Here is a 71,666-nt window from a genome sequence, read left to right as displayed (position 1 = left end):
TCTAGCCCATGACTTTGTCAAGCAGGGCAAGACTCCGGATTTCAAAGGACAATATGAGAAACTGCAACATGATTGGCCATAATTTGTGAAGCAAAAGAAATCGGAGCAGTTCCTTGAAATATCGAAAAAAATAAGGAGAATGCGGCCAAGAAGGAGTACAATCATATTATGGGGCCAGGAGGGTATCGCTTTTGGCAGCCTAAGTGGGAGAAGATGGAGAACGAGCTGAGGGCGCGAGGAATCCGTCCAGGTACGGAGGGATGGGACCCAAGGGCCAAAAGCTGGTGGTACGGGCATGGGGGATCGCTGAACCCGGAGACAGGGGAGTGTGTTTATCAGGGCAAAATAATTACACCCACCCAAAAGCTTATTGAGGCAATGAGGGATGCTCAAGAGGGGAGGATCAAGTTCAACAGAGAGAACGACGCCCTGACAAAAGCCCTCGGGAATCCTGAACACGGAGGACGTGTACGAGGCATGGGGCCCATTCCGTGGAAAGTAGGGTTCCCCCAGAACGATGACCCGTACGGTTACAGAAGCCGTAAGAGAAAGATGGATCGGGATGCAGATGTTGTGGCGAAGTTGGTAACGGAAATGGATGTGATGAAGAAAACCGTGAGTGTACTAGTCGCCGAAAGAGATGCAGCTCGGGCGCAGCATGAAGATCATCCAATGGATCTCGGAAGCCAGCAGCGGAGAAGAAGCAGCGTGGCTTCCACGGAGGCCTCACCGGCTGGTGCACCGACGATCGAAATTACTGCACCGGAGCCTCTGGTGGACGAAATTACTGCACCGGAGCCTCCTCGCTACCCCGTGGACGATATAAAGGAGATGAAAGCATGTCATCTGTATTATCCTATCGGGAACATGTCCATGAAGGTAGCCATCGGCAGTGCTTTACCACCTGGAGCACTCCACCACAACAACCCCATTCAAGATGGCTATGCTCGTGTCACGGTGGAGGAGATAGTCCAAGGGTTTGAGGACCTGGACATTGACATTGCTACACCTGAAGGGGTGAAAAGACTTGGAGATGTCAAGCGCCAGTTCATTCTATGGCAGAAGAAATTTATCAAGTTTCCAGGCGAGGCGCCAACAAGTCCACCCCCGTACGGTGGTGGTGGTGGCGGTGGCGGTGACGGTGGCGGTGGCGGTGGCGGTGACGGTGGCGGTGGCGGTGGTGGTGGTGGTGCTTCACCTACACCTCCTTCACGTCAGCCGACGCCGCCCCCCAATTCACCTCCGGCGGGTAAGCAGACGCCGCCCCCGGTCCTCGTCCGGCGGGTGATCGACACCGCCCCCAATCCACCTCCGGCGAAGAAGCGAGAAGCAGTCCTGGGTTATTAACCCGGACCCTTATGTACCTAGAACCACAAAGATACCAGAGCCATCATCGAAGCCTCTCATCCCGAGGCCTTGGGAACTTAGTGTCGAGGAAAATGCAGCGGCCGTGGCTGCTCAGCATGAGAAATGGAAGGAGGAGTGCAAGAAGAAAAGAGAGGGCGAGCCCAAGCCAGTATTTTCTGACAAGCAAAAGCAGTGGGCTAAGTCATTTTTGAACACACCGTCCTAAGCCGCGAAGAATCTGCCTGACGACTATTTACGTGAACTTCGTAGGCAAGCACTCGCGTTCAAGAGGAACCAAGAGTTGGCGGAGAAGAAAGCCTTGGAGGAGGCCGAGAAAAACTTAGAAAGGGGGAAAGAAGTTGCCCAGCTCGGGAACAAAGTAAACAATCGATCGCCCCGCTCATAGTGCAAGCCGCCGGTCCGGATGCCCCGATATCATAGCAGCCGCGGCAGCACATGGATTGACCGTAACGAGTGCCGTAGAACAAGCGGCCGACTTAGGTATCACTCTTCGTGCAATCGTTAGGCCTTGATGAGGCGCCAATGAAGGACGTAGTATTTACATATGTGAAGAATGGCCCTCTCGTCGAGCCTGCGCAGGAAGAGGATCTACCTCGACAAATGAAAGGTCTGCTAAATTGGTACAAGGGTTACATAAAACATAAAAACGCCAAAGACTATATCTATGCGGAAGTTAGATATGAGCATCACTTCAAATATTACTATGTACAAATTCATCTGAGTGAATTGTTCCAGCTGTTCAATCTGCGCGACCTCGACAAATCTATCATCAGTTGCTACGTTCTGTAAGTGATTTATTAATTTCTACCCCATCTCGTTCATTGCCTGCACTATATATATATATATTGTCCTAACTATCTTGTTGTGTACGCTATTATGCAGAATGAAGAAGCGGGAAATGCGAATAAGGAACATCCATGATGTTGGGTTCATTGACCCACAAATCGTTAATTCATATGTGTTAGAACACCACCCCGCCGACGTGGAGGATGACCTGTGGCGGTTTATTAGAAAACAGACACTCAAAAGTGATATTCTATTTCCTTACCATTTTGGGTGAGTGTTTCTGTCTTGAGCACATTCTATTTTGTTTACTCCATGCATGGTATGTGGCTAATCGATGAGTTATGCATGACTGTGCATGTATCGTGTCCGCAGGTTCCACTGGATTCTTATGGTAATTCAAGTTCAGACCTCCTCAGTTCTCGTCCACGACTCTCTGAATATGGATCCGGCGCTTTGGGCCGACATGAGAAAAATGATGCAAAAGTAATTATTTTCATTCATTTGCGCTCTATATCGATCGGCCTATTTCGTTCATCATTTCCTAATATCAAGTAACTAATTAATAACTCTCTTGTTCATTTAATTTTCTTTGCCTCGTAGGGTTTGGAGACGGTTCGTAGATACCAAGGTCGGTGAATTCAAAAAAGAGCTACATTTTAAAATGGCAGTGCGGACGACTGGGGATATTCAGCCACCGGGGACCAATCTATGTGGATACTATATTTGTGAGAGGATCCGGAGATACTGCAATGAGCGGGACCAGAAGTGTGAGAACAACATTCTGAGGAATAACCTCCGGAAGACGCTTAGTCCAGAAGCTCGCTTCCGACCACTTCAAGAGGAACTAGCTGGATGGTTGGCGAGGGAAGTCATCGATCCTAGAGGAGAACACCATTACGATGACGTAGAACTTTATATGCACTAAATTATGGATGAAAACTTGTTTAAAATTGTATATGGTCATCCGATATTGAATATATATTGTATATGGTCATCCGATATTGAATATATATTGTATATTCCTCTTGAATTCTTTTTGGTTCTAATTTCAAATTTGTTTGAAATTGTACATTCATATGCATGTATGTAGTACCGTGGAATATGTGAAACTCCTTCAAAATTAAAACCCAAAAGAAATAAAACAATACAAATTAAAAAGAAACCAGATTTAGGGGGAGGGGGGGCTAAACCCTAAACCCTGCGGAGGCCTTTAGTCGCGGTTGGCCAGAAGAACCGCGACTAAAGGTCCTCCGCCCTGGCGCTCGCCTGCGGCCCACGTGGACGGGCCTTTAGTCGCGCTACTTTGGTCGCGGTTTCGCAACCGCGACTAATGGCAGTTGCGAACCGTGACCAAAGCCCCTTTTTCCACCAGTGCAGGCGGGCCTGTGGGGGAAGCGAGCGGACGCTAGGCGCGACCGTGCAGCGTCCGCAGAGACGCAAACGTGCCGCATATTTGCGTCGCTGCGAATGCCCCGAACACGATACGTCCGCCCTGCTGTTGCTGTGCATGAACCGAGAAATTTCATGCAATTTCTGATACTGCGAGTACCAGTACGTGCTTGGTTCGATGAACGGGAGGAGGATCGGACCCGCTGCCGTTGCCCGCGACACACGATCCATCGATTATTTGCCCAGCCCAGATGATGATTCATCAAATAATGCAACGCAACGCACGATTGTTCTGTGCGATTTTGCTGGTGAGCTCGGTACGTACACGAATTAAGCAAGATTCTTGGTACCGTGTCTGTTGGCTGCCCTGGTTGGCTGATGGAGGTGAACTGTACCCAGGTCACGACGGCCCAACTGGTCGCCATCCTCTCCCCTGCCTACGCGCACTTTTTTTTTTTTGAAAGAAAGGCAAAAGGTTTGCCTTAATTCATTAATAGAGAAGAGCAGAAAGTTTGACAGTCAAGGTTTTGGCGTTACAACCCTGCCATGGGCAAAAAGGATTACACTCCCGCTATGAAAAGACCCAAGTGTTTAGCACCGGCTACAGCCCAAGTCCTAGCCTCCGATTTGATTCTCTCAAAGATGATAGTGGGCATGGTCGACACATTCTTGAAAGTTCTTGCATTGCGCTCCTTCCAAATCTCCCACGAGACCAACATGAGAAGAGTAGCCATAGCTTTCCTTCTTCCAGCATGAGCGAAGGCGATAGAAGTCCACCAAAGTTCGACACTACCGAAACCGCTCCAAGAGGAAGGGTCGAAATCATGGATGTGTAGCCAACCCTGGATCATCTTCCACATACGAATCGTGAAGCGGCACTTGAAGAGGAGGTGGTTGGCGGATTCATCATGGCATCGACATAGGGGGCAGATCCGACCATTGGGCCATCCCCGTTTGGCTAGCCGGTCCGCCGTCCACACGCGGTTTTGGATGATAAGCCAGGCGAAAAGCTTGCATTTAGGGGGTGCCCAGGCCTTCCAAACAATAGCATCCATACATGATCGAATTGTCCCAGCGAATTGCGCCTTGTACGCCGAAGAGCACGAATAAGCCCCATTTGTGGTTAGCTTCCAAACAATGGAGTCCTGGGCGTTTGCACGAAGGTGAAGCTGCGAGGTGTGAGACCACAACTTGGTGAACTCCATGAGATTTTGCACCGAGAGCCCCTCCGAGGTATCAAGGTGATCGACCCAAGCATCATCGGTAATGGAATCCCGAACATTCCAAGATTTCTTGCTCGAGAGAGCGAAGATGGAAGGGGCGATGCATTTAGGGCTTAGACCATCAGCCCAAGGATCATACCAAAAACTCGCCTTCATGCCATCTCCAATGGTGACCTTTGTCAACGAGTGGAAGAGCTCCATATCGTCATCATTGCATGGGTTTTCCATTCCGACCCATGGTTTATCCGGCGAAGTCTAAGCAAGCCAAGGCCAACGTAGGCGCAAAGCCCTACCAAATTTGTCCATATTGAGGATGCCGAGCCCTCCAAGGTATGTGGGGCGACAAACGATCAGTACTACGGAGTACAATAAATCTCAGGGTGATTGGCATTGAGCTGTATGTTACATTGTTACATAGTATACCACACGAGCCGACGATCGAGCTACTTGCATATTGCATCGATCCTTCCTGCACATATTTAATTTCCCTGTTGCATGTCTCTTGCCACGCCAAAGATTCTCGCAACATCCTGCCCCCGTGTCGGCCCTTGCGACGGCAGCGGAGAGTCCGTCCACCGTGGCGTGGCATGATCTGCTCCAGCCGGCTCGGGTGGTTCGTGTGGTCTGACGAGGGTTCACGCCCTAAATAATCAAGTCAGTTCGCGCCAGGATTAGCTCTGACTTGTTGCCTCTCGATCTCGATTTCCTTGAGGATCATCACATTGTTTTCTCCGTTGCAGCTGTAACAGGTGAGCCTTGCTCCCTCTAGATTGAACAGGCAAATTGGGCATACAGGTGCCTGCTCCCTGCTGCTGGTGCCTGCAGGCTGAGGGTTGAGATGATGCGAGAGCTAGCTTCTCGGATTCTTCTTCTCCCCCGTGCGAGTGCTTCCGTCGCCACTGGATCTGGATCATCGCTACATTTGACTAAGCAGAGAAGCACCGGATCACGAGCCTGCTCGATCGATCTATCTCCAGCTAAGAAATAACGCATTTTACGCGTGGATGACGCTCGCCCGCGCGCGGCTAGCGAATCTCCATGTTCCAGTAGCTAAATTAATACTCCACCTAACCTAACGAGTGTCTACTGTCTTGTAACTTGTAAGTATAGAACAGGGGTGACTATCAAAGCGGATTTCTCAGCGACTGAGCTGCGGAGCCTGGAATTCGGGGGACAGTTCGCTTGGAACTGGCTGCCGGCGGAGGGCCATTCCGGGGGTATGCTGCTCGGTTTTCGTGATGAGTGCTTTGATGTTGGGGCTTGGAGGCAGGGGACCTTCTTCATCTCGGCTACCATACTCCAACGGAAGAACAATATGAAGTGGTGCTTCTTCCTGGTGTATGGGCCGGCGGATCATCGTCGCACGGATGAGTTTCTGGGAGAACTTACCCACGCGGTGGCAGGGTGCCAATTTCCGGTGGTCATTGCCGGGGATTTCAACCTCATCCGGACAGCGGACGAGAAGAGTAATGACAATATCTGCTGGTCGAGGGTGAGGCGCTTCAATGAGGCGATCGCCAATATGGCCTTGCGCGAGCTGGAGCGTACCGGGGCGCGCTTCACTTGGACCAACAAACGACTCCGGCCGACACGGTGTGTTTTGGACCGGGTGCTCGTGGCGCCGGCCTGGGAGGCGGCGTTTCCTTTGTGCTCGCTGACGGCGATTACGAGGATTGGCTCGGATCATACGCCTCTCTTACTATCTACCGGAGAAGAGACAAGGCGCCCACCGCCGAGATTCTTCTTCCAGACGTGGTGGTTTGGTGTACCGGGCTTTGGGGACCTCCTCAAGGCCAAGCTTGGCAGCTTTATCCAGGCGCGGGGAGCGCACAGGTGTTGCATTGACCAGTGGCAGTGCGTGGCGCGCAACACTCGCCAATTCCTCAAGGGATGGGGAGCCAATTTGGGAAAGGAGAAAAGGGACTTCAGGGCTAGCTTGCTCCTGCAGGTCTCTGAGTTGGACAAGGTGGCGGACGCCACTGGCTTGGATGAGGATGGCTGGGCGCTTAGATACTACTTGGAAGACCAGTTATCGGCCCTGGACAGGGCTGATGAGGAGTACTGGCGCCAGCGCAGCAGGGTGCAATGGACTCTCAGGGGAGATTCTTGCACGGCCTACTTCCATGCCATCGCGAATGGGCGTAGACGGAAGTGTTCGATACCGCGGCTGATCACGGATCAAGGGGAGGTCCAGGAACAGCAAGGGCTCATGGAACACATATATGTGTTTTACCAGGGCCTCATGGGATCGGTCGGGGAGACCAGGCGGTTCTCCCTGGGACATAACCTTTGGGAAGGAAACCAAAGGGTGTCCCAGGAGGAAAACCATGAGCTGGAACTTACTTTTACTGCGGACGAATTAGACGAAGTTCTGGCTAGCATGAAGCAAGATTCGGCGCCAGGTCCTGACGGCCTACCAGTCATCTTCTTCAAACGGTTCTGGGGAACTCTTCGAGGTCCAATCCTGCAGCTTCTCAACGACTTTGCCCTAGGGAGGGTTGACGTTGCGCGGCTCAACTATGGGATCATCACTCTTATCCCCAAGGTTAAAGGGGCGGACCATATTAGACAGTTTAGGCCGATTACACTTATTAACGTCATTTTCAAGTTTATTGCGAAAGCCTACGCGATTAGACTAGCTCCCGTTGCGCATAGGGTCATCGATCGTTGTCAGACGGCCTTTATTAAGGGGCGTTGCCTACACGAGGGGGCGCTGGCCCTACATGAGATTGTGCATGAGCTGCACGTCAGGAAGCAAAAGGGTTTGCTCCTGAAGCTTGACTTCGAGAAGGCCTACGACAGGGTCGATTGGGATTTTCTCCAAGAGATCCTCCTGCGGAAAGGCTTCTCCGCCATGATGGTGCACAGATTGATGCAACTGGTCAGGGGTGGCCAGACTGCGATCAATGTTAACGGGGAAATAGGGCATTTCTTCCGAAACGCGCGGGGAGTGAGGCAAGGGGATCCACTCTCGCCGATCCTCTTCGATTTTATGGTGGACGGCCTGGCCGCGATCATCTGCAAGGCCAGGGCGGCAGGACACGTTAGGGGGCTTGTGTCACATCTGATCCCGGGAGGGGTTACTCACCTGCAGTACGCGGATGACACCATGATCCTTTTGGAACCCACAGGGGTGGGTATTGCTAATCTGAAAACCCTGCTCCTGTGCTTCGAGAATATGTCGGGTTTGAAGATTAACTTCGACAAGAGCGAGGTGGTGGTGATGGGGGTCACCCCGGCCACACAACAAAGGGTGGCCAACCTGCTCAACTGTCGTCTTGGCAAATTCCCTATCACTTATCTGGGCTTGCCGATTAGTGATAAGCCGCTGAGGGTGTCAGATTGGGGGTTTTTGCCGGAGGTCGTGGCACATAGGGTTGAGCCATGGCAGGGCCTGTACCTGGGGGCTGCAGGAAGGCTGGAGCTCACAAACTCTTGCTTGTCTAGCTTGCCTTTGTTCGCCATGAGCATGTACCTGCTGCACGATGGCACCCACAAGGCTATGGACAAGCCGCGCTCGCGTTTTTTCTGGGAAGGCGTGGGGGACAAGCGCAAGTATCACATGGTGGATTGGGCCACGGTGTGTAAACCCAAGGCGCTGGGGGGCCTGGGGGTCATGAACACCAAGGCCATGAACATCGCTCTCATGGTCAAATGGATATGGAAGCTGTACCAAGGCGCGGAAGGTCTATGGGCAGACCTAATTAGGGCTAAGTACCTGCGGGGCAGGGACCTATATGCGGGAGGGGTCCCAACTCATGGCTCCCAATTTTGGAATGCAATTAAGTGGCATTTCAAAATGGGGGCCAAACATCGGGTGCGGAACGGAAGGAGGACTTACTTCTGGACGGACTGGTGGACGGGCAATGGTCCACTAAGGACGAGATTCCCTAGGTTGTTTAGCTGTTGTGAGTCCCCGTTCATCACCGTCGAGGGGGCGAGGGTGCACGACGGGGCGCCAGGGGAATGGCGCCTCCGCTTCCGACGCCAATTGGGGCTGGCAGAGCGGGTCGAATGGGACAATCTCTGCAGGGAAGTACAGGGGCTTCCCACGGAGCATACGGAAGACGAGGTGTCTTGGGCGTTAGAGCCTTCGGGCGTTTTCTCGACTAGCTCGGTCTATGTTCGTCTGGCGCAAGGGGCGGCCGTTGCTTCGTTCAAGGACGTTTGGAAGACCAGAGTTCCACCGAAGATCAAGGTGTTCCTCTGGCAACTGATTAGGGGGCGGCTGCCCTCGGGGGAGCAGTTGCTTAAGCGCCATGGACCGTCCAATGGACTGTGTGCGCTTTGTGGTGCCTGGGAGGACTGCAACCACATCTTCTTCACCTGCCCTACCGCGAGACTGATGTGGGCTGGGGTGAGGGAGCTCCTTGAGTGCAATTGGAACCCGGCCGGGGCCGGGGACTTCATTGCACTTGCTCAGGGCTTGAGCAACCCCCTCCGAAGGCTGGCTTGGTTTACTTTTGCGGCGCAATGTTGGACGCTTTGGAACATTCGCAATAAGCTAGCTATTGAGGGAAAGCTGATCGGCAACCCGGCTGACGTGTTCTACCGAATGTCTATTCATATGCAGTGCTGGAGGGTTCTGGTCAGACCGAGGGACAGGGACTTGCTGGACTTGGCGGTGGGAGACGTCAGGAGGCTCTACTCGCGGACGAGGTCTGAGGGGACATGAGGACTACATCTACACCTTGAGCGGCTCCAGCGAGCTTTCAGGATATCAGGAGTCTCATGGGGTGGTGTAGGGATTCCCGTGAGGGTTTGGGAGCTGTGTTTGAGCTTGTATGCGAACCTTTTTTTTTCGATGAGTGTGGGTGGTGTTGTGTTGTATCGAACCTTATGCTTGTGTGGCTTTATCTATAAAGCTGGGCCGATGGGCCTTCTATTTAAAAGTATAGAACAGTAAAAGTACACGTTGCACGCGCGGCACCTTCATACTGTATCGAGCTGGTGACAAAATCACATAGTACGACTTTCATCGGTCTAGCCAGCGTGTCTCCGACTTTATGAAAACGAACCGGTGTGGCTCCTGCACGTCGCTCCCGCGGGCGACGGCAGGGGTGAAAATCCTAACCCGCGCCTCCACCCGTCCTCCTTCCCTCCTCCCCCGCTGTCGCCGGCGTGGGCCGCCGGGCGGCGGGATCTCCCTTACCCGCTCGCGTGTGGTCCTGCGCGGGGCAGGAGCGGTCGGTGGCGGTGCGGCTCGGGGCGCCTCGTGCTCGGTCCGATGGCGATGGCAGGGCATGGCGGCGACGGTCCCGACGGAGAGGTGGGCTGGTGCGGCTCATGGCCTTGGGCGGCATCGGAGGGCGGTGGCGGAGCGGCTGCCGGCGGTGCGGCCCAGTTTGGGGCCAGGCGGGCCCCGATCTGGGCCAGAAGGGCCTTGGTCTGGGACAGGCGGTCCTCGGTCGGGGCCAGCTCCGGTGGAGCTCCGCCCTGCTTTCTCCACTGTTGGTGCCAGGGCTGGGCCAGGTGGGCTCACCTCCGCCGGTCCTCGGCGGCACGGTCCGAGCCTCTCCTCCTCCGTTTGGGGGGTTAAAGCGGTGTTCTTGCTGGAGTGCAATGGCGAGCGCGAGGTTGCCGACAAAGTGTCGGGCTTGACCAGCGACATGGCGGCGTCGGGAACGATGCAGTTTTGTCCCTGGGCGTCGCGGTGGGGGTGCTTCTCTGCGGCAGTATGCGGTTTCGGCCGAGGCCGTCTTGCAAGAAGTGAGGTCGCGGCGACGCCGCCCATGGTTTCTGGCTAGCGCATGACGATTCGGTGGTGGCACTATTAGGATTGGCACGGTGTTGCAGGTGGATGGCGACGGCGGCCTTGGCGCAGCTGCACAGTGGCACGGCTAAGGAGGCTTGATCGAGGCCTGGCAGGCGACCGGGCCTGATCTTGGCCGAATCGGCTATGGTACTGTGTCCGGTCGGCGGGCACCTCCTGGTGGCGGAGGGCGGATCCCCTCCCCTAGGTTGTCGTGTGCTCTGATGGCTGCTGGCAACGGTGCCTCCTACTTTGTCCAATTCGCGTTGCGATGTGATGGCCGAGTCACGGGCTCGAGTTCGTGGGGATGCCGGGGCGGCGGTCCTGGAAGGCGGACTGCGCGGATGGCTCTACGGCGGGCAACGTGGCAGTGGTGGTGGTCTCACTCTTCGGTCATGAGGATGGCGTGGAGCGGACGGTGGGAGTTCCTGGAGTTGGCAGCGCTTCGGCTTTGGCAACCCCCAGATCGTGTTTGGAGATCCCATCTTGGAGACAGCGGGCGACTAAGTTCTCGGGCGTGGTGTGTGGATTCTTTCGAGCGAAAGTTCAGCGCCTCGGCGCCAACGACGGCGATGCCTGCGGGTGTCGTAACCCTCTTGGGGGCGTCGTTGTGGGTATCCGTCCCGCGCTACGGCTCCGGGTGAAAACCCTAGACCTCACGGTCTCGACGACGGCGGCGGAATGCGTCGTTACCCTCTTGGGGGCGTCGTTGTGAAGCCCCGAGTCGACTTGGTCTCACCTCAATGTTTTCGGTGGCAAGTGTGGGGTTTTCTGTGTTTTATCTTTCTTTTCTTTGATCTGCTTTGTATGAGGTTTTTCTCTCCACCTTGTATCGGTTCGACCGTTGTGGCTTTATTTATAAAGCGGGACGAAAGCCTATTTCGAGGAGCCAGGTGTCTCCTGGTCAGTGGCGCACGCTATATCCTCATTGGCGTCGCAGCTCCTTCCTACTCCTACTCCACACCAAGTAACCGGAGTATTTAACCCCTCCCCTCCCACACTCCACACCAAGTAACCATCGATCACACCTAAGAACCGAGCTAGCAATCAACAAAGCAGCGGCACGGCAACAACGGCACAACCCTCCACCCACAGCGATCACCAATCCCAATATCCCGCCATGGCATCGCACCAGCAGCAGCAATCCCAGCGACAGCAATCCGTGGGGTTCGAGGACTACCTTCCGGTGATGGCGGAGCGGCTGGGCGAGGAAGGGCTGATGCGCGAGCTGGCGTCCGGGTTCCGGCTGCTGCAGGACCCGGAGCTGGGCCTCATCACCTTCGCCAGCCTCCGCCGCAACGCGCCGCTGCTGGGGCTGGGCGGCATGTCCGACGACGACCTCCGCGGGATGCTTGCCGAGGGCGACTTGGACGGCGACGGCGCGCTGAGCGAGATGGAGTTCTGCGTCCTCATGGTCAGGCTCAGCCCCGAGCTCATGGACGAGCCCCGAAGGTGGCTCGACGACGCCATCGCCTAGGCATCACAGTTCCTCTTCACCAGCTAGATTTCAGTAGTAGGGGTTGCTCTCTTTTTCTTTACGATTTTTCTGTCCGATGTTCATAGAGTCAGGATTATATCAAGAAGGCTTGCAGGCAGTGTCGATTGGTTGATGGATTCCCACGTGAATAAATCGACATAAGCTTCTCAAACATTGCCCCTGACTGTTTGTTTGAGATGAGCATTTCTGCAATCATCGATCATTCGATGCAATCAGTCGATCACTAGTACTAGAATCACGGCTCAGTGTCACACTGGAGAAAAGCACAATTTCTCGATCATCGGTCTCGCAAGAACCGTTGCGAGCAGTGTCTGTAAAAAGATTGGAAGTTTTATCAGGGCATGCATGCCCAATGCACTGCTCTAGAGATGCTGCTTCACACCTTTAGTTAGATTCGGATGGTGCAAAGTAGGTTCGGATGAGGAGGCAGTTTCTTTTTCAAGAAGTGGGATCTTCAGTTCTAAAAGCATGTTTTTTGGAGAGAGAAAGAGATACATAGTGTTATATTTGTGGGGTCTCTTCTCTCTTTTTTCTGACTAAAGTTGTAGCTTCCATTGGAGAGATAAAATTCACCATGTTGCTTCTTACAACTTTTTTACATGTAGCAGCTAGTTGTGTATGCCACCATTACTCGTACCCTCAAAGGCTCCATACGTCATCGCACGACACAAGAAGGGCAGGCCCTGGCGCTTAGCAGCCTCCGGACGGTCCTGTGGTGCCAAGGTCAACAAAAACGAAAACCTTGCACGCCTGCCGGCCGTCCGGGAAAACTCTCGACCCAGAGGAAAGCTCACGCAGGAACAAGGGCCAGTTCAACGCGGCGTACGCAAATGTCGATTTCTTCTAGTAGTGCTTCGTTCAGAGTGTTGTGTACTTGTGTTTACTCGGTCTGAGGAGATGAGCTCCGGAAAGAAAACCGATGGAGGCGCCAAGGAAACCAAAGCCCGTCGCTGTTGTGAGATGTGAAGTTTCTTTGTTGTGACAGGAGGATTTCGATATGTCACCGGTAGTGCTGGCAACTCGTAGCAGCAGCAGTGGTGCTGACCTCCCTTTAAAATCCCCCCTACTATTTTGTTTACCTCCTCAGCCTTGAAGCTCACCAAGTGTAATGCCTGACGAAACTGAACGAAGCAATGTAAAGAGATGTCGGCCCCGGGGGAGCTTCCGGAAAGGTAGGCGGAAGCTTCAAAAGCGTCTCGTGGGCAAGGAAACGAAAGCGACGCTGCCGCCGCACGAGGCACGGAAAAGAAAGAAAAGAGAAGCTGCGCTACGCGGCGAGTAAACTGCTCTCTGGATTTCCTTATTTTGGACTGCCCCTGTCCGTGAGCTTCGCGCCCAATTTCGCCATGGACCTTTCTACCGTTGCCGTTTTCTTGGTGTGCGCCGGCCGGCGAGGTGCGTACACGAGACGGCCCCGTCTGTTAGATTGATTTATCTCGTACCGCGTCAACGCGGCTGGTATAAGTGGTATGGTCCTGCGCCGACAGGAGATCAAATCAGAGAGGTGCCTATGCGTGCACCGGGAAATTTCATTTTCTGGCACGGCTTGCCTTGGATAATTAGACAATATATTTTCAGAATATTAAACATGATAACCGAAGGTCGAAGCTACGGGCTTGAACATGGGTGGCTAGGTTGTACATCCATTTCCCTAATCAAGTGAATCTGGCTGATTGAGGTGTGCATGTACCCAGTTGTAGAGCTTGCGATAGGCATTGCGGAAATACAACTCTACATATATGTGGGTGTCATAGGCTTATCCTGGACGTCCAATTCTGCATCTAGATTCGTGTAGCCCTTTTACATCTTGTAGGAAATACCCTGACGAATGGCTTTTTCATTTTAGCAAGTACCTCTCCTTTTGCACAAGATACCCCTCAGGCTTTACATTTCATAGAACATATACACAAATATTTTAGACTAGTTTTCTAATCTAACTCCAGCCCCTCCCGTGGCGCTCCTCAGGGCGCCGCCGGGGGGCCGATCTCCCTCCTTCCGCCGCCCCTCCCTCTGTTTCTCTCCCTCCGCTGCTGCCGTCGGCGCTCGACACGGTGGTGGCGGGGCCCGACACCAAAGTGCCCGGGGGGTTGTTGGAGGCGGCGACCAGCGGTGGCGGCTAGGGCGGCGACCTCCGGCTTCGGCCGCGTCTAGGGCGGCGTCCCTGGATGTGTGGCGGCGGCTCCTCCTCCACGGCCTCCGGCGTTGGATGGTGGTGGCGACGGCTGTTGGATCTTGTGCCCTCCGAGATCCATCGTCAACTTCTGCTAGCGGCGCGAGGAAGGGGGCGGCGATGTGCGGGGCGAGGATGGTGTGGTTGCAGCTTCCGCCGTCCATCGAATTCTCCTTCGTCATCGTTGGTCAGCGGATGACGGTGTGGGGGCCTATTCGTCTGCTTCGGGTTTCAAGGTGGTGGTCCTAGGGTTCTTCTTCTGCGAAGATGAAGACCTACCGGATGCTGATCCTTTTCATCTACCCGGAGTGTTGAGTTCCGGAAGGCTCCGTCGGCGAATGCATCAGCGCATCTTTTGCCTGTAGTTTGCTGGATCGGGTGGTATTCGGTCGCGCACACCCATGCTTTTATTCCTACCGTTTGGTTCTGGAGGGAGCGGCGCGAAGCTCTTTTTCTTTGTTGACATCAAGTGACTATGGATCCATGATGAAAGTCGGAAGAAGAGAATTTCATGAAGGCCGGATGGGAGGACTAGCTAAGGGAGGTTCAAGTCTCCGCGCTGTTGAGGGACTTGCTTGGTATTTCGGGCTTCACATCAGCGGTATGAAAGTGGGGGCAACAACACAGGTGAAGTTCAGAGTCTTAGAGCATCTCCAGTCGCGTCCCCCAAAGCGTCCCCCAAAGGGATTTGGGGCGCGCCGGACAAAAAAAGCGTTCCAGCCGCGTCCCCCAAAGCCTTTTTTTGTCCGGCGCGCCCCCATTCGGTGTCCGGCGCCCCGAGCCCGTCCCCGTCCCACAGGGGACGCACCGGGGACGCCGGACACAACGAAAAGCGAGGCGGGGAGTGGCGGGGCCGACTCGTCAGCGGCACAATAAATTTTTAACCTAACCGTCGCCTACCTCGCGACGAAAGTTATTGGCGGTGCGGTTCCCGCAGCGACGCAGCGACGGTGCAGCTCCCGCAGCGACGCGTCCCGTCGCGCCTAGCTCTGCGTGCCGGCATTAATGCGCGCCACCGCTCCGCGCCTCCCTCCGGCCTATAAAAGGGCCGCATCTCATCGTCCCTCTCACACACAAACCCTAGCGCCTCTCTCTCAAACCCTAGCCGCCACCATCTCAACAAGACTCGACGCTATGTCCGGTAGAGGCGGAGGCCGACCTCGCGGTCGTGGTCGTGGTCGTGGTCGTGGTCGCGGTCGCGGCCGCGGCAGAGCTGAACACTCGCCGTCGCCCTCCACGCCGCCGGCTTCATCATCGTCGGAGATGGACGTGGAGCCGGCCAGCCAGTTCAAGTTCGTCCTCGTCCTCAAGGGCGACCCGCACGGCATCCAGAGGCTGCCAGACTCCTTCGCCGACTACGTCGCCGGCGACGATCGCCCGCGCACGATGCATCTGCGGGAGGCTGCGTGCGGCTACTACCGGTGGATCGTCGACGTGATCTACGACGCGCGTGTAGGATAACGTTGCATAGAAAACAAAAATTTTCCTACCGTGAACACGAAATCCAAGCCAAGATGCAATCTAGAAGACGGTAGCAACGAGGGGATTATCGAGTCTCACCCTTGAAGAGATTCCAAAGCCTACAAGATGAGGCTCTTGTTGACATAGGCATCCCAAATGGGCCTGCCGAAGATAGTACCCGGGGTTTACTGAAGGCCCACTACCCGAAGAATAAGAAGATTCGGGAGCCCAAGATATATCAAGGAAAGTCAAGAGTTGTAATAGGAAGTGTTATTTGTAATCTGGCGGGATGAGTTAGGAACCGTTCCGGACTATGTAACTTGTATAGCACGAATCCCTCGGCTCCACCTCCTATATAAAGGGGGAGCCGAGGGACGAAGAGGGAACCGAATCATTGTCTACAAACCCTAGTTTTCATAATCGTCGAGTACTTTTCGGCTGAAACCTTCGAGATCTACTTACCCTCTACTTCCAACTAAACCCTAGCCTACAATCCATAGGCATTGACAAGTTGATACCTTGTCAATTGGCGCCGTCTGTGGGAATTAGAGGCGTAAGGATCTGATCTCGATGGCACGTTCAAGATCTTCGACATCATCAACTGCAAGCAACACAATGGATCGAGGTAAACAGATCGCTGCTGGTCTTGTCGATTTTGTTCCTCACCCACCCTCCCGTTTGGATGCATATGCGTATCTGGCGGAGCCCATGGAGATGACGTTCGGAAGGTTTCACTTTCGCGTCGAGAAAGAAGGATCGTATCGTGTCGAGGTTCCGATTTCGTCGGGATCATCGAAGGTCGATTCCGATTTTTCAAGCTATGCGTCGTCAACCGAGTCAGGAGAAGAAGAAACTTCGGCGACACGCTACATCAGCACCAGAACAAGAGAGAAACTCGCCAAGATCTTCAACGACATGTCGTTTGAGTCATCTGCGGACTCATATATAAGCGATGGCTCAAGCGATGTCGACAGCTATGACTTCATCGACAAATCTATCACAGTGGGCAAGGTCTTCATCAATCTAAACGATGATGTCACCAAACCCAACATAGATCTGAGTACAAAGTATCATCAGATTTATGCCATTGAAGATCAAGAGGAAACATCTGAGGCTTTCGACAATCTGGGAAATCCATACGTCGATCCCTCCAATCTGCGACAAGGCCTGGGCAACAAATACGTCGGGCCAGAGCCGCGAGATAGAGTTCAACTTTCACAAGCAGCGTGGGACAGAGCCGCGAGAGCTATGAACGGCACAGAACCAATGGCTACCACAGCCACACCAGAAGAATTGCAAGCATATCAATATAGGCTCGCACGAGCTGCGAGGGAATTGGAAAAGCAGAGACTGAGTTGAACAGGGAGAAAGGAAGCAGCTTCGCATCCAGCAGGAGAAGGGCAGATCTGAGTCGACAATCTAGAACTTCGGGTGATAGCCACAGGGAGGCTCGGAACAGAGGAAGATCAAGGTTACAACACATACCCGAAGCAGAAAGAGAGCACTTGGTTCAAAACCTCGACATGTCCTTTATGTCGATAGACACAAGAGGAAACATTATCCCTAAGACACCAGAAGCTGGGTATATGGCGACACAAGCTTTTATCCTCGCGTCTAAACCACCTCCAGGTGATCCAAGGGAAACACTATACAATATGGCGATAGCAGGAGTTGGAGCTATGGGGACAGCGTTCGTTTCAACGCCTCCCGAAGGAACAGCAAGGCAAAATAGTCCACGACCTGCGCAAGAAGCAACGGCGGCAGCCCCTGAAGGACCAAGTGGAGCAAGAGATACGGCAGCACAAGCAAGAGTCGACAGAGCACGACAAAGCAGAAGGGATCATCAGCAATCTCCGGAGCTTAACGACGAAGATATGTGCGGCTTGCCATGCTTCACGAGGAGAGTCCGAAAAACTCGAGTCCCTTCAGGATTCAAGCTACCCGACAATTTCAAAAAGTTCGACGGCCTTCAAGATCCAGAGGATTGGCTAGTCGACTACCTGGAGACAGTGAAGCTCACGGGAGGAACCAGGGCAACAGCCATGCAAAGCATTCAGGTGCATTTGAGTGGAGCCGCACGATCGTGGATAAAGAAACTCGCTCCAGGGTCCATCGACAGCTGGGAAAGTTTCGAGGATGTGTTCGTCAAGAACTTCAGATCCACGTGCAAAAAACCCGCGTCGTTAGAAGAATTGAGAGCATGTCGACAAAAGCCAGATGAGCCAATGAGAAAGTACATCCAAAGGTGGAATATCATCAAAAATTCAGCAGAAAATATATCTGACGAGAGAGCGATAGACGCGTTTGTCGCAGGAGTCAGGCGTGGAGATTTTGTCGAGGATTTGGGAAGGACCAATCCAAAGACAGTATCCGCGTTAATGGAGATAGCAAATAAATGGGCAGATGGAGAAGACGCTGTCCACAATAAATGGCACAGGTCGCCAGAGGAGGACCGTGGTCGAAACTATCAACCAAGGCGAAGATTTCCTCGGCAGTACCAGAACTACGACGCTCCAGGACAAATTTCGGCAGGTTTTCGGACAAATACAGGAGGAAGCAACAGAGATGATTACCAGAGAAGCAATGAACAGCGAGGTGATAACAGGGATGATTCACGCAGCAGGCAAAATAGCGGGCCTAGGTTCCCAAGACCTTTCGTGTCCCCTGAAGAGATGATGAATGGACCGTGCCAGATGCACTTTTTCCTCGACAGCAACGGTAAAAGACAGTCAGGGCACTTGCAGAAAGACTGTCGAAATTTTCAGGCAATGTTGCGGTATGCAGAAAACGCTAACGCGCGGGCAGCACAGAGAAATCCTCGAGAACCTAGAAGCGAGATTCACTTGCCGCCTCCTCCCGCGATCACAGACGACAATCGGCATCAGCTCAGAATAGCGGCAGCACCTGCACCACCACCTTATGTTGATCCTAACTCCAATGGAGCAGTGTCGATGATTCAGAAGGGAAGGCCGTCCAATAGAGCTCAGAAAGTAATCTCACGACAGGTGTTTATGGCAGAGAAAATGCCTCCACCAACAGTTGAGTACCTTAATTGGTCAGGACAAGATATCGGCTTCACAATAGCAGATCATCCGCAGCAAGTTCCTCGACCAGGGCAGTCAGCACTTATTCTGCCAGCAGTTATCGCGGGATTTGATGTCTCTCGAGTGTTCATAGACGGCGGCAGCAGCTTGAACCTTATGTATGCAGATACATTGAGGAAGATGAACATATCCTTAGCAAACTTGAAACCAACAGACACAAGGTTCCACGGCATCACACCGGAGAAACCAAGTTATCCATTGGGAAAGATCAATCTCGACGTTCAGTTTGGGACCCGAGAAAATTATAGAATCGAGAGGCTCGAATTTGAAGTCGTGGATTTTCCGTCGCAGTACCACGCTCTGTTGGGACGACCAGCATATGCTAGATTTATGGCGGTGCCACACTATACATACCTGTTGTGGAGGATGCCTGGACCAAAGGGACCAATCACAGTAAAAGGAAGCTTTGCCTTAGCCGATAAGTGCGACAAGGATTTCCACCGGTTGTCAGAAACTTTCGGGATGCAAGCTGAGTACTTGGCGTCAAAAAGCATGACTGATTACGACGTACTGCCAGACGTTGGAAGGCCAAACAAAGAATCAACTTTCAGTACTGAGAAAAATTCAAAAGAGGTGCAGATTCACCCGACAGACCCGAAAAAGACGACATCTATCGCAAACGACATGGATATCGCATAGGAAAGCGCGCTCGTCGAGTTCCTCCGTGAGCACTGGAAAATCTTCGCATGGTGTCCAGCTGACATGCCAGGAGTACCCAGGGAACTTGCGAGCACCACCTAAACTTGGATCCACTAGCGAGACCAATTAAACAACCTTTACGGCGTTTTTCGGAACCAAACCGCAAAGCCATGCTGTCAGAAATCAATCGACTACAAGAAGCTGGTTTTATCAAAGAGATATTCACAGAAGCCACATGGGTAGCAAATCCTGTGCTGGTGCCGAAGAAAAACACTAAGGTCCTTCGCATGTGCGTCGACTTTACGTGTCTCAATAAACATTGTCCAAAGGATCACTTTCCCCTCCCGAGGATCGATCAAATTATCGACTCCACGGCTGGATGTGAACGTCTTTCCTTCCTGGATGCATATTCTGGTTATAACCAGATCAGATTGAAAGAAGAAGATGAAGTAAAGACCGCGTTTATTACACCTTACGGCGTGTTTTGCTACAGAACAATGCCCTTTGGTTTAAAAAATACGGGAGCAACATATCAGAGGATGATGCAGAAGTGTTTGGCGACACAGATCGGAAAAAACGTACAAGTATACATCGACGATGTCGTCATAACGTCAAAAAAGGGGACAACACTGATCGAGGATCTCAAAGAAACTTTTGATAACCTCGACAAATTCTGCCTGAAGCTGAACCCGACGAAGTGTTCCTTTGGCGTCCCAAATAGAGAACTTCGGGGTTTCTAGTCTCAAAGAAGAGGGATTGAAGCAAATCCCGACAAAATACAAGCTATCGTGACAATGAGGAAGCCAACAAAGTTGAAGGAGATACAACAGCTAACGGGGCGAGTCGCAGCTTTGAGCAGATTCGTCGCTAGGCTGGGAGAAAAAGCGTTACCATTCTACGCTCTGATAAAGCAAGGAGATAAATTCCAGTGGAACGAAGAAGCCGACAGAGCTTTCGAGGATTTGAAGCGCACAATCTCGACACCACCAATTTTGGTGGCGCCAAAAGAAAGGGAACCTCTCTGCTCGTATATCGCAGCCACGCCCCAAGTGGTGAGCACGGTGCTAGTTGTTGAAAGGGAAGAAGAAGGAAAACTCCACGGCGTGCAGAGGCCAAGATACTTCGTCGAAGTTTTATCACCCTCAAAACAAAGGTACCCTCGCACCAAAAGATAGCATACGGAGTGTTCACAACAGCACGAAAATTGCGCCACTATTTTTCGGCACATCCGATCATAGTGGTCAATGAAGCTCCCTTGTCAAATATATTGAACAATCCAGAAGCTACGGGTCGTGTCTCCCTTTGGGGAATAGAACTTTCCCCTCGGGACATCACGTATGAAAAAAGAAAAGCAATCAAGTCGCAAGTACTGCCGGACTTCATTGCAGAGTGGATGGAGTTGCAAAATACAGGACCTCCAGACTTGTCGAGAACCTGGACCATGAACTTTGACGGGTCCAAAAGACTAGAAGGAGCTGGCGCAGGAGTAGTACTCATATCACCTGAAGGCGACAAGTTGAAGTACATCCTTCGGATGACGTTCCCTAACGCATCTAACAATGAAGCAGAATATGAGGCTCTCATACACGGGATGAAGATGGCGAAAGCCTGCGGCGCAACTCGATTAAAAATTTTTGGCGACTCACAGTTGGTGGCTCAGCAAGTTATGAACCAATGTGACGCAGTCAATGATAGCATGATGGCATACAAGGAGGTGTACAACGAGCTCGAGAAGTTGTTCGATGGATGCGAAGTAAATCATATTAGCAGATTGAGCAACGACGAAGCCGACGTTCTTGCAAACATCGGGTCGCAATGCCTTGCGGTCCCGCTGTGTGTATTCTGGGAAGAGATAACAGAGAGGTCCACCAAATCAACAAAATCAAAAAAGAAGGAGAAGAAACCCTCGGGGGCTACCAAGGAAAAGCAAGAAGAAGAAGAAGAAGATCAGGACCTGGTCATGATAATACAGACACCGTGGATGCAGCCGTACATATCATACATCCTCAGGAAAGAAATACCCGATGATCCAGTTGAGGCAAGACGAGTAATTCGACGCTCCAAAGCTTTCACGGTGGTCAAAGGAGAATTGTATAAGCGAAGTATTTCAGGCGTCTTGCAAAGGTGTGTTACACCCGAAGAAGGAAGAATAATTCTGAAGGATGTACACGAAGGAATATGTGGCCACCACGCAAGTAGTCGAGCTATTGCAGCCAAGGTCTTTCGGGCAGGATTCTACTGGTTGACAGCAATCGAGGACGCCAAGGACATAGTAAGAACTTGCGACGCGTGTCAAAGGTTTGCCGCAAAACCTCACTCTCCAGCAGCAGAGCTAGCACCAATACCATTGTCATGGCCCTTTGCTCAATGGGGACTTGATATGGTGGGCAAGTTACACAAATCCTGGCCAGGAGGAAAGGAGTATATGCTAGTAGCTGTCGACAAATTTACAAAGTGGATAGAAGCGAAGCCGATAAATTCACCAGACGGAGCATCCGCAGTAAAATTTATAAAAGGCCTCGTCTTCAGATTTGGAGTGCCCCACAGCATCGTCACGGACAACGGCAGTAACTTCACATCCCACGAATTCAAAGATTATTGCGAAGAGGTGGGTATCAAGTTGCACTTTGCGTCAGTTGCACATCCTCAAACCAATGGGCAAGTCGAGAAAGCCAATGGTATAATCTGCAATGGCATCAAGAAGCGCTTGTTAGGACCACTGGAAAAAGCTCGACATACCTGGCCAGAAGAACTACCAAGCGTGTTGTGGAGCATCCGAACAACACCAAACACAGCAACACAGGAAACTCCGTTTTTCCTGGTTCATGGAGCAGAAGCAGTATTACCAATCGAGATAGAGCACAACTCTCCACGTGTCGTGGAATATGACGAAGAAGTGTCGAGAAAAGCGCTAGAAGATGACGTCGACGCACTCGACGAAGCTCGAGACGAAGTACTATCAAGGGTAACCAAATACCAACAGGACTTGAAAAACTACCACAGTCGACGTTTGCGGCCAAGATCTTTTCAGGTGGGAGACCTAGTTCTTCGGCTCACGCAAAAAAGTCATGAAAAACTCGAGTCACCATGGCTTGGCCCTTACATTGTCACGGAAGTAATCGGAGGAGGAGCATACAGGATAAAGGACAAGAAGACAGGGGTGGAGGAGCCAAACCCCTGGAACGTGGCGCAACTCAGGCGGTTCTACGCCTAGAGTCGAAATATAGTCCTTGCAAAACTTCAATGTACTGAAACGCCCGCGAGTTTTCAGACGCACTCTTTTCCTTTTTCGGGGCACCGAGTGGGGCCGGAGAAGGTTTTTAATGAGGCGGGCTCGCGGTGCTGCAATATAATAAAGATAGTGACAATATAACTTTTCTTCTTTATCGACATGATCAAAGTCTTTGCTCCGACGAATTTCAATATAGTTCATCGACAAAAGAAAAGCCTTGCCTTGGTATTCAAATACCTCGTGAGTCAATAAAAATACAAAATAGTACTCAATAAAGAAGCTCGGGGGCTCATATTCGCCATAAATATATAAATGCCTTGGTTCAAAACCTCGCAAATATATAAATACAGTAAAGAGTCACCGAAACACTCGGGGGCTAGACGAACAGAGAAATATAATGATTACTTTACAATATAGTCATAGATTACAAAGAAGAAGTATCTACAAGAGGAAAATAACTAGTCTTGATTCAATATGTCATCAAGAGTAACTCTGTTTTCTTCAGGAGCAGCACCAAGAAAATCGGCATAATGGCCATCGGCAAAAAAGTCGGCGTCCATCCGAAGAAGGTCCTCAATCATTTCTTCGGCTATAGGCGTAACCTTCGTGTTAATCCTGTCAACACCAACTCTTCGACGTTGTACCTTTTGATGAACTTTTGCGACAACTTGGGTAAGGTCAAGATTTGAGTGGCAGATCTGGAGCATGATAAGAGCAAATCTGGCGCCAGCTACCAGTTGAGCTTTGACAAAATCATGGATACTGCCAGCATCCTTGAATCTTTCCATCAATTCAGGGAGAGTTTTTGGTTGGACGTTCCGAGGAAACATGGAGTTGTAAACCATGGACAAGGTCTTGGTACAGAAGTCAAGGAAATCGCGAGTTTGAGAGGTGCGATCTTGGAATCTGACAATTTGTCGGGTCCTCTCTGGGGTAGCCCAAAACAAAGAACCATGGTCCAGGGAAAGGTTAACAAGGAGGTTCGTCCTAGCATTTACCCTCTCTTCCTCGGCAAAGCATCGCAAAGGAACCTATCAAAACAACGAAGGGGAAACCTTTAAGAGACATAGCATGAAGATGAAAGATATCGGAGGATGAAGCAAGCATACCCGACATATCTGCACTGGCTTCATTCATTAATTCGAGCATGAAATTTTCTCGAGTGGTCGCCTTTTCAGCCTCGGAAGCAGCAATTTCCTTAGCAGCCACGGCCTCGCGAGCTTGCTGAAGAGCAACTTTTTCGGCTTCAGATGACTTACGAGATTGCTCCATCATCACAAGTGTTTGCTTCTTCGCATACTGAAGTTGCTGTCGAAGCTCATCCAGTTCTTGCGACAAGGTATCGTCGACAGGTGCAGTATCAGCAAAAGTTCTCCTCGCGCGAGAAGAAGAAGGCGAAACATTGGAAGGAGCGGAAGATGGAGTATAGTTATCAAATATCAACTGAAATTTAAACAAGACAACATCAAACAACAAGCAAAGATAGAGTTTTCATTAATCTCTTGGAATAATTACAAGGGCATTACAGTGAAGCTAAGGAAGTACGTGTCGCCAAATGACTACTTTGGCGACAAGAGCAAAAGAAATAGAAAGAAAAACAGAGGCATGCAACTATACCTCCGGCCTTGACGAGCTAGGAGTCGACACTGGTTTAATCCCGAGATAGGCCAAGATCTTCTTTGTGTTGGGCTTGGCTGCCTTAATCAGCGACTTCCACCTTGATTGCTCTATCTGCTCGGTGTCGCCAACTTTCATCCAGTCAATAGTCTGTCGATCGTCAAGAACCAACGCGACAGTGTTCTCAACGGCAACCTTCATATTTTCTTGGCGCATCTTCAGTCCAAGGTCTTCCGGTGTATTGAACATCTTGGCAAGGTTGAGGAAAGTCGCAGGCTCCTCTTTCTTCGGGAAGAAGTAGGGGAACAATGCCGACAACACTGTGCTAGCATTCGACACACCTTCACGAATCTCGGATCCATGAAGCTCCAGATAGGAAAGTGCGTCAAGGACAGGGTCATTGACAGGATTCGTCAGATCAAAATCCTGGTTTGTTTGGGCTGTCAAGGAAACAAAGTATTAGTGAAAAGACAAGAAACAACGATTCTCATAAAAATAGAAGGGATCAGCAAAATTACTGAAAGTGCGGCGACTCTGAGTTTTCAGGCGCTTGAGGATTCCTTCTTCACGAGAAGCTTGCGCAGCTTTGTGCTCATCCAAGGCAGCTGTAACATCCTCAAGTTTTTTCTGCAGTTCCTCGACACCAGCAGCTTTCGCCTTGGCTTCATCAGCTTCGGCCTTGGCTTTGCTAGCAGCGAGTTCGGCTTTTTTGCGAGCCGCCTCACTTTGCTCAAGTTTTCGAGCAAGTGCGTCGGCGCGTTCGTTGGCCTCTGCAAGTTTCTCTGTCGAGATATGGAAAAGAGAGAGAAGAAAGATCAAAATCGCGAAAAGCAACAGGAGTAAAAAATCAAGGAAAAACAGCAAGTATAAAAGTCGTTACCTTTGGCTCTATTAGCATATTCACGGTATCCAATAAATTGGGAACCGATGCGGAGAAGATCTTTGATCATAGGCTGTTCAAGGTGAACACAGCAAGAGAAACATCGGCATGAAAAAGAGAAAAGGTGTGAAAAAACAAAATAAGAAAAATATAGATGTCGACAAGTTTACATCATCTAAGAGCAGAGTCGACGAACTGCCCAACTGAGGGGCAGGTTCAACAATCTTTTCAACCCTTGTCCTTTTTGGTGAAGGAGCAAGGGGGCTTGATGGTGGAGTAGTGGTGACGACGTTTTGTTGAGGAGGCGAGGTTTCTTCTCCTTCAACTAGCGTGTCTGAAGCAAGTACAGTACGTGACGTGCTTGTCCGAGGAGCCACGTCGGTAGTTGGTACTTCTTCCTCGTCATCACTGTTGATCAAAAAATCGGCAGCATAAAAAGCAAGACAAGATAAATATTTCGAGTACAAAAAAAAAAAAAAAAGGGAGAAATAAAGACGACTTACGAGCTGACGAGGGATTCAACATAAGGATCGTAAGTTGCCTTCGGATGAGAAGGAACAACTTCTTCAGCCTTAGAGGTGCCAGAATCCTCGGCATCAGTCCTTTTCCTTTTGTTTCTTGGAGAAACAGCAGGAGGAAGGGATTGTGTCGACTCACTGGCTTCAGACTCAACTTCTTTTTCGTGAGAAGCCGCAGATTTGTGAGAACCCGCGACTTCACTTTCAGGAATAGAAGAACCTTGAGTATCTTCGGCAACGATGGCCTGTTCTTCGACTTCTCCACCCTCCGGAAGAGGAGGAAGGGAGGTCATCGTAGGATGGTTCTGTAAAAAATAGTGACCAAAGGAAAATTAAAGAGATAACAATACAACGAGATGCAGAGAAAGTGCAGAACAAGATAAAAACTCGAGAAGACAAAATACCTCGGGGAGTGGATTGGCGGAGCTGTACGGCTCCACGTGACAAGAGGAAGGAATTGGATCTTTGCCCAGGCGAGAAAGTCTTCGAATCAACTTTTCCAAGTCCTTGGTGGAAAGATCACCGGAGATTCTGTTGGCGTCATTTTTACCAGAATACGTCCAAAGGGGATTTTTGCGAGCCTGAAGAGGCTGCACTCTAATCCTAAGGAAGTAGGCAGTGATTTGAACACCAGACAGCTCTTTGCCTCGAGTGTTTTGAAGCTGACGAATACGAGACATGAGTGCCTCTGTCGGCTTTTTCTCTTCCTCAGAAGCTTCGGCATCCCAGGAGCGGCGGCGCTGAATTCTGGCACTTCCGTCGAAAGGAACTATGTTGTGTTCAACGGAGTTGGCGCTTTCTTCGTGAATGTAGAGCCACTTTTTGCGCCATCCTTGGACAGAATCAGGAAATTTGACGTCGAAATAATCGACATCGCATTTAACACAGATAACAACGCCACCTATGTTATAAGTGACGTTGTGGGAGCCATTGCGGCGGAGGCAGAAAATGCGTTTCCACAGAGCCCAATTGGGAGGGATTCCGAGGAAGCATTCGCAAAGTGTGATGAAAATAGAAATGTGAAGGATGGAATTGGGGGTCAACTGGTGCAGTTGAATCCCATAAACGAAAAGAAGGCCGCGGAGGAAATCGTGAATTGGGGTCGAAAGACCACGGATAAGGTGATCAACAAAACTAACCCGGTACTCCATTGGAGGCTTGGGGTAGCTTTCTTCGCTGGGAAAGCGGATGGCGTCCTCCTTCTTCATGAGGCCAAGCCTCTTCAGCATGTTGGTGTCTTGGTTGGAGATTTTGGATCTCTCCCACTCAAGATCCTCGGCGGCCATCTTGGATTCCGGGGTACTGTGGCGAGTGAGTCGCGTGCGCGGTGGCATCAACGGCAATGGGCAGAGCAATGCTCGTGAGTGCGGATGATCATAGCGAGTTGGGCGCAGGGGAAGCTTTTGCGAAGAGGAACAGATGAGCGGCGCAAGCGAGGGGATGAACGGAGGTTGAAGAAAGGTTTATATAAGAATCGGGTGAAGCAGTGCGCCGTTGGATGAAGAAATCGTGTGGTGAAAAAAGATCTTCTAGATACAAGGGTAAAAAGGTATTTTTACTGAGATAGGCGTTACTGTACGTGCTTTAAAAAGCGGAGGACGTGTGTCCCCCACTTGCACGACGTGTCAACATGGTGGAAACAATGGACCCACAAGGCAGAAAAATCAAGACTATAAACAGAGATGAAGCAATTTTGTTTAAGGGAAGCATGTCGACAAGAAAAATAAAAGAAGATTGGCGACAGGAGGAATTATTAAATACTTCGGGAGCCTTTGATCAAATACAAGTTTTTGCCCAAACGCTCGGGGCTACTTCGATAAAAAGTAAAATTTCGAGTATGGCAATATAGAAATTGCGGGAGCCTACAACCAAGCACAAGTACTTGGCTGTAGCCTCGTGGGATACTCCCATCGGTAGCTCTGTTCGCGCACCCTAGAGATAAAAAAAGAAGAGAGAGATCATATTGTGAAATAACGACAATATAGCGACAAGGTGGACTAAAATGTCGAGCCTACAACCAAGCACAAGTTCTTGGTTGTAGCCTCGGGGGCTACTCCCTTCGGGAAGGCTGTTCGCGTGCCCGATGAAATTAACAAAGGAAAAGATAGAAAGGCAAGAGAGTATATTTCGAGTTATAATTAACTCTACATATACTCCCATCGGGAGAGCAATATAAGTCATATTTGACTCGATAAAATGTGCCATTCCAACAGCCGAAAAGCACTCGACAATATATTCTCAGAACGCCGAAGTTGCGATCAATTTCTGAATGCCGCAAATTTGCGAAGGTAAGACCCCAGATCCGTTCTGCTGGGCGTGGCATCGCCAAAGACTGCGCTCTGCTACCTTTATCCGTATCAACAGATACGAAGAAAAATCCTAACGGACGCGTTAGGTACCCGATAAATTTGACTGGGACTCGACAGAATGGTAAGACCTTAAGCGGCACCTGTCGAAGTTTACACCAGTATCTCGAGATCATGTCCAGGGACGTGATTTTGAAGTAGGTTTTTGCGGATTGCCACTAGAGCAGTTAACTAGTACCTGATCCGTCAGATGAACTAGCCCCAACTACCATTATCCCTGTACAATATAGAATTTTATGTGAAGAAATATAAAAAAGTTGAAGCTTTCGAATAAAAATAAACAGTGGAGATTTTCCCTGATTCTACGATTCAAGCAAAATCTCGGGGGCTACTGACATAGGCATCCCAAATGGGCCTGCCGAAGATAGTACCCGGGGTTTACTGAAGGCCCACTACCCGAAGAATAAGAAGATTCGGGAGCCCAAGATATATCAAGGAAAGTCAAGAGTTGTAATAGGAAGTGTTATTTGTAATCTGGCGGGATGAGTTAGGAACCGTTCCGGACTATGTAACTTGTATAGCACGAATCCCTCGGCTCCACCTCCTATATAAAGGGGGAGCCGAGGGACGAAGAGGGAACCGAATCATTGTCTACAAACCCTAGTTTTCATAATCGTCGAGTACTTTTCGGCTGAAACCTTCGAGATCTACTTACCCTCTACTTCCAACTAAACCCTAGCCTACAATCCATAGGCATTGACAAGTTGATACCTTGTCACTTGTTGCTGCGGTAGATGTTCACTTGCCGCTTGCAAAAGCGCGTAGAAGATCTTGATCACGATCGGTTCCGGCGCCACGAACGGGCAGCACCTCCGTACTCGGTCACACGTTCGGTTGTTGATGAAGACGACGTCCACCTCCCCGTTCCAGCGGGCAGCGGAAGTAGTAGCTCCTCTTGAATCCGACAGCACGACGGCGTGGTGTTGGTGGTGGTGGAGAAATCCGGCGGAGCTTCGCTAAGCGTGCGGGAATTGGAGGAGCGGGGCGGCTAGGGTTTGGGAGGGGGTGGCCGGCCACTCTAAGGGGGGCGGCCAGCTGTGGTCTTTGGGGTGGCCGGCCCCCTCCCCTTGGCCCCTCATTATATAGGTGGATCCCCAAGAGTTGGTCTCCAAGTCTTCGAATAAGACCTGAACCAAAAACCTTCCATATGGTGGGGAAACCTAGCCAAGCTAGGACTCCCACTAGAGGTGGGAGTTCCACCTCCCATATGGGGGGGTGGCCGGCCCCCTAAGGGGGAGTCCACTTGGGACTCCTCCCCCACTAGGGCTGGCCGGCCATGGAGGTGGAGTCCCATGTGGACTCCACCTTCCTTGGTGGTTTCTTCCGGACTTTTCTAGAACCTTCTAGAACCTTCCATAGAACCTTCCGCGTCAATTTTATTCACATAAAATGACATCCTATATATGAATCTTATTCTCTGGACCATTCCGGAACTCCTCGTGATGTCCGGGATCTCATCCGGGACTCCGAACAAATATTCGAACTCCATTCCATATTCAAGTTCTACCATTTCAACATCCAACTTTAAGTGTGTCACCCTACGGTTCGCGAACTATGCGGACATGGTTGAGTACTCACTCCGACCAATAACCAATAGCGGGATCTGGAGATCCATAATGGCTCCCACATATTCAACGATGACTTTAGTGATCGAATGAACCATTCACATACGATACCAATTCCCTTTGTCACGCGATATTTTACTTGTCCGAGGTTTGATCTTCGGTATCACTCTATACCTTGTTCAACCTCGTCTCCTGACAAGTACTCTTTACTCGTACCGTGGTATGTGGTCTCTTATGAACTTATTCATATGCTTGCAAGACATTAGACGACATTCCACCGAGAGGGCCCAGAGTATATCTATCCGTCATCGGGATGGACAAATCCCACTGTTGATCCATATGCCTCAACTCATACTTTCCGGATACTTAATCCCACCTTTATAACCACCCATTTACGCAGTGGCGTTTGATGTAATCAAAGTACCTTTCCGGTATAAGTGATTTACATGATCTCATGGTCATAAGGACTAGGTAACTATGTATTGAAAGCTTATAGCAAATAACTTAATGACGAGATCTTATGCTACGCTTAATGGGTGTGTCCATTACATCATTCATACAATGATATAACCTTGTTATTAATAACATCCAATGTTCATGATTATGAAACTAATCATCCATTAATCAACAAGCTAGTTAAGAGGCATACTAGGGACTCTTTGTTGTTTACATATCACACATGTATCAATGTTTCAGTTAATACAATTATAGCATGGTATATAAACATTTATCATAAACATAAAGATATATAATAACCACTTTTATTATTGCCTCTTGGGCATATCTCTAACAGTCTCCCACTTGCACTAGAGTCAATAATCTAGATTACATAGTAAGGTACCTAACACCCATGGCATTCTGGTGTTGGTCATGCTTTGCCCTAGGGAGAGCTTTAGTCAACGGATCTGCTACATTCAGATCAGTGTGTACTTTGCAAATCTTTACTTCTCCATCTTCGATGTACTCACGAATCGAGTGGTAACGCAGCTTGATATGCTTCAGCCTCTTGTGTGACCTTGGCTCTTGTGCATTGGCGATGGCACCCATGTTATCACAGTAAATGATTAATGGGTCCAATGCACTAGGAACCACACCGAGCTCTACAATGAACCTCTTCATCCATACCGCTTCTGATGAAGCCTCTGAAGCCGCTATGTACTCTGATTCTGTTGAAGACTTCGCCACCGTGCAATCGCTTTGAGCTTGCCCAGCCATCGCAGCACCATTCAATATAAACACGTACCCGTGATCGTGACTTAGAGTCATCAGGATCGTTGTTCCAACTTGCATCGGTGTAACTTGTTACAACGAGCTCTTGGTCACCTCCATAACAAAGAAACATATCCTTAGTTCTTTTCAAGTACTTCAGGATATTCTTGACCGCTGTCCAGTGTTCCATTCCTGGATCACTTTGATATCTGCTAGTCAAACTAACAGCATGTGCTATATCCGGTCTAGTACATAGCATGGCATACATGATAGAGCCCACTGCCGAGGCATAGGGGATCTGACTCATCCTTTCTCTTTCTTCTGCCGTAGCCGGACCTTGAGTCTTACTCAAGACCTTGCCTGGTAACATAGGTAAGAATCCTTTCTTACTTTCGTCCATTCTAAACTTCTTTAGAATCTTGTCCAGGTATGTACTCTGTGATAGCCCTATTAGGCGTCTTGATCTATCTCTATAAATCTTGATGCCTAATATATACGATGCTTCACCAAGGTCTTTCATTGAAAAACTATTATTCAAATATCCTTTAACACTGCTTAATAGTTCTATATCATTCCCGATCAATAATATGTCATCTACATATAATATCAGGAATGCTACAGAGCTCCCACTCACTTTCTTGTAAATACAGGCCTCTCCATGACACTGTATAAACCCGAAGTCTTTGATCACCTTATCAAAACGTCGGTTCCAACTTCTTGATGCTTGCTTCAGTCCATAGATTGAACGCTGAAGTTTGCATACTTTGTCAGCATTTTTAGGATCGACAAAACCTTTGGGTTGTACCATATACAACTCTTCCTCAATATCTCCATTAAGGAACGCTGTTTTGACATCCATCTGCCAAATCTCATAATCGAAAAATGCAGCTATTGCTAACAAAATCCTTACAGATTTTAGCTTCGCTACAGGTGAGAAAGTCTCATCGTAGTCAACTCCTTGAATTTGTCGGAAACCCTTTGCGACAAGTCGAGCTTTATAGACAGTAATATTACCATCAGCATCTGTTTTTCTCTTGAAGATCCATTTATTCTCGACAGCCTTGCGGCTATCAGGTAAGTCTATCAAAGTCCATACTTTGTTATCATACATGGATCCCATTTCGGATTTCATGGCTTCTTGCCATTTGTTGGAATCTGGGCTCATCATCGCTTCTTCATACGTCGCAGGGTCCTCATCATTGTTATCTACAATCATAACATTTAGACAAGGATCATACCAATCAGGAATGGCACGTTCCCTTGTCGATCTGCGAGGTTCAGTAGTTTCCTCGTTCGAAGTTTCATGATCATTATCATTAGCTTCCTCTGTTGCCGGTGTAGGCGGTACAGGTACAACTTCGATCTGCGCTACTCTGATCAACGAGTATAGATTCATCAATCTCATCGAGTTCTACTTTTCTTCCAGTCACTTCTTTAGTGAGAAATTCTTTCTCAAGAAAGGTTCCGTTCTTAGCAACAAAGATTTTGCCTTCGGATCTGTGATAGAAAGTGTACCCTATAGTTTCCTTAGGGTATCCTATGAAGACGCATTTCTCCGCTTTGGGTTCTAGCTTGTCCGGTTGTAACTTCTTTACATAGGCTTCGCAACCCCAAACATTTAGTAACGACAGCTTAGGTTTCTTATTAAACCATAATTCATACGGTGTCGTTTCAACGGATTTTGATGGTGCTCTATTTAAAGTGAATGCGGCTTTCTCTAATGCATAACTCCAAAATGATAACGGCAAATCAGTAAGAGACATCATAGAACGAACCATATCTAAGAGAGTTCGATTACGACGTTCGGACACACCGTTTCGTTGAGGTGTTCCCGGCGGAGTCAATTGTGAAAGTATTCCGCATTTCTTTAAATGCATGCCAAACTCATAACTCAGATATTCACCTCCGCGATCAGATCGTAGAAATTTGATCTTCTTGTTACGTTGATTTTCTACTTCACTTTGGAATTCCTTAAACTTCTCGAAAGTTTCGGATTTATGTTTCATGAAATAGATATAACCATATCTACTCAGATCATCTGTGAAGGTTAGAACATAACGATAACCACCGCGCGATGCTACGCTCATTGGTCCGCACACATCGGTATGTATGATTTCTAATAAGTCAGTAGCTCGCTTCATCATACCAGAAAATAGAGTCTTAGTCATTTTTCCCATTAGACATGCTTCGCATCTATCAAGTGACTCAAAGTCAAGTGATTCAAGTAATCCATCAGTATGGAGTTTCTTCATGCGTTTCACTCCAATATGACCAAGACGACAGTGCCACATATAAGTAGAATTATCATTCAATTTAATTCGCTTAGCATCAATGTTATGTATATGCGTATCACTACTATCGAGATCTAACAGAAATAAGCCATTCTTTTGTGGTGCTCGACCATAAAAGATATTATTCATAAAAATAGAACAACCATTATTCTCAGATTTGAATGAATAACCGTCTTGCATTAAACAAGATCCAGATATAATGTTCATGCTCAACGCAGGTACATAATAGCAATTATTTAGGCTTAAAACTAATCCCGAAGGTAGATGTAGAGGAAGTGTGCCGACTACGATCACATTGACCTTGGATCCGTTTCCAACGCGCATCGTCGCTTCATCTTTCAGCAGTTGTCGTTTATTCTTTAGTTCCTGTTTTGAGTTACAAATATGAGCAACCGAACCAGTATCAAATACCCAGGTACTAGAACGAGAACCAGTGAAATGAACATCTATAACATGTATATCAGATATACCTTCTTTCTTCTTCTTGACAAGGCCGCTCTTCAGATAAGCCAGATACTTGGAGCAATTACGCTTCCAGTGTCCCTTCTCCTTGCAGTAATAGCACTCAGCATCAGGCTTAGGGCCGTTCTTAGGTTTCATAGGAGGCGTGGCAGCTTTCTTGCCACCCTTCTTGAATTTTCCCTTAGACTTGCCCTGTTTCTTGAAACTGGTGGTCTTGTTGACCATCAACACTTGGTGCTCTTTCTTGATCTCAATCTCAGCAGCTTTAAGCATGGCGAAGAGTTCAGGTAACTCTTTGTTCATGTTCTGCATATTGTAGTTCATCACAAAGTTCTTGTAACTAGGTGGCAGTGATTGAAGGATACGATTAATCCCCAGTCTGTTAGGAATAACTATTTCCAAGTCACTGAGTTTCTTCGCATGCCCGGTCATGGCGAGCATGTGCTCACTAACGGAGCTACCTTCTTCCATCATGCAGCTGAAAAATTGTTTCGATGCTTCATAGCATTCCACAGCCGCATGAGTTTCAAAAATAGTCTTTAACTCTTTCATCAACTCATGAGGATCGTGGTGCTCAAAACGTTTTCGAAGATCGGATTCCAGACTGCATAGGATGGCACACTGAACTTGAGAGTACCGAGTTTTCCGAGTCGCGTAAACATTCTTTACTTCATCGGTTTCTGTTTCTGCTGGAGGATCACCTAGCGGTGCATCAAGCACATATTGCAGATTTCCGCCAGAGAGGAAGATCCTCACATGACGGAACCAGTCGGTGAAGTTGCTACCGTTGCTCTTAAGTTTCTCTTTCTCTAGGAACTGATTAAAATTGATTGAGGACGCCATCTCTACAACATATATTTGCAATAGTTTAGACTAAGTTTATGACAAATTGAGTTCAAATTTTAATTCAACATAATTAAAAATCTAAGTGAACTCCCACTCAAAACAATATCCCTCGCATTGTCTTAGTGATCACACGAACCAAATCCACCGCACCTAAACCCGATCATCACGAGAAAAGGTGTGATTTCAATGGCGAACACTCAAAGTGTTCATCATATCAACCATATGATTCATGCTCTACCTTTCGGTATCACGTGTTCCGAGACCATGTCTGTACATGCTAGGCTCGTCAAGGCCACCTTAGTATCCGCATGTGCAAAACTGTCTTGCACCCGTTGTATGTACTTATTGAATCTATCACACCCGATCATCACGGGATGCTTCGAAACGACAAGACTTGATAACAGTGCTACTAAGGATGAACACTTTATTATCTTGAGATTTTAGTGAGGGATCATCTTATAATGCTACCGTCGCGATCTAAGCAAAATAAGATGCATAAAATGATTAACATCACATGCAGTTCATATGTGATATGATATGGCCCTTTTGTCTTTGCGCCTTTGATCTTCATCTCCAAAGCACGGACATGATCTCCATCATCTTCGGGCATGATCTCCATCATCGTCGGCGTAGCGTCAAGGTCAATGTCGCTGTCTTCATGATTGTTCTCCATGTAGCAACTATTACAACTAATTTGAAATAAAACTCAACATGAAATTTAAAGACAACCATAAGGCTCCTGCCGGTTGCCACAATACAATAATGATCATCTCATACATATTCATCATCATATTATGGCCATATCACATCACCAAACCCTGCAAAAACAAGTTAGACGTCTCTAATTTGGTTTGCATATTTTACGTGGTTTAGGGTTTTCGAGAGAGATCTAATCTACCTACGAACATGAACCACAACGTTGATACTAATGTTGCCAATAGAAGAGTAAATTGAATCTTCACTATAGTAGGAGAGACAGACACCCGCAAAGCCTCTTATGCAATACAAGTTGCATGTCGAACGAGGAACAAGTCTCATGAACGCGGTCATGTAAAGTTAGTCCGAGCCGCTTCATCCCACTATGCCACAAAGATGCAAAGTACTCAAACTAAAGATAACAAGAGCATCAACGCCCACAAACCATTGTGTTCTACTCATGCAACCATCTATGCATAGACACGGCTCTGATACCACTGTAGGATAACGCTGCATAGAAAACAAAAATTTTCCTACCGTGAACACGAAATCCAAGCCAAGATGCAATCTAGAAGACGGTAGCAACGAGGGGATTATCGAGTCTCACCCTTGAAGAGATTCCAAAGCCTACAAGATGAGGCTCTTGTTGCTGCGGTAGATGTTCACTTGCCGCTTGCAAAAGCGCGTAGAAGATCTTGATCACGATCGGTTCCGGCGCCACGAACGGGCAGCACCTCCGTACTCGGTCACACGTTCGGTTGTTGATGAAGACGACGTCCACCTCCCCGTTCCAGCGGGCAGCGGAAGTAGTAGCTCCTCTTGAATCCGACAGCACGACGGCGTGGTGTTGGTGGTGGTGGAGAAATCCGGCGGAGCTTCGCTAAGCGTGCGGGAATTGGAGGAGCGGGGCGGCTAGGGTTTGGGAGGGGGTGGCCGGCCACTCTAAGGGGGGCGGCCAGCTGTGGTCTTTGGGGTGGCCGGCCCCCTCCCCTTGGCCCCTCATTATATAGGTGGATCCCCAAGAGTTGGTCTCCAAGTCTTCGAATAAGACCCGAACCAAAAACCTTCCATATGGTGGGGAAACCTAGCCAAGCTAGGACTCCCACTAGAGGTGGGAGTTCCACCTCCCATATGGGGGGTGGCCGGCCCCCTAAGGGGGAGTCCACTTGGGACTCCTCCCCCACTAGGGCTGGCCGGCCATGGAGGTGGAGTCCCATGTGGACTCCACCTTCCTTGGTGGTTTCTTCCGGACTTTTCTAGAACCTTCTAGAACCTTCCATAGAACCTTCCGCGTCAATTTTATTCACATAAAATGACATCCTATATATGAATCTTATTCTCCGGACCATTCCGGAACTCCTCGTGATGTCCGGGATCTCATCCGGGACTCCGAACAAATATTCGAACTCCATTCCATATTCAAGTTCTACCATTTCAACATCCAACTTTAAGTGTGTCACCCTACGGTTCGCGAACTATGCGGACATGGTTGAGTACTCACTCCGACCAATAACCAATAGCGGGATCTGGAGATCCATAATGGCTCCCACATATTCAACGATGACTTTAGTGATCGAATGAACCATTCACATACGATACCAATTCCCTTTGTCACGCGATATTTTACTTGTCCGAGGTTTGATCTTCGGTATCACTCTATACCTTGTTCAACCTCGTCTCCTGACAAGTACTCTTTACTCGTACCGTGGTATGTGGTCTCTTATGAACTTATTCATATGCTTGCAAGACATTAGACGACATTCCACCGAGAGGGCCCAGAGTATATCTATCCGTCATCGGGATGGACAAATCCCACTGTTGATCCATATGCCTCAACTCATACTTTCCGGATACTTAATCCCACCTTTATAACCACCCATTTACGCAGTGGCGTTTGATGTAATCAAAGTACCTTTCCGGTATAAGTGATTTACATGATCTCATGGTCATAAGGACTAGGTAACTATGTATTGAAAGCTTATAGCAAATAACTTAATGACGAGATCTTATGCTACGCTTAATGGGTGTGTCCATTACATCATTCATACAATGATATAACCTTGTTATTAATAACATCCAATGTTCATGATTATGAAACTAATCATCCATTAATCAACAAGCTAGTTAAGAGGCATACTAGGGACTCTTTGTTGTTTACATATCACACATGTATCAATGTTTCAGTTAATACAATTATAACATGGTATATAAACATTTATCATAAACATAAAGATATATAATAACCACTTTTATTATTGCCTCTTGGGCATATCTCTAACAGCGCGCGGCAAGATGTACCTCAACATCGGCTGGGAGAAGTTCGCGCGGCACCACGGCCTCCAAGCCGGCTTCATCCTCCAGTTATCCTACTTCGGCGACAGGGACATGAGCGTCAAGGTCTTCGACGAGACGCGGTGCCGCCGGGACTACCACGGCGACATCACCGATGAGGAGGACGACTGAGTGTTCTTTCTTCGCAGCGAACACGTGCGCGAAGGTTTCTGCCTGTTCGCCTCATCGGTAGAACCAACAAGGGCACCATCCTCCCGCTGGATTTTCCAGTTTAGGTGACTGGGTGTGTCCTCGAGTGTTCTTTCTTAGCAGCGAACACAGGAAACCTTCGATGCACGGCCTAGTTAGGTTTAGTTTCTTTGCAAAATTTTATATTTGTGTCCACCACGGTTCAAACTATGTATTAGTTTGTGGAAAACCACGTTCCAAACTGTATTTTCGTGTAAACCACGTTCCAAATTATGTATTAGTTTGTGGAAATTGAAATAAAAAAGCCAAAAAAAAGTATTTTAAATGTTTGGGGGCGGCGTTTGGGGGACGCGGCTGGGGAGCGACGTCCCCCAAAGGCGGCACGAACGAAACACGTCCCCCAAACGCTCAATCCGGCGCGGTTTGGGGGACGCTTTGGGGGACGCGGCTGGAGATGCTCTTACCTTTCAGTTTCAGGGTGAAAACCCAAGGTCTGGCCTTAACTGGTTGTGCCTGGCAATGACCTTGTTGGAGGCATTGTTTTGAGAGCGGGGACTATCTTCAGGGTGAAAACCTAAGATCTTTGATCGGGCGACGACGGTGTTAAAGCATTGTTTCCTTCTTGAAGTCGTCGTTTTTTGAGAGTCTGTATTTCAGGTGTTGTCTTGGTGGTGGATGTATTGCTGTTGTTAGGCTCGAGATACTGTAGCGGGACTTTTGTTACTTAGTTTTTTCTTTTCTATTTTTTTGGGTGTGTGCATCCGTAGTGCCATTAGGATGGTGCGATGTTGCAGATGCTGGGTGTAATTGATATCTTTTGATATTAATATACCCTTTCTCGAAATCTGTATGTAAGAATGAACGTAGGAAATTAACACACAGATTAGGAATGGACATTACAGTAGTTGGACCTGGACCAATTTAACATGAATGAACAAATCTCCACAGTTCGATTTGTGAGTATAATATGATCTAGGAAAAGATTAACCAAACTGTGAGCAATCAGTACATAAATTAGTGTTACAGAATCTTTACGCTGATGAACATGTCACCCAGATTAAAAAAGAATGCATGGTTGCATGTATCCACATGCAGATCAGTACATAAAAAAGTAGCTACAAACCCTAGTCATATCCACGGTTTTCGCCGGCGTGTTGCCTAAGAGCAAGTACAATAGAGTCTAGTCAGCTGACTATAAGACATTAAATAATATATTTTAGATGAGTTGGAAGAGAGATAAGAGGAGAGAGAAGGGAGGTAGGCTACTATGCAATAGCCAGCTCTTGCACGTGCTCCTAGGCATTTTGTGAGAGTGAAATGTGGGTTATATGTTAGTAAAGTACTTCATTCTTATAGCCAACTATTGTACATGTTAGCTATATGATGACTACAAATGACATGTCATCTTGTTATAGCCAGCAGTTGGCTACACTATTGGAATTGCTCTAATCCTTGTCATCGTTGGTGAGGTCTACGAGCTCTGATGGTAGCCACCGCGAGAAGCTAGCTAGCACACTCTTTCCAATATTTTAACAACTAATATGTCCAGCCCCTAACCCGAGGTTCCTTGCTTTAGCCTCGAATTCTGGCAATTCCACAGTAATTAGGTAGGTGTTGTGAGTTGTGTTTTGTGCGAAGATTAACATATCGTGATCAAGCTAGCTTGGACACATGTCAGTCCATATGACCTTCACATTCCCTCGTTGATTTGTTAGTGGCACATATATTTGAAATTCCAAGCATAATAAGTATGTGCCATATGGAATTATGGAAATTCTATGATTTCACCCCTAGCTTGAACATTTATGAGTTAACTTGTTGGATTACTCTACGGAAGTTTTCTGAAGTTTCTCAAAAGCCTTTAGTACTTGATCTAGCTTTCAAGAAGAATAGAGTAAAATCATATTTTAATGTGATTGGGAAAAAACTCTAATCTTGGTTCTTTTGGTTGACAGCACCATGTACCTTAGATATTATCAAAATGGCAGTCGCAGCTGCATAACATGTTAACTTATTGCGCTTCATGTCCATTTGCTTTTGTTGGTGTCCGATGGATATTCCTTTTTTATGTTCTCTTTGATTTGGCGCATGAACGAAAAAGGAACAATAGTTAGTAGAGTGACTCTGAAGCTGTAGATGTCACTCTCCCCACTTAGTTGTAGAGCAAGGTATGAGTCCACATAAGTGAATGTGCCACGAAATCCCCTAGTCACTCGAGGGCGTTAACCATTGGCTTTGATAGGCCAAAACCTGCAATGTTTTCTCTTTTTTTTGGTAGTAAGCAGGAAGTTAGCGGTCTTTATATCTCGATGAACAATGACCGCGGTATAGTGTCAGAGCTTGTCAAGGACCTCTAGGAGGGGCAAACCATGATAGTAGGGGGGTGGGCCAAATGGCTCAACTTTTCTATGCTAAACCTTGTAAAAAAAGTTATCTACTTATTCTTAAAAAATGGTGGTGGGGGGGGGGGGGGGGGGGGCGGTGGCCCCCTGCCTTATGCGTACATCCGTAATATCCTGGGTATATATAGAATATATGCACCTACTCCATACCTGAAATTCAAACGTCCAACAAAAAGAAACAGTTTGTGGTAGGCCTATTTTGCATGTAGTAAACCAATAATACAATCAAAATGAGAGCGACCTTACCTCTTGCACCAATATCTGGAGACACTGGGCCCAACTAGTTATTTGCAAATCAAAATCTCCTCATGCAAACAAAAGCTAAGATTTTAAGTTCATTTAAAATATTATTTGGAAGTAAAATAATCTAATAGCTGATTTTCTGCGACAATTTAATTAATCTAATAGTGCATCATCCTAAGATTTAACGTAGTAATAAACATTAGGCTAGAGATAACTAACAACACGACCACAACTTCGAAAAAAATAAGCGTGTATTAATGTGTCACACATTTTCATTTTTCTACTTTTTTATATTTTTATATTTTTTTATTAATTTCATGATTTTAAATAAAAAATTATATAGATATTCCCTTTATACTATTACATTTTTTATTTAAATGACTTTCTAAATAATTAAGCCAGTTAGCTTCATCTGCATGAGCAGTGAGCCGGACTAGTTGTGACAATCTGACCTCTTGCCCCTTGATCTTTCATCTTCTTCATACATTTTTTTTGAACAGGGGAGGTCCCGAAGGACCTAGAGCAACTTTCCATTAGCAGCGGTGGAGGTACAAATTACAAAAAGGGTCCAGAAGAAGTAGAAAATTATAAACTGACCCACACATTTAGCACAAAGGACCTTTGACTGAAAAGTGAAAACGTGATAGAGTCCAGCTCCGGATCCACCACCGAAGAGCTCGTCGGAGCCAACCTCCATGCCACCGGGGACAAAACCACTTGGGGCATGGAGGCGGGAGCTAACTCCGACGAAGCTGAAGGGCCTCCGATGTGGCATCATGGCCTGGAGGTTGTTGTAGACCTGCTTTCGCCGGCCGGAGTACACCGTCGCCGACGAAGGAGGAGGGAGTGGTCGCCCTACGACCAGTTCAGACGGCTGCCAATCGAGGACAGCCGTGGAGAAACTCCCAGGAACTGCTTCAGTACTCCCCCGGCGCAATCCAGGAGCAAGCAGACGGAGATCTGGGGCGTCCAGCCGTTCTCGCCACCACGACGAGCACCGAGCAGAGGCACCGGCCTTCAGCCGCCCTGGATCTGCACATAGCTACAGCCATAACCCCGGATCCTAGATCCAGAGCCCTGACCACATCTTCAAGCTTATTCTTGGATAGGGGAAGAAAGATCTTGAGCAGCAGCCGCTGGCACCACCAGGATCTCCATCACCGGCCACCCATCGTCGCTTGGAAGCGCGGGAGCTCACCATCTCGCCAAACTTCACTAGGGAAACATAAACTAGACCTAAACTACTATATACAGAGGGGGGCCGGCCTCCCCTCTCCCAGTCACTCTGGCCGGCGAGACCGCCGGAGGAGAGGGAGAGGGGAGCCGGCAGAGAGAGGGAGACTCTCAAAACACCGCTCACTCACGAGAGAGGGGGAGGGGGGAAATGGCTAGATCTTTCATCTTCTGGGACGATCCGTGGCTGCACACATGAGGCTGGCTCCCTTGCGAATGAACAGACGCGCGCTGCTGCACACATGAGGCCTGCTCCCTTGCGAATGAACAGGCGCTGCTGCAAATTAGGCTGCGAGTCAGATATGTGTTGGCTGCCCCAGATGCCTCCATGCAGATGAGCTGTGTGCGTATTTTTATACTGACGGATTCGATAGCCAGCTTCTCGGATTCTTCTCATCCCCCGTGCGCTTCCATCGCCACCCACTGGTCATTTGACTATGCAAAGAAGCACCGGATACTGTTGATGAACATTAATATAATATGGGTGGAATTTCCCCCCCAAAAAAAACTCGATGTATAATTGTACATCTCTCTCCGGAAATGACACATTGATGACGCTCACGTCTAGCTGCCATCCATCGATCTCCATGTTCCACCTTAGCTAGACTAGTATCATTCCACTAGCCATACCAAGCTGAGCTAAAACATTGTACAAATTGTACGCGCGGCCTCTTCATACTTCATATTGAACCGGTGACAATCACAGAACTCGTACGATTTAGTAGGCAAAGCGCAGCGATGCGCTCCGATCGATCGGTTAGAAATAAGCGACTGCGCGTGGAGCGGATCTGATTCCAGGACCAGCTGTTCAGTTCCGTTAGGACTTAGGCTGGGCCACTGACAGCAGTAACTTGTTCCGTTCTGTCCTTATCCTCATCGATCCGGGAAACAAGAATCGTCTGATCGATGCTCAGCGAGCGTCACTCACACACTTGCCCGTAAACAAATCCATAAGGCTGAACGAAAACTATCCATACAACCTGGTATTATCCACTGGTAACTTCCCTTTCTCTCCACAGGACTTGTCGATCGGCCGGCCGGCTACATGACCTGATTTGCTACCATCGGAAAAGGTCAGGAAAGGAAACATAACCGGAAAATGGATACCGACGTAAGATGAGACTTCTTCTGGCTCTTTCCGTTGATGTTTCTGCGTCGACGTCGTAAGGCCGTGAACCAGCAGCGTACCGCTGCACGCGAATTTGCTTTGTGACTGCGCTGAAGTTGCCCCTGTGATTGCGCCGGCGGCGGCCGGCCAAGGACTTGTTCTGATTCCGACTTCATCGGAAACTGCGTTTAAAGTGGCAATGCAGCATAGTGATGCACGCAGAGTCTGCCCCTTTCTGTTCTTCTTTTGTCCACAAATCCCAGAGGGAGGTCATCGATTTTTCTCAATGGCCTTCTACAAAAATACGATATATCGACAAAAAAGACTGCGTCTGCGCCTGAGCTGGACCGCGCATGGTCTCTGAGAATTCCTACCTGATGATCCTTTCTCACGTAACGCCAGCGGTAGGCCGGCCCAACAAGGTTTTATTTTTCCTTTTTCCTTTTTTATTGTTTCCTATTGTCTTGTTTTATCTTTTTTTCTTCAATATTTCCTTTTAATTTATTTATTTTAGAATTTACTTTTGGATATTTTTTCTCTTTCTTTACCTTTTTATTTTACTTTTTATTTTTGGGAGAATTTGCAATTTTGAATTACATGCACATACATTATAACATGCATGAGCATGTTTATTTAAATATATGTATACGCGTGTATGTGAGCGTCTGCGTTTGTACTGTGTTTCTCAAAAAAAAAAATATATGAATTTTTATTATGCGTGTAAATACATTTATTTTTATATGAAAATTTGTTTCATTCTTGTATTATTTTTATTCAACTTTATATTTTTTTTCTCTTATATTTATCTTCATATATATACGACAAACTTCTTTGGTATAAGTGAAAACATATATTGTATAACATAATAAAAAATATAAATTTTGAGATTCATGAAAGAAAATGTATATGTTAATGGGCCATGCGATGTGTAATTTTTTAAATTAATATGTAACACATAGGGTTGGAAAAGGCGCTAGGCGCGGTTGACAATTGCCTACTAACTAGGTGATGCTTAAGTGGCCTAGTCGCAGCCTAGGCGGGTATAGTTTATGCCATCTAATGTGTATATGGCTTACTATATGTGAGTATACATAACTACTATATTACATGGCAACAAGCTTCATTTTTCTCAGAGTTTTAGTTTTTTTACTGATTAATGATGGGCTGACACGTATGTGGTTTTGTGGTTCATTTCCGCTCTTATTCTCTTGTGTACACTTTCGGCATCTTCATGTAATTTTTGGTGTGGCTTTTCTTTGTTCTATACTAGACTCTGTTTACCGTGGGTGGATGTACCGTTTAAATGAACCGCTTTGACTATCTCTCGAAAGATCATCTCCGATACCGTCCCTCGATTTCCTCCCCGCACGCTCTCTCTCTTATCTCCACCGCTCCATCGTTTCCAGAGCCCACCGCCTCTCGTCGGTGCGTGGAGGCGATCTCGGGCTTCTTCCGCGTCACAAGGGCGCCCGGGGCAGCAGCCTTGGGTTCAACGGAGGAGGTGGCTCTCTTCTACGCCGGAGAGGGTCGGCCTGCGGTTGGTGGTGGTGGATCTTTTGATCTATCACCGCGATCCGACGGCGAGATGGAGGAGCATGGAAGCCGGCGACAGTGTCGCCGGTGGAGGGTTGGATTGGCCAGCCCGGGATGGTCTCCGACGTGGGGGTCCGACCTGTATAAAGGCGGCGGTCCTAGGGCCTCTCTTGCGTGAAGAGTAGGACCTACCGGAGGCCTGGACTCGTGATCTGGCCGGTGGGTTGAGTTCCGGAAGGCTCCACCGGTGAATGTAACAGTGCTTTGCTTGGAGTTTGCTGGATCGGAGGCATTCGGTCGTGCGCACCCATGCTTTTATTCCGACCGATTGGTTCTGAAGGGAGCGGCGTGAAGCTCTTTTTCTGTGTTGACATCAAGTGACTATGGATCCATGATGAAAGTCGGAAGAAGAGAATTTCATGAAGGCCGGAGGGGAGGACTAGCTAAGGGAGGTTCAAGTCTCCGCGCTGTTGAGAGACTTGCTTGATGTTCTGGGCTTTACAGCAGCAGTATGAAAGTGGGGGCGACAACACAGATGAAGTGCAAAGTCCTACCTTTCAGGATGAAAACCAAAGGTCTGGCCTTAACTGGTTGTGCCTGGCAATGGCCTTGGTGGAGGCATTGTTCTGAGAGCGGGGACTATCTTCAGGGTGAAAACCTAAGATATTTGATCGGGCGACGACGGTGTTTGGGCACTGTTTCCTTCTTGGAGGCGTCATTTTTTGGAGAGTCTGTAATTCAGGTGTTGTCTTGACGGTGGATGTATTGTTGTTGTTAGACCCGAGATACTGTAGCGGGACCTTTGTTTCTTAGTTTTCTTTTCCTTTTTCTGGTTGTGTGTATCCGTAGTGCCATTAGGGTGGTGCGTTGTTGCAGAGGCTGGGTGTAATTGGTATCTTCTTGATATTAATATATTCCCTTTATCGAAAAAAAATCAGACCACGTTCTTGATAGATGCTTCATCATGGTAAAAAGACAGCAAAAGGTAGCCAATGTTATTTACAGGATCATAGTTCACAATCAAATCTGCAGATAAAATTGATACGCTTAAAATGCAACAGCATATTTTGGTCAGCAACATGCGCTGGTCTAGGTGACGGCAAAAGATTAGCATTACACTGCAACAGCATGAAACGGACGGACACGCTCTATGTATGCTGGTCACAGGCTTACACCACAAATACAAGTCCACAAAATCCAGCAGAGTGCCACTCAGAAGAAACCTGTAATCGGCAGGATATTTAGCATTCACTTGGCAATAAAAAAAAGGGAGTGAAAGATTTGATGGCATATTGCATTTTTTGTTGACAGTTGACATGACTTTTGCTAACCTGAAAATAAGTGAGCATTCTGGCACGGCTGCTGCTGCAGGGTCTCCGCCACAACCTCCATTGGCGCTGCCATGGTGTTTTGAGCTTCCCTGAACTTGGACGGTGGCTCTGGAGATTTACCCTCGGACAGAATGTCCACCTGATCATGGAAAAGGGTTGGCGCAGTAGCACGTATCAATGGTTCGTCCTCTTCCATCATGTCTTGAATCTTGACATTCTAGCAACACAAAATGATCAGTGCAACCTAACCATGAATTGGTCTATAATTGGTGCAACCTAACAATGAATTGAACTGAGTTATAATTGGTGCAACCTAACAACCTAACAATGGCCAGATATTTTCACTATGATCTGAGTTATAATTGGTGCAACCTAACAATGAATTGAACTGAGTTAGGAAGTTGGCTTGATCAGCCGTTGGGTAGTAAGGCCAAGAAGTTCTTGGTATGATTGTCCATCTCATATGTTGTTACCGCTGTTGAATACTTCCAGTTTTTTTTGAGGTCGAATACTTCCAGTAATTTAGGTCAATTACTGCTAGCTCCTAATTTGGCGTCTCATACAAACTAGGGTGCGAAAATCTTGACATGTTCTTTGCATGCTTGACATATTCACACTCTAATTTAGCTCAGCTGCGACCAGTTTGTAACTAGAAAACTTCATGTAATGAAACTGCACTATATTCTACAGACTACAGAGGAACACCATTTACCATACCATACCTGTAGTTTGATCCTCTTAGGATCAAAGAAGATAGAGAATCCATGGCCGTCCACTACCTCGACATCCTTCCTCTTCATACTCATAGGCACCGCAAGGTCCGTCATCTTCCTCCAGACGAACTCAAGATAATACTCAACTCACTTGGTAGTTATTATGGGCTTATGGTCTAATTTTGGCAGGATTTTTCCCTGTAGTGGTGGTGTCCAGGAACGGAGAGTTGACTAGTGATTACTGAAGCAAGATGACTTTGGATTCTGATGTAACGGCTCGAATCGACAAGTAATTTAACCATGCATGTGATGTATGCACAACACAGTACACACACGTACTATTGGTTAATCCTAGTTGACGTTCTGCACGTTGATGGTTAATTTGCTCGTTAATCGAGGTAAAATAAATACTCACTGCAGGTCTGCAGAGGGGTCAAATGATAATCGGTACTACCATTGTCCTGTTATCAGGTTTAGCAGCACCCATGTCCAGCCACATATTTTTGACGAAAGTGCAACTTCATGTCACAGTTCAAAAGCAGACCATGTCCTAACTATTCTTGATAGCTTCTCACATGGCTGGATGGCAGCTACAATATGTACAAACTAGAACTGTTCTTAGCACAAAAAACCTCAATAGAAGGTGAAACTCGCCGAGAACAATGGAACAAAAACAGCTTATTCCACCAAACAACTATAGAAGAGATTGTATGTAACCGCTTGTATTACAGCAGCAACACAGCGTTGCCTCAGCCCCAAAAGCCCAAACCTACCTCGAAAAAAAAGGCCAAACTACAAAATGTGGTTCATTACACGACTAACCTAATGTAACAGATCGCCGCCTCACATGCTGCAAGTTCAGTTCATGACTCGATTCTCAAAACAAATGGAGCTGGCATGATCCTAATCAAGACTCAATTCCCACAACACTGCTAGGTCTCTTTGTGTTGACCTGCCGCGCTCTTAAGGAGGAATTCCCCCTCACATACTATGTTACCATCCACGTAAGCTTTCCCTTCCATCTTGGCAAACCCAAATCTCTTCTGAGGATTAGCTAGCGTCATTCTCATGACCAAAGTATCCCCAGGAAGTACTGGCTTGCGGAACCTCACTTTGTCTATCCCTACGAAATAGAAATTGCCTTGTGATGATCCACCAACTTCAGGTTGCAACATCACAATGCCTCCAACCTGCGCCATAGCCTGTATATAAAGGTAGAAGTCTCCCATATGAGGGCAATTAAGAAACATTTTGATTCTAGAACAGCAATAATAATTTTTAGAGTTAGCTATTGAAGATCTAGCCACAGCAGAATCCAACACTATACTACTGAGACAACTGTACATATCAACATGTATTGGTTCAGATCGGATTGCAAAATATTATTCAGTTAAAATAAATGTTATTATAAATTGAGTAGCACAAACAATTTTATGCACTTCTGTAACCATTGTATGCAGTAAAATGATTACAAAATGGCAGTTTCCTCACTAACTTCAATAAATATAGACGTCTTAACATTTGCAAAACATACATTAAGAAAATTGTTGAACTGGGATATAGTCATTTGGATAGATACAAAAAAAAAATTATGAAGATACACCATGCTATACTTGGACAATAAGAAGTAAATTAACATTGAATAAGCTAGCTGCGTAAGTTGTAGGGTTATATATACATTAAACAAATACAACCTCTGTTCGGAAATAAGTGACTTGTTTTTGTCTAGATATGGATCTACCTACACACTGAAATGCGTGAGTAAAGACAATTTAATTTACCCCTTCAGAAATAGTAAATCCAGAGATTAGACAATATTATTACATTCTGCCGGGACAGGAATTCAGCTTTACAGAGACTCAGAGCGTACCTCAACCATTAGAACACCAGGCATTATGGGTCGGCCTGGGAAATGCCCACAGAAAAAGTTGTCGTTTATCGTTACATTCTTGATCGCAACAGCGTAGTCCCCCGCCTTGTACTCGATCACTTTATCTACGAAAAGGAACGGGAACCTAACATGCAGATCAAAATTCATAGTAAGTTAGAAGAACAAACAACTGCATACTCCTGAAGCATTTTCCCTCTCAGGTATCAAGCCACATCCTGACAACCATATAATGCTTTTATCTTGCACATATACTGTGAAATCGCCAAAAACAAATCGCGCTACATTGAAAAAAAAAGGTGATGTCCAAGACATGGAGTCACACTACGATAGTTTTGCCTTTGCCAACAGTAACTTGATGCACATATAGATCAGCCTTAGAAAAGATTAGTCTTGAAACAAGTGCTGATAATAATATAATTTCATTAGCCATTAAAATGAATTACAACTCAATGTTGTTTTGGGAGACCATGACACCATGAGAATGTCTAAAAATATATATTTTGTGATGGCAGGGGAGATATCAATAATAACAGATCTACAATGCAGCGGATCAAAATCTGAAAAGATCCATGGCACACGGATTCGTCCTAACTTATATTAAATTAGTTCCTTACAATGCGTCGCGGATACCCATAACAACACAAACTGAATCACTTGTCAAGAATTGCATTGTGATGCTATGCACGCCTCTCACCCAGGTTAAGTTCTGAGGAATACTCATATAGCTAAAGTAGCGGCCCTGCGGACCGCATAAACGCAATTCTGGCATCTTGCAAGGACTTGAATTAAGCGCATGCATTAACAACGAAACATATGCTGCAAGAAAGACTCGAACAGCATCATAAAACGGTGGTGTCATCGGCGAGTTGGCCATTCACCTGTGGGGCAGGATCTCGTGGATCTTGTTGATGTCCATGACGGTCGGGAAGGTAGTGAACTCTGCAAGCACACAATCGAACAGCCAGGAATCAATCAGGACAACAGGTTCTCAATCTCAATCTGAGCAAGCAACGACGGAAGAAGGTTGCAGGCGGGGCACAAAGGGAAGGGGTGAACGAAGAGGAGGATGACAAACGAACTTTTCTCGATAGGGCGCTCCTCCGCTGCCGCATTGTCGTCGGCAGCAGCCGATCGGCGCGTGACGAGGCGCTGCATCGGCGCGGCACGGCGGGGGAGTGCGACGCGGGTCTGGCGGGGCGCAAAGGTGGAGGGGAGCGCGGCGCGGCTGGCCGATCTGGACACGGGCACGGCGGCAGTCTCCATTGGCGGGCGCGGCGGCGGGGAGCGACAGAGCGAGCCCTGCGCGGCAAGGGTTGATGGCGTTTGGTGGCGCGTGCGTGGCATGCGCTCTGATCATATGATGGTACCAGAGCCGTGCCGCCACGCCTCTTTGAGGTGGGCTGAGCAAGTGAGCATGGTCCGGCCCAATTGAAATGGGCGTCACGACAACGTGCAATAGCCGTACGCAAAGGAAAAACCTATTTATCGCGCAGCGGGCGTGGCCTATTAAAAATAAACATAAAAACAAATAATTGAAAAAAGATAAAATAGGGAGCAGAAGGCTTACCTAGGCCGACCCACCAACAAGGCCGATGCGCGCGGATGAGGGGAAGCCCGCGTCCGTGCTCTGCTCCCGCCCGCATGCAACTGGGAGAAGGAGCCAACGAGGGTGGATCGAGGTGGCAGCCGTGCTCTACTACTTAGGGTTGTTGGTGCAGGAGTGAAGGTGGGCGGCTAGACTTAGGGTTAGGGGTTAGGGTGGCGGTCTCCCCGGTGTCGAACAAGGGTGGTTTAGAGGGATGTGGAACGGTGGTTGTGGCACGCGAGGGCAAGGTAGGGCAGCGAAGTATAGTGGCACCGATGGCGGTTAGGCCAGCGGCGGATGGGTGCATTGACGAGGAGGAGGATTCTTGTGGCGCTATCTCCAACATTGAGAAAAGGAAAGGACGAAGAAGACCGAAAAAGAGCGAAGGTGTGATGATGGTCCTGCCCACGATGTGTTGCGTGCGGTGTCACCCTTCGGTGCCACAAGAACCCATGCATAGGACCACCTATACATGTATGGCTATATGGTGAACGCGGCCCATGGGAGAGCGAATAGCGCAACCTTCTTCCATCGCAAACGAATACACTCGAGGATTCTGGACATGGTGTTTTGGTTAGACTAGAGGCGCCTATATGAATAAAATATTTTAAAATGCATTTGAAAATGTTCAAAATATCCGCAAGAAATTTACAGGTGTACATCCGGATAATCTATGTCCGTACATAAAGCTTTGTGATTTTTTTATGTGGCCTATATAAAAAACATAAAAATATATCTCGTAAAAAGCTATTTTGGAGCACCAAAATTATTTTCCTTTTGCACATATCAGAAAATTTTCGTCATTTTCACGAACCTTTGTGTGCAGATGTAGAATGTCTAATTATAGATCTAGATAATCTTTTCCAAAATTGGCAAACATTTTAAGGTATAAACTTTACACAATGGGTACATCTACACCTATAAACCAAAAAAAAAAATTTCTTAGAAGCATGATTTATTTTTGCCCTTTTCTCAGCCTAGAGGTATGAAGGTGAGCACACATTCTTCACTAAGTTTTTCCGGCTTGCCAGATGAGGTTCTTTTTAAACATATTCCCTCCGTTATGATTTAATCAGCACTTTAGAAAAAAATAAAACAAACTATTATTGGTTTTATTACTACTACTTAGAAAGGTGAACAATTAATCTAAGATACATTAAAAATAACACATTCCAATAAAGAGAGCAAAACAACTTTATTTTCAGTGTTGTTGTTGACAAAAAACTAGAATATAGATTATTTCAGAACAAATATTAGGCTAGAATGTAGACTATTTCAGAAATGAGGGATTAAACTAGCCCAATACTCTTGTACGCCCCTGTTCATAAATACAAGGCCACTACGTTTTTCGTATCAAAACTTAAGTAATAATTTAGAAAATTAAATATAATTTATAACTCGTCCAAAAATATATCATCGAAAGTTTTTTGAAATGTGCATCAGGTCATATATTTTGGGATAACATGTGATGACTAAATTATTGGTTAACATTTTCCTCGAAAACGGAGGTAGGACCAAAAATGCTTTTAAAAATAAGTGAGAATTTAGTTTTTGGTGGGGATTATCCGACTAATTCTAAAAAAAACACTAGTAAACAAGACCTTAGGGTCTGTTATCACCAGATTTTGGCCAGATCAGGAGATGGGCCGTAAGGGAGATGGGCTTGGAAGATTACACGTGGAAGATCTCTGAAGCGGCCTTGTACGAAGAGTTTGGGCTATGATTGCCCGTGTATCTGTAATATAGTAGATCGCATCTTAGATTAAAAGATAGAGTTTAACCCGTGCACGGTTAGGTGCACGTCTAAATTAGAAAGTCCCCTGGACTATAAATATGTATCTAGGGTTTATGAAATAAACAACAACCAACGTTCACCACAAATCAATCTCGGCGCATCGCCAACTCCTTCGTCTCGAGGGTTTCTTCCGGTAAGCATCACGCTGCTTAGATCGCATCTTGCGATCTAGGCAGCACAAGCTTATTTGTTGTTCATGCGTTGCTCGTACTGAAGCCTTTTTGATGGCGAGCAACGTAGTTATCTTAGGTGTGTTAGGGTTAGCATTGTTCTTCGTATCATATGCTATCGTCGTGCAACCCTTATACATCTAGCAGCCCTTACACCTATCTTAGGTGTAGGGGCGGCACCCCGCTTGATCATTATTTAGTAGATCCGATCCGTTACGGTTGCTCCTTGTTCTTCAAGCATTAGTTTAATATCTGCAATAGTTAGGCCTTACAAAGGGTTGGAGGATCCAGCGGCGCGTAGGGTGTCGTTTGCTAGTCCTAGACAGGATGTTCCGAGGATCAACCTCGTGTTGGTTTTTAGGCCCTATCTAGGATCGGCTTACGATCACCGTGCGTGGCCGCGAGGCCCAATCGTGAGTAGGATGATCCGATTATGCGGTGAAAACCCTAAATCGTCGTAGATCGTTTTAGCTTTATCTTGATCAAGCAGGACCACCATATATTCGTGCACCTCGTACGAATCATGGGTGGATCGGCTCCTTGAGACGATTCACAGGACAACCTGAGAGCCGATCGAGGCTCGTATTTAATGTCTACGTGTATGCCATGCAGGAAACTAAGCGAGGCATCTCCATTACCTTCCTGACCAGGTATAGGTCAGGTGGCACGCCCTTGCACCAGCATCGGACGTGCGTGCCGGAGTTCTTTGCGGGCCGTCGCTCGGAGGGACCAGGGCCAGCCGCAGCCCTAAGTTGTTCCCGGCTCTACTGTGTTGCCCGTCGTTGCTCGCCGGTGGGTTTCTGACCGCAACACATTCTGGCACGCCCGGTGGGACCATCTTCGACATCAACCACATCGCCATCTACATCTGAGATGGCGGACGGCACCCCAGTCACGTACGAGGATCTGACCGACGAGCTCAAGAAGAAGTATGACGAGGTCAAAGCGATCCTCGAAGCCGACCTCATCGGCTCTTTTCACAGGACCCGTTCACATGGCATCAGGTGGAAAGGGTTCTCGCCTGATGGTGCGCTCGATGGAATAGACCTGTCCGCCCCGTCAGAAGAATGCACCAGGTCCCTGCGTCAGGAGATTAACTACATGGTGGCTCACTCGCTGCACCGCCACCCAGAGAACCTGGTGAACACTTTGGAGCGTGTCGCTCTTCGGGTGATCCAGGAGATCATGAGGCACCAGTACTCTCCGTCAGGACCAGCTCTCGGGACGTACCAAGGAGAGATGCCACTCCAGTCCCGTCCACCGCTGCCATTCGCGTTGGCAGCACCAGAAGTGCCGAATTCACCGGCATTCGTCGTCTACAAGATCGGTGGTGACCCTAGTGACTGCCAGTTCTTGCATGAGGCGCCTAAGGAGATCCCTCACGGGTACATGTGCACATACGTGCCAGACTGCGGTAACTGGGCGCTCATAAACCAGGCCGCAACGGCAGGGACTTCTGGGAAAGCAGGAGGAACTTCAGCGATAGATCTTGAGAAGCAGACGTGGCTAGCTAAGTACGCCACTCCAACAAACCTCCCGAGCGCAGCTCCTGCAGTTGGCTCAGAGCTGGAAAAGCAAGCATGGCTGGCTAAGTATGCCACTCCGTCGAATCTTCAGAGTTCGACTCCTGCAGCCAGCACCGCGGATCAACTCGCACGATCCTCGAGAGACCAGTTCGGCATGGTGCCGAAAAGGAGGACAATCGGCTATTCCAAGCCGTACCCCGACGAATACGAATTGGTCCCGCTACCACCCAAATATCGGCTCCCTGATTTCTCCAAATTCAGTGGATCAGATGGTTCCAGCTCCATCGAGCATGTGAGCCGATATTTGGCACAGCTAGGAACGGCCTCAGCGTCGGATCCACTACGCGTGAGGTTCTTCGCGCAGTCCCTCACGGGATCGGCTTTCGGGTGGTACACTTCGTTGCCACCGGACTCGATCCGGACTTGGAAGCAGTTGGAAGAACAATTCCACATGCAGTACCACTCAGAGGCTTCCGAGTCTGGCCTTGCCGATCTAGCTCAAATACGTCAGAAGCGTGGAGAAACTGTGGCAGAATACGTCCAGCGCTTCAGAAATCTAAGGAACCGATGTTATTCGGCTCGTGTAACTGAAAAGGAAGCAGTCGAGTTGGCAGTGGTGGGCCTTGCATCACCAATCAAGGACATGGCCTCCCAAGCAGACTACCCTTCACTGGCGCACATGGTTCAGAAACTGTCAGCATATGAACAGCGCCACCCGGACTTGTACCAGGACAAATTCAAGCGTGCGGTAGTCCTGGTCGAGGCAGATGAAGACGAAGGTTCTGCGGGAGATCAAGAGGTAGCAGTGGCTGAATGGACTCGGGGGGCAACCCCTGTGTCCTGCAAATGGGTTAAGCCACCAGGTCCGCCCAGAGGGTTTGATTTTGACGTGACTAAAACTGAGCAAATCTTCGACCTCTTACTCAAGGAGAAGCAGTTGAAGATACCCGAAGGCCTCAAAATCCCCACGGTACAGGAGCTGAACGGGAAGCCATACTGCAAATGGCATAACTCGGTCTCCCATGCCAACAACGACTGCAGGGTGTGGCGTCAGCAGATCCAAATGGCGATAGAACAAGGACGTCTGATTTTTAACCAGTACGCCATGAAGGTCGACACCCACCCCTTCCCCGCCGTTAACATGGTGTAGTGCACTTACCCTGAAGGTTGCCAGCCAGGATCCTCGTTCAGCATCAACATGGTAGGACCTGGACACCACTCTGGCAAGGATGGAGACGAGGGCAGCTGCTCTCGTAGCAAGGACACAGAGGAGGCCGCTCCACGCGATCGGCTCCATCACGATGGCAAGCGCTACATCACAGAGGGAGAAGTAAGGAATGTGAGATATCAGCGACCTCTCTCTGATCACCTCCTCAACAAGTATGTGAGTCAGTATGACCAACGCCGATGATCCAGCGACGATGATGATAGAGACCGTCTGGCTAGGGACGCCAGGAGACATCGTCGGCATGATCGCGATGAGGAGGAGTACGAGCGCCATGCCGAGGAAGAATCGAGGAAGCAAGACAACGAGGATAGGCATTGGGACTGTCCCTTCTTTAGACACTGCTGGGACTCAGGAATGAGCCGATTACCTACAATCGGCAATTGCCCAGTATGTAACCAGAAGAAGAAGGAGGCAGCTAACGTGTCCGTGTTCCAACGCTTAGGGCCTCTCCCGCCTCGAAACAAGCACGCTGAGTCCCCTCGAGTAGAAGATCTCGAGGATTTGGAAGACAATGAAGAAGAAGAAGACAGGTACCACCGGCCAAGGTGGTGCCCTGATGGACTCAGTCGTTCCCAAAAACGCAGGGTTCAGCGACTGCGTGGCTTGGAGGAAGCCGAAAGGTTATACCTGCACACGCTAAGGAAGGCGCGGCCTGATCTGGCCGCGAAATTTCAGCGAACCCTGGATGAAGAGGGTCGACCACAGAAAATGGAGTGGCGCCCCAAGCAAAGGAAAGCCGATGATGAAACATCGGCTGGCACAAACATGGTGCTCATCCTTCCAACAGAGTTTAGTGCTCCAGGATTAAACGATGCACTCAATCTGGACGACGGCGAGCGCATCGACGTGACAAAGGATGGGGTTAGGCTGGTCTTATCCACCGGCCTGACCGTGTAGCAAGAACGGACCGATGAGCAAACGTGGCGATGCCGATCCTTGGGATCGGCCCCAAAGATCTATGAAGGAACGTTACAAAACCTTCATTGAGCGCTTCAATCAATAGGGAGGCCGATTCCAGCAATCGGCCAAAATTATCCTCACCACATGTTCTGCTTGTGTTCAACATTGATCTACTGAGCAGCGGTTTACGTCGGCTGATGAGTTAGGAAAAATCAACATTGGTCCTACCGGAGCCGACGTGCAAATGCAATGCTGTGGCTAAACTACAGAGCCGATATCTGCAGTTACCTGACAGATTCGGCTCGGGGGGCATCTAGTCAGAGGAGCATGTGCAGATGTTGGGGGCCGATAGAAAAAATCGGCCAGTAAAAAAAAAACTTCACGATACAAAGCCGATGCACAGTCATCGACTCTAGTACAATTACACAAGACCTACCGGCTATGTGCTCAGGGCTCAGATTTTCGCCAAGATGGTTTTCAGTTCGGCTTCAAGAGCTTCTGTTTCCTTGAAGGGAATGTACAATGAGAGCAGCCTCGGCTGCAATGAGCCGACAACCCTTTGCGCCAGTTCAGCGGTAACATCAATTTGACATGCAAGGCAGCCTCTTTCTTATTAAGCTGTTATGGTGTCATCTACAACATCGGCGTTCAGTGGAAGAAAACTGATCAATGGGGGCAAGTTTGGCTGACTATTCATGGTGGCTGTCTCAGATTACCAGATTACCTGAGGTCAAAGCCTTTTTGTTTGATCTGTGCATCCTCGCCGATATTCTCGCCTTGATTAAGGCTCGGGGGGGGGGGCAACTAACTCGGTAGATGCTCTATTTTGGGAGCCGATTGGAGTTGCATCGGCTAACCCTGCATCATGACCTTCTCCAAAAGCGGTGAGCTGTTGCAGAAGAAGACTGTTAAAGCTACGGAGAGGAGCCAGAAAGGGAAGCCGTCGTCTTTTACAGGGTTTGGACCGTCCTGTTGCTGCAAGAAAAGGAAGGAGACTGGATTCTCAAAATAGCCGATGAACAGTCATCGGCTATAGGATTGCGAAATATTATGGTCAGGTATCAAATCACAGTCCGAATTTGAGAAGTGCTTGACTGACGGTCTAATCGATATCTGAATCTGGCTTCATGGGCGTCTAAAGAAAAAATCCGATACGTTGCTATCGGTCTTGGTGTGGCGAGCGGAAGGCTTGAAATTGGATTAATTAAAAAACAAATTGGAAGAACAGTTCTTATTAATTCAAAGGAGCGGCTTGACAGGAAAGAGCCGATGGCTCTCAAAAGGGGGATCTGGTGCCTAGTGCACTGCTACTACTAGTCCTACTCTACTAGTCGTCGCTGTCCTCATCGTCGCCGTTGTCGCTGCCGTCAGCGCTGCTCCCAGGAAGTTCCTCGTCGCTGCTGCCCCAGCCTTTAGCCGGAGCTTCTTCTTCCTCGTCATCATCATCATCCTCGCTGTCCGCCCAAGAGCGGAAGCGCTTTGTCGGTGGATATCCGACGGAGGAGGAGGTCCTCTTCCTTCTCGTCATCATCATCGTCCTCGCTGTCCGCCCAAGCGCGGAATCGCTTTGCCGGCGGATGCTTAGCGGGGGAGGAGGAATCATCCTCCTCCTTTTCCTCTTCTTCCTCTACTTCTTCTTCTTCCTCCTTCCCGTCGGAGGAGGTGGGTTTCACCCAGGGGTGGAGGTCGTCTTCGCTTTCGCTTATCAGTTCCCCTTCGATGAGGAACTTGAGGTCGTCTTCCCCATCGGTCAGAGGCAGGTCGCCATCTGACCCGACGAATGCCTCGGGTGGACCGTCTGGCACATGGTCGAAGTTCCACTCCGGCTCGCTCGAGGAGGAAGACTGGAGGGAGAGGCCGGAGGAGACGGAGGAAGAGGAAGACATTGCTACAGGGAAAGAGGGTTTTTTCGGTGCCGATAGCTAGAACAGAGGAAGGGGATGAAGGGGGCTAATCAATCGGCACAGTTAAATAAGGAGGAGCCTAGTGGAGATTTAATGCCATTGCAGTTTCCGAGGAAGTGATGATAAAGCTATCAAGTTTTGCAGAGAAGTTGAGAAGACAAGGCATCATGATGAAGGTTACTGCGACGGTTCTCCTCTGCCACGACATGACCCGATGACGGTAAAGCAGAGTGGTTTTGAAATTATCATTACCAAAACCAGGGGGCATGTGTTATCACCAGATTTTGGCCAGATCAGGAGATGGGCCGTAAGGGAGATGGGCTTGGAAGATTACACGTGGAAGATCTCTGAAGCGGCCTTGTACGAAGAGTTTGGGCTATGATTGCTCGTGTATCTGTAATATAGTAGATCGCATCTTAGATTAAAAGATAGAGTTTAACCCGTGCACGGTTAGGTGCACGCCTAAATTAGAAAGTCCCCTGGACTATAAATATGTATCTAGGGTTTATGAAATAAACAACAACCAACGTTCACCACAAATCAATCTCGGCGCATCGCCAACTCCTTCGTCTCGAGGGTTTCTTCCGGTAAGCATCATGCTGCCTAGATCGCATCTTGCGATCTAGGCAGCACAAGCTTATTTGTTGTTCATGCGTTGCTCGTACTGAAGCCTTTTTGATGGCGAGCAACGTAGTTATCTTAGGTGTGTTAGGGTTAGCATTGTTCTTCGTATCATATGCTATCGTCGTGCAACCCTTATACATCTAGCCGCCCTTACATCTATCTTAGGTGTAGGGGTGGCACCCCGCTTGATCATTATTTAGTAGATCCGATCCGTTACGGTTGCTCCTTGTTCTTCAAGGATTAGTTTAATATCTGCAATAGTTAGGCCTTACAAAGGGTTGGAGGATCCAGCGGCGCGTAGGGTGTCGTTTGCTAGTCCTAGACAGGATGTTCCGAGGATCAACCTCGTGTTGGTTTTTAGGCCCTATCTAGGATCGGCTTACGATCACCGTGCGTGGCCGCGAGGCCCAATCGTGAGTAGGATGATCCGATTATGCGGTGAAAACCCTAAATCGTCGTAGATCGTTTTAGCTTTATCTTGATCAAGCAGGACCACCATATATTCGTGCACCTCGTACGAATCATGGGTGGATTGGCTCCTTGAGCCGATTCACAGGACAACCTGAGAGCCGATCGAGGCTCGTATTTAATGTCTACGTGTATGCCATGCAGGAAACTAAGCGAGGCATCTCTATCACCTTCCTGACCAGGTATAGGTCAGGTGGCACGCCCTTGCACCAGCATCGGACGTGCGTGCCGGAGTTCTTTGCGGGCCGTCGCTCGGAGGGACCAGGGCCAGCCGCAGCCCTAAGTTGTTCCCGGCTCTACTGTGTTGCCCGTCGTTGCTCGCCGGTGGGTTTCTGACCGCAACAGGGTCTTCTTGAATTGTTGGATTGAGAAACGACGGGAAAATAAGCATAAAGAATCTGAAAAATTAATGATGCAAAATAGAGGATTGTAAGACACATGAAAATACCAAATAATGGATGGACTAAGTTCAAAAACAAGGCTAAAGTGGATATTTTAACTTTTATGAAGCTGAGTCATGACTCATGAGCACATATGGGTATGTACATTTTGTGATTAATATTTTTTTTACCTAAGGTTTAGATTATTCCACATAAATATGAGTATATATTTTTGTCTAGTCTAATATCTAGAATAAGATTAAATTTTGAGGCATTTTTGACAGCCTGATCCTACAAGAGACCAGTCTTCCAAAAAGGGACAGTTACCCTCTTTCTTTTTCTGGCAGTGGCAGTGATCCCATTTTTTACCAAAGAAAAATCATTTGGCCGGAGTGATTCTATATTTTGCTGCAGAATATTCTTCACGGCAGTTAACAGTTAGCACAAGTCACGACTTGCATGCGTAATGACAGCTCGCCCACGCTACAAGCATGGAGATTATGGGGAACTTGGGTCTTGATTTTAAGCCAAGTTCCGCTGGCACTCACTAATTTTGAGGTTGTAAGCAACGTGCGGTTGCTTTCTCGATAGGCAATTTAGGGAAACGACTTAACAAGGCACGCACATATACCCTCCTCCTCGCCCCAACCTTGGCATAATACTTAGCTCGCACCCTAAACCATTTCAGATACGTGGCTTCGATCTGCAAATTCTTCTTCCATTTCGTACCATCTCCTCCACCCCCTTTGACCTGGCCAATCAACCCCTTGCCATTCTATACGCTAGCTAGAGAAGAAGTGGCAGTGTTCTCCAATTCATGCATGCTACGTGAGCATTAGCTTCAAGCAAGTGCATGCATGCACGGACGCTAAATACACGTCAAGATCATCGCGCATTTTCTCGGCAACCATGCTGCGCGTGCAACTTCGACCTCTGAGCATGATGCTGCAGGGTATCCCCGTATCTGCCCGCCTCTTCCTCGCCGGCAAGGCACCCGTCGCGCCCGTCGGAGGAAGCGGGCGGCGGAGCATTCACACCGGCGAGTCTGCGAACACATGGAGGAAGCCGGATGCGGGGCGGCTGAAGCTCAACTTCGACGGGTCCTCTAAGCACACGTCCCGGAGGGCGAGTATCGGCGGCGTGTACCGGGACCACGAGGGCGGGTTCGTGCTGGGATACGCGGAGCGAATCGGAAAGGCCACCAGCTCTGTGGCCGAGCTCGCCGCGCTCCGGCGCGGCCTCGAGCTGGCGCTGGAGAACGGGTGGCTCAACATCTCCATCGAGGGCGACGCCAAGACGGTGGTGGACGTCGTGCGCAACCGCGTGTCGATCAGGGCAGAGGAGGACCTGAGGCAGTGCGAGGAGATCGCCGCGCTGCTCCCGCTGCTCGACGACGGCGGCATGGCCGTGTCGCACGTTCGCCGGGCAGGGAACAGGGTGGCGCACGGGTTCGCGAAGCTTGGGCACGGCGTGGCACGGCCGCGGGTGTGGCGTGGCGTGCCGCCCGACGAGGTGCTCAGGTACCTTCAGCGCGACGCCGATGGGAAATAGAGCGCGCGCGCCTGTGGAAATGTTTGTGAATACGCTAGGTACGATTTGTGCAGCAGATCGAGTATTTGTTCTTGCACATATGTACATATGTTTGGAGAAATTTGGTACAAGTAGTGTACAACGTTGTGTCTCCTTTTACATAAGGCAGATCGATGAAGAGGGACGTACGCTGGGCGGAGCGAGCTCCGATTGAGCACCTCCCGTGCCAGCTGAATTGCTTATCAATTGTGTGTATTTGCGCAATATTTCATGTCCATGCATGCAACAACAAGATTATATCATGCAATAAATCTCAATCCATTGCAACAATCATTTAAAGAAAAGATTGCTGCGCGATGTGAAAAGCATTGTAAACCAAATTTGAAAAACACAGATGCAAAAGCGCATTTTTAGCATGAAACATCTATGACGCGGTTGCACCATGTTGAAATAACATACTCTCTCCATTTCACCAAAAGTGTCTTAACTTTGTCAAAACTTAAATGTATCTTGACACTATTTAACCTTGGGCCTTGGGATGGAGGTAGTAGGTAGTTACATCAAAATTTTGATAAAGTTAGGACATTTTTAGTGGGACGGAGGGAGTATGTAGTATAAAAAAATCGTCAACACTACAGACTCCCACTATAAGCAATGGAGACACTTGCAGTTGCATGTTCAGGCCGAAAAAGCAACTCCACATACTTATGGACGTCCCGGTCTTATCACAACGCTCTATTCCCTTCATTTGCTTTCAGATTCGTGCAGTATAATTTGCAGCCAAGTCCCTAGATTAACTACCGTTTGCCTTGGGAGATCCTTTTTATTTTGCAGAACATATCCCAATGTTTCTCCTTTTCAACTTCTGGCTGCGATTGCTTAAACACATTATCATGGAAAATTCGAACAATATTTTTTCTCTCATTGCATTTTTCTTAGTATATTTGTAGGGAAAAAGTCATGAATGCACCAAAATAGAACATTTGTATGATGCCACGGCAGCTTATTTTTGTATGCAATGTGTTCTTCATCTTACAAAATAGACTCACGGAAATAAAATCTAGAGTGTGAGACTTTTATGAACCAAGGCAAACATTTATAGTAGACTGTATGAACCAAGGCAAATAAAAATTAATGAACAAAGGAAATTAATTTTTTTTACTTATCACATAATAACTTGGAAATAATTTCGGAACATTAATTTCAGAGAAAATTAAGAAATTCCCATATGATTAAAACAAAATTCAAGTGAGATTCATATACACTTCAAGTTAATGGATTGTTATCCATTTCAGGTTTTACAAAAAATCGTTATTTTTTTATTAGCACAAAGTGAAAAAAATTACATTCTATTAGTTTCCAAATGTATAGCAAAGTTTTAACACATATTCAAACACATATAAATAGATCTTTATGAAAATCCATATATGTGTGAACATTTTTGTTAAAAAGCATCAACGAAACAAGGAAGAACCGTACACGATTCAGCACAGTTTCATACAAGATTCAACCAATCGGTATAACATCAAAATAAATGTAAGAAAACCCCTAAGAATTTCGGATCTGGGAGCAATCCCTAGAAAATCGACGAAGAAACTATAGAAAGAAACAAAGACAAATCCAGAAATTTAAAAACTTGGAGAGTCCCAGATCAAGGCCTGTGTAGCACTAGTAGGGAAATGCTTATAGGTGGAGCTTAGTTCTGTGGCGCATCACTAAAAATGCGCCACAGAAAGTTATTTTGTGGCGCACCAGGAACGGTGCGCCACAGAAATAGCTTAATTTTGTGGCGCACCAGGGAACCATGCGCCACAAAAATTGGTGGGGCCACACCCTGTCACGCCCAATCATTGGTTTTACTTTTTCTATGGCGCACTGCACTTGGTGCGCCACAGAAATAACGTATTCTGTGGCGCACTGGCCTCGGTGCGCCACAGAAATAACGTGTTCTGTGGCGCACTGTCGCAGATGCGCCACAGATATAACTTCTCCTATATCATGCCGTACCCCTCCCTCGCCCGTATACCACTCTCTCCCCTCTCCCTACTGCCCCGCGCCGCCGCCTTCCATGGCGAGCGCTGCCGTCGCCGTCGCCGCCTTCCTCCGCGAGGGCCGCATGCCGCCACGCTCCACCCATCCCCGCCACCAGCAGCACAAGCCGCTTGATACGTCCAATTTGCATCACTATTTTATATCATAATTTGCTGTTATTCATTGATATATTTCATATTGGGATACAATACTTATGTTATTTCATTTATTTTGCATGTTTCATCATTATTGGAGGATCAAGCACCGGAGCCAGGATTCTGCTGGAAAAAGCACCGTCAGAACGCAATATTTCGGAAAATCAACTGTGGAAGGAAATTATACCAAAAATCCTATTTTTCAAGATGACGAAGGAAGCCAGAAGGAGGAGCCAGCTGGACCCAGGGTGGGCCCACACCATAGGGCGGCGCGGCCCATGGCCTGGCCACGCCACCATGTGGTGTGGGGGCCCCACAGCCCCTTTCGCCTCCTTTTCTTCGCGAAATCCTTCGTCCCGAAAACCTAAGCCACAGAGGGTACCTCGCGAAGAGTTACAGCCGCCTCTGCGGGGCGGAGAACACCAGAGAGAAAAGAGCTCTCCGGCGGGCAGGAATCCGCCGGGAAAATTCCATCCGGGAGGGGGAAATCGACGCCATCATCACCGTCATCGAGCTGGACATCATCTCCATCACCATCATCATCATCTTCATCATCATCACCGCCATCTCCGCCGCAGCACCTCGTCTCCGCCGTAGCAATTTGGGTTTGATCTTGATTGTTTGATAGGGGAAACTCTCCCGGTATCGATCTCTACTTGTTGTTGATGCTATTGAGTGAAACCATTGAACCAAGTTTATGTTCAGATTGTTATTCATCATCATATCACCTCTGATCATGTTCCATATGATGTCTCGTGAGTAGTTCGTTTAGTTCTTGAGGACATGGGTGAAGTCTAAATGTTAGTAGTGAACTATGGTTGAGTAATATTCAATGGTATGATATTTAAGTTGTGGTGTTATTCTTCTAGTGGTGTCATGTGAACGTCGACTACATGACACTTCACCATTTATGGGCCTAGGGGAATGCATCTTGTACTCATTTGCCAATTGCGGGGTTGCCGGAGTGACAGAAACCTAAACCCCCGTTGGTATATCGATGCAGGAGGGATAGCAGGATCTCAGAGTTTAAGGCTGTGGTTAGATTTATTCTTAATTACTTTCTTGTAGTTGCGGATGCTTGCAAGGGGTATAATCACAAGTATGTATTAGTCCTAGGAAGGGCGGTACATTAGCATAGGTTCACCCACACAATACTTATCATAACAATGAAGATTTTTTAGCCGTATGTAGCGAAAGCACTAGACTAAAATCCCGTGTGTCCTCGAGAACGTTTGGTCATTATAAGTAAACAAACCGGCTTGTCCTCTGTGCTAAAAAGGATTGGGCCACTCGCTGCAATTGTTACTCTCGCACTTTACTTACTCGTACTTTATTCAACTGTTACATCAAAACCCCCTGAATACTTGGCTGTGAGCATTTACAGTGAATCCTTCATCGAAACTGCTTGTCAACACCTTCTGCTCCTCGTTGGGATCGACATTCTTACTTATTGAAAATACTACGATACACCCCCTATACTTGTGGGTCATCAAGACTATTTTCTGGCGCCGTTGCCGGGGAGTGAAGCGCTATTGGTAAGTGGAATTGGTAAGGAAACCTTTACTGTTTGTGCTGATTTTATTTCTGCCTGCTGCTATAAGTCATTATGGAGAGATCTTCTCTTCAATTTTTATTTGGGAAATCTACTACTACTGCAACGGTAGTGGATGAGGCGCCAGGTGAGGAAGTGATACCATATAAAATACCTATGAAAATTATTGAACGTGTTATGGATAACCGCTATGAAGGGGATGGAACTGTCCACCCTGGAGATCATTTATTGTTCTTGCATGAATTATGCGGTTTATTCAAGTGTGCAGGTATTGCTATGGATGAAGTGAGGAAGAAACTATTCTCTTTATCGCTGTCTGGTAAAGCGGCGCATTGGTATAAATTACTGGATAATGGGGATTCTCTTGAATGGAATGATATTGTGCCCCGGTTTTATTCTAAGTTCTATCCTCCAAGTGAAATTCACAAGGATCGGAATCGCATATATAATTTTTGGCCTCATGATGGAGAGAGTATTTCCCAAGCTTGGGGGAGATTGAAGTCTTTAATGCTCAAATGCCCCATTCATGAGCTTCCTGGTAATGTTATTATTGATAATTTCTATGCAAGACTTTCTTTTCAAGATAAGACCTTGCTGGATACTTCTTGTTCTGGATCATTTACACGCAACAAAGAAGAGTTTAAAAGGGACCTTCTTGATCGGATCCAAGAAAATACTGAAGGTTGGGAGAACGACAAGGATAGAGAATCAGGTATAATTTATGATTATAAATGCATTGAAGCTTTTATGGATACTGATAAATTTCGTAATATGAGTGCTACATATGGTCTTGATTCTCAAGTTGCTGCCAATCTTTATAAAGCTTTTGCCTCTCATTATGAATTGCCTAAGAAGAATTTTGATAAGTATCATGAACCGTATAAAGATAAAATTGATTCATCTATTAATAAATGCGTTGTAGTTGAAACTGCTGATCATGTTATTCCTGAAGCTTATATTGAAAAAACTCCTTTCCCTGCTAAAATGAAGGAGTACTCTGTTATAAATAGTGCGGTTCATAAAAGTGAAAAGAAACCTGTAGAACCTAAAGAACAAATAAAAGTTGAACCTGCTGTTGCAATAGTTAAAGATCTTGTGACTGAAAATGTGGAGGATGGTCATATTATTTTCTGTGAAGATGCTTCTAATATTGTTTCACATCCTAATAAACCCAAACAAGTTAGTGTTCCTATGCTATCTGTTAGAATTGGTGATCATTGCTATTATGGTTTATGTGATATTGGTGCAAGTGTTAGTGCTATTCCTTATGAGCTTTACACGGAGATTATGCACGAAATTGATTCTTGTGAACTTGAAGATATTGATGTGGTTATTCAGCTGGCTAATAGAGAAACTATTTCTCCAATTGGTATTGTTCGAGATGTGGAAGTTTTATGCGGTAAGATTAAATATCCTGCTGACTTTTTGGTACTTGGTTCTCACTGCTAGTGATTATTGTCCTATTATTTTTGGTAGACCTTTTCTAAATACTTGTGGAGCTATTATAGATTGCAAGAAAGAGAAAATTTTGACTAAATTTGCTGGTGAATCTTATGAGTTTAACTTCTCTAAATTTACCAAAACTCCTTATAAAGCTGATTTGCCTAGTGATGATTTTAAAATGGAGCAGTGTGCATCTATTGTTCTTGTTCCTAATAATCCTTTGCGGCAACATTTGGAGGATAGCGAGAGTGAAGTTTTTAGGAAAGAAAGAGATGAGCTTGAGGAAATTTTTCTTCGCCAACCTATTCTTAAGCATGATTTACCGGTGGAAGATCTGGGTACAACACCGCCGCCAAAGGAAGATCCTGTTCTGGCTTTAAAGCCTTTACGATAATCTTAAATATGCTCATATTGATGATAAGAAAATATATCCTGTTATTATTAGTTCTAAGCTTTCAGAGATTGAGGAAGAAAGGTTATTGGAAATATTGAAGAAACACCGAGGAGCTATTGGCTATACTCTTGATGATTTGAAAGGGATTTCTCCTTCTATTTGCCAACATGCTATTAATATGGAAGATGATGCAAAGCCTGTTGTTGAACATCAGCGTCGTCTAATTCGAAGATGAAGGAAGTGGTAAGGAATGAGGTATTAAGACTTCTTGAAGCTGGTATTATATATCCTATTGCTGATAGTAGATGGGTTAGTCCTGTGCATTGCGTTCCCAAGAAAGGAGGAATGACTGTTGTGCCTAATGATAATGATGAGCTCATCCCTCAAAGAGTAGTTGTAGGGTATAGAATGTGCATTGATTTTCGAAAAGTTAATAAAGTTACTAAGAAAGATCATTACCCTTTACCATTTATTGATCAAATGCTAGAAAGATTGTCTAAAAATACTCATTTTTGTTTTCTTGATGGTTATTCCGGGTTTTCACAAATTGCTGTTAAAGCTAAAGATCAAGAGAAAACCACTTTCACTTGTCCCTATGGAACTTATGCTTATAGACGTATGCCTTTTGGTTTATGTAATGCTCCTGCTACTTTTCAAAGATGCATGTCTGCTATTTTTCATGGTTTTTGTGAGAGTATTGTAGAGGTATTCATGGATGATTTTTCCGTCTATGGGAATTCTTTTGATAGTTGCTTGCGAAACCTTGATAAAGTTTTGCAGAGATGTGAAGAAACTAACCTTGTTCTTAATTGGGAGAAATGCCACTTTATGGTTAATGAAGGAATTGTATTGGGACATAAAATTTCTGAGAGAGGTATTGAAGTTGATAGAGCTAAAGTTGAAGCAATTGAGAAGATGCCCTATCCTAGGGATGTTAAAGGTATTCGTAGTGTTCTTGGTCATCTTGGGTTTTATAGGAGATTTATTAAAGATTTCTCCAAGATTTCAAAGCCTCTTACTAATCTTCTTCAAAAAGACGTACCTTTTGTTTTTGATGACGATTGTAAGGAAGCTTTTGAAACTCTAAAGAAAGCCTTAACAACTGCTCCTATAGTTGAACCTCCTGATTGGAACTTACCATTCGAAATTATGTGTGATGCTAGTGATTTTGCTGTAGGCGCTGTTCTTGGACAGCGAGTAGATAAAAAACTGAATGTTATTCATTATGCTAGTAAAACTCTTGATGCTGCTCAAAGAAATTATGCTACAACTGAAAAAGAATTATTAGCTGTAGTCTTTGCTTGCGATAAATTTAGATCTTATATTGTTGATTCAAAAGTTACTATTCATACTGATCATGCTGCAATTAGATACCTTATGACAAAGAAAGATGCTAAGCCGAGGCTTATTAGATGGGTACTTCTTTTGCAAGAATTTGATTTACATATTGTAGATAGGAAAGGTGCTGATAATCCTGTTGCTGATAATTTGTCTAGATTGGAAAATATTGCTTATGATCCTGTTCCTGTTAATGATAGTTTTCCAAATGAACAATTGGCTGTAATAAAGGTGAGCTCGCGAGACAGTCCTTGGTATGCTTATTATGCTAACTTTATTGTTTCCAAGTACTTGCCTCCAACCTTTTCAGCTCAGCAAAAGAGGAAATTCTTTTATGACTTGAGGCATTATTTCTGGGATGACCCACACTTATACAAAGAAGGAGTGGATGGTATTATGCGAAGATGTGTTCCCGAATATGAACAACAAGAGATATTGAGTAAATATCATGGTAGTGCTTATGGAGGACATCACGCCGGAGAAAGGACCGCTCAAAAGGTTCTACAATCAGGTTTTTATTGGCCAACTCTCTTCAAGGATGCGAGAAAGTTTATTTTATCTTGTGATGAATGCCAAAGGGTTGGTAATATCTCCAGACGTAATGAAATGCCTATGAATTATACTCTTGTTATTGAACCGTTTGATTGTTGGGGATTTGACTTCATGGGACCTTTTCCGTCTTCAGAAGGTAACACTCATATACTTGTTGCTGTTGATTATGTTACTAAATGGGTGGAAGCCATACCTACAAAAAGTGCTGATGGTGAGACCTCTTTAAGAATGCTTTTAGACATTATTTTTCCTAGATTTGGAGTGCCTAGATATATTATGACTGATGGAGGTTCTCATTTTATTCATGGAGGTTTTAGAAAATCTCTTGCTAGGTATGGTATTAATCATAGAATTGCTTCCGCTTATCATCCTCAAACTAGTGGTCAAGTAGAATTATCAAATAGAGAGATTAAATCTATTTTGGGAAAGACTGTTTATAAAACTAGAAAGAATTGGGCTAGTAAATTGAAGGATGCACTATGGGCTTATAGAACTGCTTATAAAAATCCCATGGGAATGTCACCTTATAAAATGGTTTATGGGAAAGCTTGTCATTTACCTTTAGAACTAGAGCACAAAGCTTATTGGGCTGTTAGAGAATTAAATAAAGATCCTAAACTTGCCGGTGATAAGAGGTTGTTGCAATTAAGTTCTCTAGATGAATGGAGAAGTGAAGCTTATGAAAATGCTAAACTCTTTAAAGAGAAAGTTAAAAAATGGCATGATAGAAGGATTATCAAAAGAGAATTTAATATTGGGGATAAAGTCCTATTGTATCGGTCTCGTCTCAGATTTTTTGCAGGGAAATTACTCTCGAAATGGGAAGGACCATATGTTGTCGAGGAGGTGTATCGTTCAGGAGCAATCAAAATTAGCTCTCTCCAAGGCAATGCCACGCAAGTGGTGAATGGACAAAGACTCAAGCATTATATCTCAGGTGATTCTTATAATGTTGATGTTGATATTATTCAAGTGGAAACACCGGAGGCTTTCATCAAAGGACAAATTGACAGTCCGCCAGAACTCGACTTTGAATAGGTAATAGTACTGGTAATGAAAAGTTCGCAATTTACTTTCCGAACTATATTTTTGCTGTTTTTGGAAAATATGAAAAATTACGAGTTCAAAACGGAGTGGAAAGGACGCACGAGGGGGTGCCACCATAGGCCGGCGCGGCCTGGCCTGGGCCCGCGCCGACCTATGGTCTGGCCGCCTCGTCGCCCCTTTCCGACTCTGGTTCGATCTGGTACTTTCCTTTTGTCGTAAAAATCTTTGCTATATAATCCCCCGGACCCCTGGAGGTCCGTATATCGTTTTCTCGACGTGTTTTGTTTCGAGCTGTTTCTGCCAGGATCTGTTTTTAGTTTAGAAGCACCATGGTCTTCAAGAATAAGGGCAAGGAGTTTCCGGATGAAGATAATCGAGATCTTGGGTGGAAAGAGGATGACAAGGACGTCAAGGAAGAGGATGAAGAAGAGGTGGAGGAAGATTCGCGCGCACACCCGCGTGCTACCATCGCAAGCATCAAGGTGGTAGACAACCCTTTTAGTGCAAACAAGAGCGCAAGAATTCGCACTGGAGGAGCGGTTCCACGTCATTACCTAGCTCCGAAAACATCTTTATCAGGCATTCACCATCCCTTCCACAATCTAATTTTCAATAATCAAATTGAAGGGACTCCCAAGGCAGCATTGCCTAGCAATTGGGATATAGATCGCTCTAACACTGCAGGAAGGAGGAAGCCTGAGGGTGAAGAGTGGGGAAATAACTCCAAGAGTTGGGATTCGCCGTCGGACAGACTTCTTAACCGCGTCGAGCACAATTCGGAGATGATTCGCAATCTCACATACAAGATTGATGAGCTTCAGGAGCTTATTGAGAAGCTTGTCAGGAGTTCATCACCATCATCGCCAAAGGAGTAATTCATCATCGGTATTGGCATCCCCTTGGTTTGTTCCAAGCTTGGGGGAGTGCCGCGGTATCACATCATCACTATCTTTTACTTTTTATTGTCAAGTAGTGTCATATCATGAGTAGGGAAGTTATCATATAAGATGGGTTGCAGTTTGGAAGTATCTCTCCTTTAGTTGGTTATCTATGTATCCCTTGGTGTGAGTTATCGTTATGAAATATTAATGAGAAGTCTTATCATTTACATATTGCACATCTTATTTTAGTTTGCAATCTCTATTATATGATTTACCTTGTTGTTAGTATTGGTATCACTTTGGGAGCATTGAATAAATCTATTTGGTTTTGGCAAACTTAGCATTGGTCAATAGCAACAACACTTTGAGGTTTAAGTAGAAAAAAAAAGAGAAACACATGTAGTTGTTTCATTGTCTTTCTTTCTTGTTAGCTCATAGCTTATTATTCTGAAGTTAAAATTGTTTGTGCTTACAAGGAAGATGCATGATTGTTTCTATCCCATGTATATTTGTTTGTTTCCCTCAACTCTTATGCTTGCTAATTAACCTTGCTAGCCAAAAACCTGTACTGAGAGGGAATACTTCTCGTGTATCCAAACTTTAGCCCAAACCTATGTCATTTGTGTCCAACATACCTACCTACTACATGGTATTTTCTGCCATTCCAAGTAAATACTTCATGTGCTACCTTTAAACAATTCAAAATTTAGTATCTCTTATTTGTGTCAATGTTTTATAGCTCATGAGGAAGTATGTGGTGTTTTATCTTTCAATCTTGTTGGGCAACTTTCACCAATGGACCAGTGGCTTCATCCGCTTATCCAATAATTTTGCAAAAAGAGCTGGCAATGGGATTCCCAGTCCCAAATTAATTAAACTAAATAGACACTCCTCCATGGTATGTGATTGATGGACGGCACCCGAAGGATTCGGTTAGCCATGGCTTGTGTAAGCAAAGGTTGGGGGGAGTGTCATCATCATAATAAAACTAAAATAAAAAGGCACTCCTTCATGGTATGAGATTGTTGGCAGGCACCCGAGGATTCGGTTAGCCATGGTTTGTGAAAGAAAGGTTGGAAGGAGTGCCACATAAAATGAAAATAATATGGGAGCCGCTCTTTGAAGGTTTGTCTGGCAAGGGGGTTAGAGTACCCGCTACCAGTCGTTGACAACAACAAACACCTCTCAAAATGTTACTTTTATTCTCTTTATATGATTTCAAAACTGAAAAAGCTCTAGCACATGATTTAATCCCTGCTTCCCTCTGCGAAGGGCCTGTCTTTTACTTTATGTTGAGTCAGTAAACCTATTTCCCTCCATCTCAAGCAAGCATTTGAGTAGTTGTGATCAAACCATTATATTGTGATTTGCTTCATCATGTCTTTTATTCTTCCTTGTTTAGTACAAGTTTTATCTGAATGAATATAGCTTTGCAAGTTATCAATGATCATGAAGAGACCATTATGATTGAGTATGCAAGTTGTGCCTTACAAACTTTAACATGAGAGCGCTGCTCAATGAGATAAGTATAACCTGTTAATTGTTCTCTGACCAAGAACGAAGTTTGCCATCACCAACTATGATTTCTTATGCACCTTTATTTGTGATTACCTTATACTGGTTTCAAGTTGAGTTATATGAGGAAGTTGTTTACTAGAATGCCTTGTGTGAATGAATATGATGCTTCTTGTCCGTATTTTATTCATCGACTCTTCACTCCATAAACATGTGGTCCTGTTTACCGAGCTCAGTTTCGCTTGGGGACAAGCGAAGTCTAAGCTTGGGGGGAGTTGATACGTCCAATTTGCATCACTATTTTATATCATAATTTGCTGTTATTCATTGATATATTTCATATTGGGACACAATACTTATGTTATATCATTTATTTTGCATGTTTCATCATTATTGGAGGATCAAGCACGGAGCCGTGGATTCTGCTGGAAAAAGCACCGTCAGAACGCAATATTTCGGAAGATCAACTGTGGAAGGAAATTATACCAAAAATCCTATTTTTCAAGATGACGAAGGAAGCCAGAAGGAGGAGCCAGCTGGACCCAGGGTGGGCCCACACCATAGGGCGGCGCGGCCCATGGCCTGGCCGCGCCACCATGTGGTGTGGGGGCCCCACAGCCCCTTTCGCCTCCTTTTCTTCG

General features: G+C 46.9%; 3 protein-coding genes, 1 long non-coding RNA gene and 1 pseudogene across 4 annotated transcripts; 3 read left to right on the top strand and 2 right to left on the bottom strand.

Annotated features, from left to right (window-relative positions):
* The first annotated feature begins 1,948 nt into the window (after positions 1 to 1,948).
* On the top strand, positions 1,949 to 2,859 carry LOC139834118 (uncharacterized). Its single transcript, XR_011749490.1, has 3 exons — positions 1,949 to 2,424; positions 2,527 to 2,637; positions 2,755 to 2,859. It is a non-coding gene; the product is annotated as an uncharacterized lncRNA (long non-coding RNA).
* Positions 2,860 to 5,985: 3,126 nt separating this feature from the next.
* On the top strand, positions 5,986 to 9,441 carry LOC127315159 (uncharacterized). The gene has a single exon (XM_051345673.1). The coding sequence runs from the start codon at positions 5,986 to 5,988 to the stop codon at positions 9,439 to 9,441; it is 3,456 nt and encodes a 1,151-aa protein (XP_051201633.1).
* Positions 9,442 to 11,516: 2,075 nt separating this feature from the next.
* Positions 11,517 to 12,167, top strand: LOC127312269 (calcium-binding protein KIC-like; annotated as a pseudogene).
* Positions 12,168 to 45,049: 32,882 nt separating this feature from the next.
* On the bottom strand, positions 45,050 to 46,398 carry LOC127316872 (uncharacterized). Its single transcript, XM_051347342.2, has 3 exons — positions 46,126 to 46,398; positions 45,404 to 45,620; positions 45,050 to 45,295 (listed from the first exon to the last, which is right to left on the bottom strand). The coding sequence occupies exons 1-3, from the start codon at positions 46,228 to 46,230 to the stop codon at positions 45,285 to 45,287; spliced, it is 333 nt and encodes a 110-aa protein (XP_051203302.1). The 5' UTR covers positions 46,231 to 46,398; the 3' UTR covers positions 45,050 to 45,284.
* A 505-nt stretch (positions 46,399 to 46,903) lies between these two features.
* On the bottom strand, positions 46,904 to 49,313 carry LOC127316873 (uncharacterized). Its single transcript, XM_051347343.2, has 4 exons — positions 49,087 to 49,313; positions 48,886 to 48,946; positions 47,987 to 48,131; positions 46,904 to 47,318 (listed from the first exon to the last, which is right to left on the bottom strand). The coding sequence occupies exons 1-4, from the start codon at positions 49,268 to 49,270 to the stop codon at positions 47,049 to 47,051; spliced, it is 660 nt and encodes a 219-aa protein (XP_051203303.1). The 5' UTR covers positions 49,271 to 49,313; the 3' UTR covers positions 46,904 to 47,048.
* Between the last annotated feature and the right edge of the window lie 22,353 nt (positions 49,314 to 71,666).

The sequence above is a fragment of the Lolium perenne genome, chromosome 7, assembly GCF_019359855.2.
Source record: "Lolium perenne isolate Kyuss_39 chromosome 7, Kyuss_2.0, whole genome shotgun sequence".
NCBI lineage: Eukaryota > Viridiplantae > Streptophyta > Magnoliopsida > Poales > Poaceae > Lolium > Lolium perenne.
The sequence above is the reverse complement of the archived record's forward strand: the minus strand, read 5'-3'. Positions and strand labels throughout refer to the sequence as shown.

What these genes read in the sequence shown, in the direction of transcription:
- LOC127315159 (XM_051345673.1), top strand. Translation starts at nt 5,986, where the DNA reads ATGCTGCTCGGTTTTCGTGATGAGTGCTTTGATGTTGGGGCTTGGAGG.
- LOC127316872 (XM_051347342.2), bottom strand. Translation starts at nt 46,230, where the DNA reads ATGACGGACCTTGCGGTGCCTATGAGTATGAAGAGGAAGGATGTCGAG. An exon ending in CTAAGAGGATCAAACTACAG is followed by an intron (nt 45,621 to 46,125) that starts GTATGGTATGGT and finishes TTGTGTTGCTAG; the next exon opens with AATGTCAAGATTCAAGACAT.
- LOC127316873 (XM_051347343.2), bottom strand. Translation starts at nt 49,270, where the DNA reads ATGGAGACTGCCGCCGTGCCCGTGTCCAGATCGGCCAGCCGCGCCGCG. An exon ending in GGAGCGCCCTATCGAGAAAA is followed by an intron (nt 48,947 to 49,086) that starts GTTCGTTTGTCA and finishes GTGTGCTTGCAG; the next exon opens with AGTTCACTACCTTCCCGACC. An exon ending in CTGGTGTTCTAATGGTTGAG is followed by an intron (nt 47,319 to 47,986) that starts GTACGCTCTGAG and finishes CTTTATATACAG; the next exon opens with GCTATGGCGCAGGTTGGAGG.